This window comes from Astatotilapia calliptera, chromosome 15 (assembly GCF_964374335.1).
Source record: "Astatotilapia calliptera chromosome 15, fAstCal68.1, whole genome shotgun sequence".
Classification (NCBI taxonomy): domain Eukaryota; kingdom Metazoa; phylum Chordata; class Actinopteri; order Cichliformes; family Cichlidae; genus Astatotilapia; species Astatotilapia calliptera.
In genome coordinates this window covers 37,063,732-37,134,900 of record NC_137436.1, presented here as the reverse complement: position 1 = coordinate 37,134,900, position 71,169 = coordinate 37,063,732, and the positions used below count along the sequence as shown (strand labels likewise).

Here is a 71,169-nt window from a genome sequence, read left to right as displayed (position 1 = left end):
GATGATGCCACATGCTTTAGCGTGGGCTAGTTTTAATTATGTGATTTACCTTGTTTACTATTGAAATGATGTTCCTTTCAACTACACATATGATGCCTCACGGCTCTGAAGTTCAGCCCAGTCAAAGAACTTTTGCACCTAATTTTTATTATTATTAGTTTTTTTTAATTTGGAAAATATAGACAAAAGCAAGATATTTAAAGAAAATAATATAACTAAAATAAAATTATAAATGCTAAAAAATACTATGAAATGAGCCCCCAAACTGAAACTGTTGTTACTTACAGTAACTTTGTCTGTCTGTTTTAAGTTTTACTACAAAAATTGGCTCATTTGAATTGAGCTTCATAGATATTTCCTGTAGCTTGTTGTGTGAAGAACTCAATTTCTTCACACTTGTTCTGCTAGTTGTTATTTACAGTAAAAACTAGCAGAAATTATGATCCATGAACTGCATGACCCAAGTCCAATTAGCTTAATCATAAACTAAAGGAAATAAAACAGATTCTAGAGACTTCTAAAAACAACTTCTTATTATGTAATTTTCAACCTCAAATTAGTTAGTATTTAGCATTTCTGACCACCTGGATTTAGCTTCTATAGGCACAGGTTTCCAAGAATAACTCAAATGAAAACCACAGTCGAAAGAGAGCCAATAACACAATAACACAAAAAGCAGCTAAGGATTTCCAAAATGAGTACAGGAAAGCTGGAAATGAATTTGCCCCATTTAACTTCACACTATTTTCAACTGGGCTGTGGCTAAAAATTCCCCGGTCCTTGTTGATTACACATCAGATTGAATTAACAAATACATACATAGAATACATAGAAATAGCTTCTGTGGTGTGTGTGTGTGTGTGGGGGGGGGGGTTACTTTGAAGTATGCCATTAACAAATAAGCACTAAATGCATACAATAGGCAATATTGAGAGCTGAATATGTACATTAACCCGTTGGAAAGACTTTTAAATCCAGGAACCAAATTTAACAAGTACTGAAGATGAGAAGGGCAAGGAAATTCTACACTGAAAAACACAATATACTGTAGGTGTGTAGTACTCCAGTTCTCCTACTAAAACTGGAAAATGTTTTGCAATAATAAAACGGGAATTCTTTTTGGGGAAACAAGATTACACTTGTGGTCAAAAGTTTACACACAATCACCATGGGGATGAATGTGTTTTCTCTATTACACATAGGATCGAAAGTATACCGGGAGGGGCTATGCGCTTACCTGCTGTTCTCTGGCAGGTAGCTCCATGCCCTCCTGGGTTTTAAATGCACCTTGGAACACACATGCATCAACACTACATATGAGTGGGCGGAGGGAGGTTTGGAGTCTTCACACACCCCGTTCTCTGTTGCCTGTTGGGGCGGGGGGGCTGGGAGGAGGAGTTGGCTGTCCGATTGGGGTCTGGAATGTGGGGCCTCCCTGCTGCTGTGGAGTCGGGAGCGGTCTGCTTCTCTCCACCCCAGGGAAGAGGGTAACACTACCTGGGTCTGTCATGGTCTGCGGTGGGTGGCTGGAATTTCCATAAGGCTCCTGAACCTACCTGGGATCCGCCCCTGGGCAGGGCCACCTCCTCCAGCTTCTGCACACCTGGAGCCTATTGCAGGCAATCAAGCCAGAGGGATTTAAGCCACACGATGATGTTCATTCACTACCAGTTTGTCATCAACCCATTTGCTGGATTCACTTTGGCTCACGCGCCGCCTCCAGACTCAGGATACCAAGCAATCATTTTGAAAATCACTCTGTGCCTCACCTGCCTGCCCTCCTGCCATCACACTCCATCTGAAGACCCTGCATCTCAGGTCAGCCTTGCCACGCCACTCAGCTCCCTGAATTCTCATCACCCCCCCTCTCAACACTCTGCGTCCCCTACTGCAAGTAAGGACTGCTATACTTACAACTTACCACTTCAGAGCTACCTCCACTACCTCCATAACTCCACTGTCCTCTCTCTTCAGTGTGACTGTTCCTTGCTCAGCTCCACTCTGCATCTAGCCCTCGCCCTAGCCACGTTTCCCAGGCCACGCCATGTCAAACTCCACATCTGGTTGTTTTTTGCCCTTGCTGCGTTTCTAGCGCTTAAACCTAATAAATTATTGTTACACCATCTGCTGTCTCTGCTCTGGGTTTCTGTGCCTGAGTCCTGTTCAGTACAGAACACTCGGTCCCGTGACAGTATGAACTTGCCAGAATATGGACTCAGCAGACCCAGTACGTGCAACAGTCTCCAAGCAGGGAGCCAGTTTAGGGGCTCATGAGCAAGCGTTGCAGGCCCTCGACACCCGGTGCCAAGCCATAGACTCAGGCTAAGATCTTAGCTTCCCTGCAGGAAATTCAGTCAGCTCTTTCCACTACTCCATACCCGTCCTCGGCGTCTCCTGCACCCGTGGCAGAACCTCCCCAGTCTTCCCCAGCTCAGGCCACTCCTTCAGGCTCAGTTTTCCGCGATGCTGCATTCCCAGAACCTGAGCCTTACTCCGTCGCTGAGCAGTGTCGCTGTACTGCCTTTCTACTAGAATGTTCTCTCGCATTCACACATTCTCCCCGTTCTTTTGCTAGTGATTCAGCATATCTGGTGGCTAAGCTTCAGCCTATGCAAATCGGCCGCTCTCGTCTCACACCAGAGGAGAGAGAGCGACGGCTTCGGTCGGGTGCATGTTTTTACTGTGGCTCAGTGGAGCATAGGTTAGCACAGTGCCCGGTTTGGCCAAAAGGCTCTGCCCGCCGGTAATTTCAGGGATACAGGTGGGCGGATCCTCTTACAGTTCCAAACCCCAGTTAATTCTACCAGTCACCCTTTGTCTAGATCAGGTTTCTCACCCTCTCCACGCTCTCGTTGATTCTGGAGCAGAGCAAAATTTAATTGATTTAGCTATCGCTAGACTCCTTCAGTTGCCACTCCAAAAAATTGATCCTCCCATCCCTTTTACTGCATTGAACAATCAAATATTCTCTCAGATAACCCATCAGGCCGGCCCCGTAACCCTTGTCACCTCTGGAAACCACCGTGAAGCCATTACTTTGTTCACCTTCTCCTCTCCTGATTCACCACTCATCTTAGGCTACCCCTGGCTAAAGAAACACAACCCTCACATAGACTGGTCTGGGAGTAAATTGCTAATTGGAGCCTTTTTTATCTAGTCCACTGCCTCACGTCCGCCCTACCGCCAGGTTCCCCTGACACTAACACCTCAGACACAGATCCCGTCGACCTCACCCTCGTCCCACCTGAGTATCATGACCTCCAAGAAGTTTTCAGTAAACGCAAAGCATCATCATTGCCACCTCACGGACCTTATGACTGCGCTATCGACCTTCTACCTGGTGCTCCGCTTCCCTCTAGCCGGCTAGTCAACATCTCCAAACTGGATCTCTGCAATGGAAAACGGCTTTCAATACGCCCCTAGGTCATTTTGAGTATTTGGTCATGCCGTTTGGGTTAACCAATGCCCCCGCTGTCTTTCAGAACCTGGTCAACGATGTGCTCCGTGATTTCCTGAACCGGTTTGTCTTTGTTTATCTAGATGACATACTCATTTTTTTCAAAACCCCCCAGGAACACCATGTCCACATCCGAGCAGTCTTCCAACGTCTCCTGGAAAACCGACTTTATGTCAAAGCCGAGAAATGTGAGTTTCGTGCACAATCCGTCACCTTTCTTGGCTATATACTCGCAGGGGGGCAGGTGAAGACTGATCCAGCCAATTCTGGAGTGGCCCACGCCCACGTCACGCAAGCACCTACAACATTTCCTTGGCTTTGCCAATTTCTACCGGAGGTTTATTCACAACTACAGCCAGGTAGCCACTCATCTCACTACACTCACATCCACCAAAAGACAGTTCATCTGGACACCTGAATCTGAGGCAGCATTCAGTAGACTCAAACGACTATTTACCTCAGCTCCAGTGTTGTGTCACCCAGACCACTCCAAGCCATTCGTTCTGGAGGCTGACTCGTCCGATGTTGGTGTCAGAGCTGTCCTCTCACAGCATTCAGGACCCAAGGCCAAGTTACACCCATGCGCTCTTTTTTTTTTTTTTTTTTTTTTTTTTCCCGCGTCGACTCTCATCAGCTGAACGCAACTATGATGTAGGAGACAGAGTTGCTGGCTATTAAGTTAGCCCTGGAAGAGTGGCGTCACCTATTGGAAGGAGCTGAACACCCATTCACCATCTTCACAGATCATAAAAACCTTACTTATCTCAAAACTGCCAAGTGTCTAAACGCCCGGCAGGCCTGTTGGTCTCTGTTCTTTGATCGCTTCAAGTTTGCCATCTCCTTCCATCCAGGTTCCAAGAACACCAAGGCCGATGCCATGTCTCGTCTTTACGACCCAGACGCTGAACCCACTGAACCAGCTCCTACCTCCTGCCGCGTGGCATCTTCATCCTGGGTCATAGAGGAATCCATCCAGCGAGCATTACAGGACGAGCCAGACCCTGGCACATGTCCTCCAGGTCGCTGCTTCATTCCCACAGCAGCCCGTTTGGCTGTAATTAAGTGGGCACATACCTCCGGGTTTTCCTGCCATCCTGGAATCGGCCGCACCATCGCACTACTACGTCGTCACTTCTGGTGGGCAACTCTGGAGCGTGATGTGCGGGAATACGTCTCTGCCTGTGATGTGTGGGCCAGGAACAAGAAATCAGCGACCCTCCAGTCTTCTACAACCTCTAGCTGTACCTTCCCATCCTTGGTCCCGCATTTCCCTGGACTTTGTCACTGGACTGCCTAGGTCAGCAGGTAAAACAGGGATGATCTGATATCCTCGTGTTGGTGTTGTTCCCAGACCATCATGAAAATGTTGTTCCAGGTTCAACATTGCAAGTGACCAATCACATTGTTGTGACGTTATTCTTTTGCGCGCCAAGCCATTCGTGCATTTATGAAATTCCAATGTTGCAAGGACAATATCAATTCTGCTTACTGTTTATTAAAGGGTTACGGTTAGGGTCAGGGTCCGTTGATTGGCGGACAGAGGCGGTTTCACGCAGCTTTAGTACAGTTTTTTTGTTTTACGCCGGTTTTTCCCGAAGTCGCAAAAGTATGACGTCACAACATTCTGATTGGTCACTTGCAATGTTGATCCTGGAACAACATTTAGTATGATGATCTGGGAACAACACCAACACGAGGATATCAGATCAACCGTAAAACAGTAATACTCTCTGTGATTGACAGGTTTTCTAAAGCGGCTCACTTCATTGCCCTGGAAAAACTACCCACTGCCACGGAAACTGCAAGACTGATGATTGACCACGTCTTCAAACTCCACGGAATTCCTGCTGAAGTCACTTCTGACAGGGGACCTCAATTTACATCCCAGGTTTGGAAAACTTTCTGCTCAGCCCTAGGTGCACAAGCCAACCTCAGTTCTGGTTACCACCCTCAAACCAATGGACAGACTGAGAGACTCAACCAAGAACTAAAATCCATGCTCCGCTGCGTGGTTTCCCATAACCCGGCTACCTGGTCAGCACATCTCCCATGGGTAGAGTATGCGCACAATTCACATATTTCTGCATCCAATGGTCTCTCTCCATTTGAAGTGTCCCTAGGCTATCAGCCTCCCTTATTCCCTGAGGAAGAGGCTGATTTGGCTGTGCCTTCCGTCCAGCACCATCTCCAGTGCTGCTGCCACATCTGGACTCGGACTCAGGAGGCACTGAAGAAGGCTACTGCCTGCCACCGCCACTATGCGGATCGTCTATGATCACCAGCTCCTCAGTACACTCCAGGGCAGAAGGTGTGGCTATCGGCTAAAGATGTTCCCCTTAAGGTTTCCTCCCACAAGCTGGCTCCTCGGTTTATTGGGCCGTATGTCATCCACACGGTCATTTCGCCCTCTGCTGTGAAACTCAAGCTTCCTCCCAGTCTACGGATTCACCCAGTTTTTCATGTTTCCCAAGTCAGACCGGTACTGTCCAGTGTGCTGTTCAGGTATGCACCGGTTCACTCCTGGTGGCTGCTTGTCGGAGCCAGGGGCTCGCTTGGGCCCCTTTGGGGGGTGGGGTGCCCTCGGCCTCTGGGCCTGGGGCTTGGTCCACTCTGGCACAGCTGGCTGCTGGCGGAGCTCACGGGCACGTCCCTGCAACCCCCCCTCTGGCTTCTGCTCCGCGGCTGCGGAGTGACCCCCTCATCTGGGGCTCTCCTCAGCTCTTTCCGGGAGAGTGGCACGGTTGCCGCTCCGTTGGTCTTCCTTGGTCTCTTGTGCTCTGAGGGTCTCTGGATGTCTGGAGCCTGGATCTCCTCCATACCTGCTTCATGCCCTGGTGGACGGGGCAATGGCTCCCCACACCCTCTAGCACATCGTTACATGAAGGAACCTTTTGAATACAAGCGCGCTCATGCTCACAGGTGTACACACGGGTGCTCACAGACATAAACTACACCTTTTTTGGCTGCTACCTCAAAGCACACTGTGCACTGTCGATCTTACGTGCTGCAAAATAATATTCAGCATTTGGCATTTACTGTTATATTTACATAGATTATCACGATGTTGTTTATTATATTGCTCTTTTTTTTTCCCTCCCTTTCTCAACAGATGATCCAGGTGATTGATATATGTATTTTTTTTTTGTCTGTTTTTGTTTGTTTTTTTTGTTTTTTGCCCTTTATCACCGTTCCTCTTCCACACTGTTTTTCTTCCCCTACCTCTCAATCTCCTTTTTCTTTCCCCCAGTCATGTCTGTCCCGTGTGTAGCAAGTTAAGATAAAATAAACAATAAAAACAAAGGTCAATCAAATGGACCAATACGGCAAGCCCCCTTGCCGTATTGGTCCATTTGGTAAAGTAAATCCGTTGGGCATCTTTCTTGGCCTTTAGACGATAATTCTGATGGCAAAAGAACCAAACGGGACAGGCGGGGAAGGAAAAAAAGGATCAAAAGTATACATGCAGGGGTATATTTGATTTAATATCTCTTAGCAAGTTACATTTGACTAGACATTTTCGATAGCCATCAACAAGCTTGTTCTCAGTCATCCAGTTCATGGTGGTAAATGGTAAATGGACTGGTTCTTATATAGTGCTTTTCTACTCTGAGCACTCCAAGCGCTTTATACAACTAATTCATTCATCCACTCACACCCGTTCACACAAGCACTTTTCTAATCTGTTAAGTCTTAGGAGACTGAAAAAAGAAGGCAACTGGACTTCTTTAGGTTTGTGAAGACATTTCACCTCTCATCCAAGAATCTTCTTTGTTCTAAAACAAAAGCTGTAGAGTCCCAGGTATTTAACCCTAGTGGGGTTTGTCACCTTTTGGAGGTGGTCCTGAGGGTCCTTGACCCTCTATTGATTATGTGAGTCATCATATGGGTACTTGTGTGAAAAAAAGGTGTGGGTCTTTACCACAACCAGGGATCGCTTCCCAGGTGCTTCAATTCATACCACGACTCAGATGACCTCAATAGGTCACATCATAACTTGGGTGAAAGTCTCAAAGTGATGGTGACAACCCACCCATTTTTTTTTCACACATTGGCTCACATAGTGGGTCAGTGGCCCTCAAGACCATCTCTAAAGGGGCCAAACCCCACAAGGGGATAACTACCCAGGACTCTGCCTTTTGTTTTAGAAATGGAGAAGACTATTGAATCAGAAGTGAAGCATATTCTCAAACTAAAAGGCCCCAAAGACTATCCACACGCTACTTTCATAATTCTGACTGAATATTTGACCACTTTTCCTGGAAGAATTGGTGAGAGTGTAGGCAAGCCTGAAGTTTTTAATGAGAACCTGAAAGGATTGAACAATTTGCGTTTTTAGACTAAATAGGAAAATAGGAAATCTTATATATTATGCTGAGCTTGTTGTATTTTTAATATTTTTGGCTGCCTTGCTTGACCAACTCTTCCCTGTGAAAAAGATCTGATCTTAATAGGAGTTCCTGGCTAAATAAGGGTTCTTATAAAAGGAAGGGAAGCAAAATATGCATCACAACTTGCTCAAGACTAGGGATGGGTACCGGTGTCTGACATAAACGGTAGTAACCAGACCGAAAAGCAACGCACATTTCGGTGCTTTATTTCGGTGCTTTTTTTTTCCTGAGCTGTGATACACTTTAGATTCTAGCCAATCATTTTACGTTTCCGAGGATAGTAGGCGGGGCCAGGTACGTACGTTCTTTTAGAGCAGAGCTACAGATTAAAAATGGCCAAGGCGAAGCGGTCAAAAGTCTGGCTGTACTTCACAGCAAAATATGCAAACTCAGCAGCCTGCAACAAGTGCTTTAAGGTGATACTGTCAAAGGAGGTAACACCTGAAATCCGATGAAACACCTGGCGACGCATAGTTTTTTTTAAAAGCCCAGAAATGCGCCGTATGATAGCTTGCTGCGAGACCTCACAGCGAGCACATCTACTGTGCGTGGGTTGCCTGTTAACGGACCCGGAGTTAGCAATATCCCCCAAAAACCCCGAAGAGGAGAGTCCTGGCCCCTAGCCCTGTCAGTGTAGCAGAAATGATGATGGCAGCAGCAGCCGTTCTTCTCTGCGTGAGTAGCTTAATGTTGTTCATGTGTAATTTACGTACCACGTTATTACATTAATGCATGTGAGGTGAACTAGCAAACACCATCATAGCTACATGCGGCTGTCTTCTTGTTTGATGGCAGATACTCCCTTCACCCTGGCCAAAAAGGCTAAAATGACTAAAGAAAAAGAGGGAAACAGCTAAACATGAGAGGTTTTTGGACAAAGTTTGTGTTTTTTCCATTGATTAAGCACTGCTTCCAGCCAAGAGTGATACCATATATGCCCCAAAGCTGCAGAAAAGGCTAACATTGTTATCTTTTTACAAAAAACCAGCTGAACATGAGAGGTTTTAGGACCAATTTTGTGTGCTCCATTCTTTAAGCACCGGTTTGAGCACCGGCACCGTTTCAAAAGTACCGATTTGGCACCGGTATCGGATAAAACCTAAACGATACCCATCCCTACTCAAGACTGATTCTTGAGAACGCAAACAATGACTGACCATGATAATTGTTTCAAATGAAGAAGAAATAGCTTGGAAAGTGGAAGGAGTGACACCATCTTGTGGTCAAACAGAAATAACACAAAGCTCTTTATTTCTCAGACCAGTCTTCATTTTGGTTGACTCACTTTTCTGCTCATGTTATTGGTATACATGCTAAAAAAAATAAAAAGGACAATCATGGCTCATGAGAGCTATGCCTCAAACATTTAAAAATGTTTAAAAATGTTAAAAATGATGTGAAAAATGGTCCTAACAGCAGTAGAATATTCACTCTAAGGATAGTCTTTATCTGAGCTTTTGCAGCAAACCTCTGTGATTCTTTTCAAGGTTTGCCGTTAAGAAGCATCAGTTATTTAACAAGGCTAACACACACTTCAAAGGAACAGGTTTTATCTCTTTTGGTTTATTGCCTCAAGTGAGAGATTTAAAACAAAGGCTATTTGAGATCAGATCTGTGGAGAAACTTTACAGTAAATAAGCCACTGGAAGATGCAAAGAATTTAATTAGTGGAAAAGACAAAATGACTCTCACAGTCTGCTTGAATGGAAATTGATGGTGAGAACAGATAACTAAACAAATAAAAGACCCAATACATACTGTAAGTATGAGGGTCAAAGGATTTTACTCTGTGATGAAGAGAAAATTGTCAAAGATGTATTCACTTCTAAAAAACTGATACTATAATTGCGTATCTGAGTTACTGGAAGAAATCATAAAGTCAAGGATGGGGGATTCCTCTGTTGGATATAAATTTATTGTATGATTCATTTTTATATAAGACAGTTATGATTATTCCACATGTCCTTCGTACCATTTCATTGAGGATGATAAAACTATTCCAGTTAAAATCAATGACTGATCTCATCCATTTATTATTATTATTATTATTCCATTTTACACGTTCTTTAGCATCTGTGTTCCAAATATAAGGGGTTGTTATGTTTCAGCTCATCATCGATTTTTGCTCAGTCTTCTGTCATAAACAAGCTCATCTCCATGCAGTAAAAGTAAAAAGCTGTAAAATAATTTTTTTTCCCTAAGGAAACAAATTATTATCACTTTATAACTTTTAAATAAAGATTAAATAAAAATGGGAATTAAAAAGAAAACATGCCATATAATTTGATAATTTGCGGGTATCTTCTTTAAGCATATCTAAGAGTGGCAGTGCATGCAATATGTTTCCAAAAATGATAACGACACAAAAAAAGAAATACCCAAACGCACACAAACCACTTTGAACTAAAATAATAATAAAGTGCAACAGGTTAATGTGCAGAAAATAGAAGGGTTACGTTGCCATCTCTTTATGAAATTCTCCAAATTAGATGAATAATGGGCCTTTATGCATGCACCATTATGAAGTCATTAAAAAACTTTTGGCAACGTGTCGTGAGTTTATGAGCGCAGTTGAAAACAAAACACTGAAACAATTTGTCCTCTGCTGGGACGCTCACACTCGGATTCATTTGCCAGCTTTTGCGTGCGTTCAGATTCATTATTCACGACTTTGTGGCACCAAAACAAGGCAAAGACTGAGCTTCAAACTGTGGCCTTACACAAAGTACTGTGGTGACTCTTTGAGCCCCCCTCCTCCTCCCAACCAGAATCTGGAAATTGGGCTGGGGGCAGCTGAATGTTTAAGTATGAGCAGTTTTTTTTTTCCTCCTAAGGCTGAGTGAGGGTTGTGAAGAGTGCTTTAGCAAGATGCTTATTCCCTTTCTATCTACAATACATAACAGCAGCTGTTTTCTGTATAATAACTGCAGACTTTAGCATGTTAGTGGTGCTAAAAGGATCGGACAGAATGATACGGTTTTTTTTTTAATATTTTTTGAATTTTTGTGTAGCCTCTGCAATATTTTATTCTGAGTGAAAGTTTACACTTCTTGAATTGCTTCCATAGGTCAAATAAATGACAGAGGTTGAAACTCTGAGGAGTTGCTTTAAAGGGTTTTAAATGTATCAGTGCATGAAGTCCCCTGGGTGGTCGAGTGAGCCCCGAAAAGAAATGTCAGCGACAAATTTCTGTGTTGCTAATCCACGCGTGAGCTTTCAACCGAAATGGTCAATTTGTAAAACAGAAATAAAAGTCTCTTTACAAGCTGAACGAAAGAAGCAGTCTCCTCCGGTGCTGCTTACATTCCCTGTCTGGTGAGCACCTGGAGAATATTGAGGATACTGCAGAGGATGTTTTTTGGCAGGGGCCTGCCTAGAAAAATAAACCTACGTCTGACCTCAAGCGCCAGTCGTGGAGTCGCCTGACCTAACCGACTGACACAATGTTCTCCCACAAGTACAAGCATCATGCCTGGGTGGCCGTGGGGGGAAAGGGGAACTCTCTCTGGACCACTTTCAAAAGGAAAAACAAAAGCCAAGAGGAGCTGGAGCTTGACTTTGAATTTATGCTATTTGACTGCGCTGACTGGACTCTGGATTTATTAAAATTAATCTTCTAGGCCTTCACATACTTTCTTTTATGCTTGAATAAGATTTTTCAAGCTGTTTTGTTTTTTTTTGCACATTGTTCTCAGCAGCTGTTTGTTGTGTTTTTTCAAGGTCTTGCCAGCTGAAGAAAAACGCAGCTGGAAGTGATTTTTTATTTTGTATGATACTTCTGCTTCTTCTGAGCGTTGTTGCTCTTCCTTGGCCCTCCTGTCCTCCCTCCCCTCCCTCCCTCCCTCTGTGCTCTCTTGCTCTCGCACCCTGACTCTTTCCCTGCAAGTGTGATCGCTTCTGTAATGAGGGCTCTTTGATGTGGAGTGTATCTAGGGTAAGCAGAGTGCTTAGTTGAGTGGGAGGCAAGGAATGTGAGGCAGGTAGCCTACACCACAGTCGTGTTGATTAGAACTCATCTTCTCTCCCCTCAGACCTGCTCAACAATCCTGAATACAAATGTTTCTCTCTGGGTTTCCACGCTGTCTGCGCTCCCCGATACTGGCTGTTTTCAATCAAATATACCTCTCATTAGCACATATTCGTGTCTTTGCAACATACAGCATCCTCACACTTGTTTATTCGAGTCTATTCTTTAAACCCTTTGTCCCAGTTTGACTCCTTTGAAACCAACTCAGGCTCTTCCTCACAGCCAACTACAAAGCCTGAACCTATGTGAGCTGCTGACAATCATGTGTCCACAGAGGACACAAAGAGAGAAAAAGACTTTGATTCAGTCCATTGTAGACAGAAAAGATGGGCAGCGCAGGGAGGGAAAACAGGCCCGGCTCTCTGATTTGATGGATGTTTCTGATGTAAACTGGTAAGAAGGTGAGTGCATTTATGTGTGTTTGTCCAAACAAGTGTGTTTCCTTATCCCACTCCGCATCTGCCTCATACAAAAGATTCAGGCCAAGGCAGCAACATGGTAGTGCTGGAAGAGAAATAGCTTTTCATTTTTGCATCGGTTATTTATTATGTCTTTGGATATGCCGGCAGTGAGAAAGAAAGTTAATCAGCCACTGTTGCAGAAGGCAGTATAAGAGGCAGACTGTAATCACCTGGTGTTTAGAGAAAGTGAAAGAGGCAAAGGTCGAGGAAGTGGATCAGCAAGAAGAAGTAAGTGGAGAAAACTGGGGAGTGGGGGTGTTGAAGACGTTTTTGAGGCTTTGAGTCAAAATGATACTGTTTCTAATTATACTTCTTCTCCATAGATGTTGCTGCACAGGTAAGTCGGTTTTGTGTGTGTGTGTGTGTGTGTGTGTGTGTGTGTGTGTGTGTGTGTGTGTGTGTGTGTGTGTGCGCGTGTGCGCGTGTGTGCGTGTGTGTGTGTGTTTGCGATGTTGCTAAGGGAGCCAGAAGCAGAGCAAAGGTTAGCAAACCAACGATCATTAGGACATTTTTGATGTGGTCACCAAGCGCCCATGAAAGCATTATTTCTATGACATCGTGCAATACAGTTTTCAGTGTATGCAGTTAAAGTGGTGCTATACACCTGGGAATAGGTTTAAAGTAATTAACTGTTTTTCTATGTTATGACTTCTTTGGTCTGACATCACAGAGTTGCACGCACTTCTCAAAGCTGTCAGTGTTTCTTGTTGAAGTAGCACCATCTTGCCATAGCTGATACGAGTTGCTGTCTTAAGCCTTGACCCGGGTCTTGGGGGACTTCACCTCTCATTGCTCCCTCCACTCCCCATTTCCAATTCAGTTGCATGCCAGCAATAAAACATTTTATGGCCAGCCTTCCAACTATTCTGAGATAGGATCCCAGTCACCAGCCCTGCTCATAAATATGGCCTACATCATTTATGTTCCCTTCTTAAATTGATCCAGATCTCTTCTTCATCTGTTTCATGGATGTCACTCTATGAGTATGTGCTCAGAGTAAAGAAAGAAAGAAAAGGGGCGGGGGCGGGGCGGGGGGGTCATATTTGCGACACGGCCAAAACAGATCACAAGCATCATTGCAGACTTAGTTTAATTGTTCCAGCAGTGCTGTTTTTGTCCTCTTTAAGTTCTGATCTGGCAGCCAGTCTGTCTTTTCCATCTTTTCCTATTAAATGTCCTGTTTTTAAAGATGTCCTCTCAAGCATCTGCAGCTTTCACCATCAATATCCTTGGCCCAGGCTGTTTTTCCTCTATCACTGTGTCATCTTGAAAATGGTCTTTTAAATGCTGTCTTTTAAAAGTCAGGAGGAACGATTGGGCTCTTTCTTTTAGAACTGCGGTTTGGTGGTCTGGCACCACCCACACATACATCCTTGCCTCAACAACCTGAACCCAAACATGCCCCCCCCCCCCCCATCCTTGAATGGCAGAGTCTAGGTAATCACTGTAATTTACGCAATCTATACATTAAAAGACCCCAGCGTGTTCAAAGCAGAGGAAAGGGACGTTTCAGGGGAATCTGACCCAGGATCCAGATGCTGAAATTAAAGAGCTGTGTGTGTGTGTGAAGAGGTATGCATGAAACTGCAAGTTTTCTATACATTTAAAAAAAACTACAGTGTTACATGAAATTCTAAATGAAGATATATTCACCATTAGAAAGATATGTTAGCTCTTCATAGTTGATATAAATTCAAAATAAACAATACTACTGTTTCAGCGACAAACAGAAATTATTATTCAGAAGATGGATTCTTTTTAGATTTGCGGAGATTTGTTTTCCTTGTAGAGAAAGGATAGAAGGTCTGTTTAAACAGACCACGCAATGGAGGAAGGCCACCCTGCTGCACAGTTTCCGCTGATACATGATCTCAATGTGTGCACAAGTCACCATCTGCTATGCTATAAATATCACATACATGTATACTCACTCTTCAGCAGAAGCCAAGTTGAGTTCCTGTGACTATTTTACTTGGGTTAAATGAAACGTATCAAACTTCCTACCCTTAAAGGTAGCGAATAGTCCAGATATACTCCATGCAACACTGAAATAGACGGATCACAATGTTGCATGTCAAAGAAATTATTTTCTTGCAGAAGTGAGTTGTTTTTGTTGTGCTTTTCTCTGTTTCCCAAAGAGGCTAAAGTACCACTTGATACATGGATGATCCATGCTGAGTCCTAAGCAGCTACCAGGTGTTTACACTAATTTGACTTTCCCAGCTAGACTTTCTCTCTGGGGCAAACCCATAACAAATGAATACTCAGACATGCTCACACAAGTTTTCCTGCTCTTGCACATGCCACTGGTATTTCCAGTTCATGTGGTGTGGGCTACATCATGTGAGGCCTCTCTACCCAGATTGCTTTTATGATTTTATTGCAGTCTTGATTAGGCACATGTGACTAACTGCAAACCAATGTTGGCAACGCATGAGCGGTTGGCAGAAAGCAGTGATCTTCTAGAAGAATTGTAACAACACCGCGTTCAAGAAGGCGGGAGCTGTTCACCGGGAATTTGATGCTTCTGGCCGTGCGGAACAAAGTTGGCCCAGCTCACCTCATTTCACACATTAACTGTTGTGTTTGCATAGAAGAGAGGAGACATTTTCATTCTGCAGTCGGGCTCCACTACCTCACAGAAGAAAAATGCTAACCCTGCTTCATTTGCCACAGAAAAACGGGCCAAGTTGACTTAGCCAGAGAGGGAAAATATTGGGGTCTTTTAAATGCAAAAATTCAGGGGAGGGAAATGGAAATGTGACCGTTTTCCTGACATAAAAAACAGAAGACATCAAGACTCAATTATGATGTTCTCAAGACTAAGCTGGACTTTGTTCCCTTTCATTCTTTTTTGAGTGTTTGTCCAAGAGATTGGTGGGGGGACGAAATTGAAAGGGACACAGTAATGATTTGTAAAATGATGGATGCCAGCATAAATTGATAGTTTTTTGGGGTTTTTTTTCCTTCTGTTAAAGGGACTGCAGCTTAAAAAGATCCAGAAGGCACATACCACATCAAAGAATAATTGAGATCTCTATCACAATCACACACAAAACAGGGGAGTCAGGGAAATGTACTGCAGAAGGGAGGGGAAAAAAAGGTGTAACATTTAAAATCATAAAAATAAAAAATAAAATAAAATGGGGTTTGTGCATTTTCAAGAATTATTCTATGATGCTGTGCAGCTCCTGTGTGGTCCTCTTTTTCTGTCTTTCTCCCTTGCTCTTCCTCCTTCTCTCACACTCACTCGTCCCTCTTTTGTGGCTCTAAGCCTATGAGCTGGCTTGGGCCCTTCCTTACTACACACACCCAGCGGGGCTTTATAAAGGCAGGGCCGGAGGTCTCAGCAGCCACACTCTCTGCCTGTGCCTCCTCTGCCTTTACGTCTGCACTGAAAGCCTGTGTCAATTTCTCCAGCTTCCAGGTCGTGTGGAACAGAGATGCTGACACCACATTACAGGGTCCCCAGTCTCCTGGTTATCCTGCTGGGCCCCATCCTGATGCCTGCCAGCCGGGCCGCTATGGACAGCCAAGGTGAGGAGACGTCAGAGTTATTATTGCTGCCTGAGGTTGGGATATTAGTAGCACTTTGTGGGGAGGAAAATGGACACACAGACTCAAGCAGGTAACCTCAAACTGGGACTGTGAGTAAAGACAGACTGCTTTTGAAAATGCAGGTGTGTGGGTGCCAGTGGCTGAAGATGAACATAAGCTGGTGTCAGTGTATTTTTGTCCGTGTCTACTTGTTTATGTAAACTTTGGGATGGACTGTTTGTCTTTCCTTGTTTTAGTGTGTGGCAAAAGGAATTTTCTTTTTTAGCTTTGTTTTCCCCCCTAGAGCTTCTCCGTGAGCATGAATGGATAGATATCAAAGTGCCTTCAAGGCTGTTTTTATCACTTTGACACCTTTTAAGAAACCTGTTTTTCTTGTCTGAATCAAGGTAAAGTACATGTGCATATGTCAGGGCATTAACCTTAAAGAGAGAAAAATGTGTGCTCGCGCACACACATGAATTCTTATGAAGTTCTGCACATGGAAACCCCCCCACGCACAAACCCTAAACAGTCAGCCCCACACACATGCCTGCTTGTTTACCTGTAAATCTCTGAGATCTACTCATATCCAAGACTGCACCTACATCTCATTCATTCTTTCTCCATGCATGTTTCTATGGAGCAGCCCTGTATGAGATTGAGAAAGAGCCGGCATATTGGGATGCACAAGCAAGGGCGACACTGGATGCTGCGCTCAGATTACGTCCTCGGGAGCACCAGGCCAAGAACATCATCCTGTTCCTGGGTGACGGTAAGCTTCTGAGAAATCAATTTTAACCAGCATTCAGTGCTGGCACAGCTGTGGCTAAAGATTTAGTAGAAAATGCATTACTTTCAACTTCACTGACAAAAAGTGGATGATGTAACAGTATTTCTACATAATTATAAAACTGTTTTCAAAGTGGGCAAGCAATGTGAGGTTTTGGGGTTCTTGTGTTTTTTTTTGCCAAGACTAAACAGAAGGATCAAATATCATTCAGCAATTACCAACAAATATGGTTCAAATATTTGGGAAAATTAAGCTTGACTGCAGTGCTTTGGAACTTTATGGGCGAAATATAGAATAGGTGGAAAAAAATACTTGTACAGACATATGTTGGTGTAGCATTGTGATAGACATTTAAACTTTAAATGGCCGATTTTCATTTTTTAACACTACCTGCGCTGACAGGTCAGAGGCTGTGTTGTCTTGCAGTGAGGTGTTGGCAGCAGATCCTTTCATTCCTGTGGGTTGAAAGGTGAGGCTTCTGATAATCAGGCTTGCTCCGGTCTGCCCCAGAGATGCTCCATCAAGTTTTGGATCACGGGAGGTTGGAAGCCTTTGGCTCTTTGCTGTGCTCCACGAGCTGTTCCTGAACTTTTTCTTTCTGATGTCAATGGTTGTTAGATTGTTGGGCTGGTCACGTTGGTCAAAGACCGACGAACTGCAGGTGGGGGATGTGGATGACCTGTTAGTGGTTTTAATGTTGATGTGTGATCAGTGTACAGGAGGCAATGAAAATCTTTTGTCTCATTATCTCATTCAAAGCACTGGGCCACTTTTAAAACTGTATTTTTATGAATCTTCCATTGTGTCCGTAACTCAGATTTTATTTTAAGGAAAAGAACAAAATCACTGAGATCCACATCCTGAGAACAGCTGGTAGTTGGTTTGGCAGAAAAAAAATTATTTCCAGTCCACTGTGACCAGGCACACATGTGTCACAGTTTAGCACCTTTGCCTTTTCACAGATAGGATGCAATAGTAGAGGTCTTTATTGGAAGTCAGACATCAGCGATGCTGTTGTTGTTGGGTTTTGTTTTTTTTTTAATAGTGCAACAATTAGCAATGTTATAATTTCTATCTTGACCTTATAATGGCAGCATTGTCACACAGTTAGAGTATTCAAACCCAGAAACAATGATTCACAAATGTATTTATTAGGATTATTCTGTGTTCCATTTACCCTGGACGTTTGATGGTGGGCTTAGAGTGACTCCCACTCCTGAGTTAAGATGTTCCAGTAAGAAAGTCACAAAATCAAGGAAAATAAGTATTTGCTTTGTTCCTTAGCAATGTAGAGCCATTCATGTATCTGGTGTGTGACCCACTCAGCCATGGTGTCACCAGGTGCCACTCCAGTCAGCTGCCAGCTGGAAACTGAGGCTACAGTCTTTACATGCGATTTTTGACAACCCAAGATTGGAAATGTGCTGCCTGGTCTGATGAGTTTCGATTTCTGCTGCAAGATTCAGACGATAGGTCAGAATTTGGCATAAACAACATGAAAGCATGAATCCATTCTGCTTTGTATCAACAGTTCAGGACACTGGTGATGGAATAATGGTGTGGGGATATTTTCTTGCCACTGTTGTCACACAGTTTAAGTACCAGAACCCAGATGCAATGATACAAAACTGTGTAAGAGGCTTATACTGTACTGCATTTACCTCTGAAGACAGATGTCAGAGCTGGGAGCTGCGTTCCAGTAGTCATTTCGGAAAAGCGAGGAAAAACAGGATTTGTTTACTCTTTGTAAACACAAGATTTGTTTACTGTGTGTAAACACAAGATTTGTTTACTGTGTATACTTGTTTTTTGCCCTGAAACACACTGCCCCAGCACATTCATGTATGCATGAGGTTTATGTAGTGAGTTACAAATACATAGCAGTGATCCTACAGATCACAAGTTTTACAGTTTTACTAATGTTCCTATGCACATCCGCCATCTTGGATCATTAAATCAGGGTTAGTCGTGCCGTCCTGACTTTCTCAGTTGAAATTCTGATTTGAGGAAGCATTCCAGTCGAAGATTGTGACTGGGAACTTGGAAATTCCACTTTCCAACTTCAAATGGAATTCCCATTATTGACATAGCAGCATAGCACTGCTTCATCTGAGATTAATGTAGTTTCATCTAAAGAAAAAGAAATAAATCGGATAAAAATGTCAAACACAAACAAAAGTGTGCATTTTTTTTCTTTCGCACAGCTCTTACAGAGCCATTTGTTTCTTTTAGAGTGCATTGTTTGTTGTTAGCAGTTGTCTTTTAGCTATGCTGCTACATTAGTTGATACTCTAAGATAACTTAGTTATCTTAGAGTATCAACATCAGTGGGGGCGCCACCTTAAAGATCCACTCTTGAGATAACAAAGTGTCCTTCTGTAGCGCTGTAGTCTGACACTGCAACATCTACAGGCAGCTATTGACATTTGAGAATAATTTCCATCTGCATTAGATTTGGCTGGAAATTGTTCTGCCATTAATTGTTACTTTTATGACTGGTGAGGGATTAAATCAGTTTTGGTGGGAGAAGCTGATTAAAGGCACAAAGATGTGAGAATGTTTTTTGTGTTAAAGACAAACAATATCTGCTTTAAATCATACCCATCAAGTCGCATTTCTGGGTGGTCGGTGAGCAGAGTTTTCTTTACACATCTCTCCTGCCCTGCTTTGCCCTAAGCCTGTTCTTAATTTTATGAGTGTGACTTTTAAGGGAAACTTAAATGCACCACAGTAGGGTTTTTAAATACAATGGTAAAGGGCTTACAGCAGCAAAGGAAAACTTGTAGGCACCATAGCAAAAAACAGGCAACAAATTGATTGTTTAGTTAAGGAGGTACAATGCTTCGGGCTTCTCCAGGAGTGTTCAGATGCGTCATGGGTCAACCCTGTTTTTGACATTGCTTAGTAAATTGTGACAGTTTAAATAAAGCCTACAAGTTCCTGCATTTATACTGGAGAGCAACAAAAAGTTAAACATGCTTGTACTATTGAAAATCACTTTATCCATAAAAACCACCTAGACAGAAATGAAAACGAATGTGTTTGAAAAACTAACGGTAACCTCTGAGAACTAGAAGACAGACTGTTTCTTCAACAAAACATGTCACTGTGTTTTCACTTGAAAATATAAAATGTTAACGTTTTTTTATGTAACACATAAAAACAACAAAAGCTTAGGATTAAAGCTGGTCTGGTGAAATTTATGAATATCTAGATCTAGATCTAGATCTAGAATATCTAGATCTAGATCTAGATATTGGTGTTTCCATTTGAGAGTCTACAGGACATACACTGAGGCTGGGTTTTAGAAATACAACATGGTAACATGAGAAATGTTAACTGTGACAACTCTAACATCTAGTTTAAGGTGTGTGAAGTAAATGCATCACAGAAGCTAATGAGGAGCTGCTTCTCCCTTATTGTGTTCAAATAAAGTACAAGTGATTTACATAAGGTTGATTCATAATACAAGAAAGGATGGTTCACATCATCTAAAAGATTCGACTGGAACTTGAAATGTTAAAGTACTGTTCCTGTCTGTGTGATGATTGTATTTTACCTGAGCTACTGTGAATGTTGTAAAAGCACTGTGACGAAGAGAAAGTACGCATTTGGGTAAACTGAGCTGGAACTTCACATATTGTGAGTTTTTTTTTCTTTTCTTTGAGAAAACTCATAAACTCCTTGCTTATTTAAGTAAGTAATTCACACAGATATTATATGTTTAAAGGGTGAGCTTAACAGTCAAGGAAGTGTCCTCAATACAGCCTGTACACACTTTGACATAGATGTAAGAGGACTGATAAAAGAAGGTATAATAGTAAATAAAACAAATAGTTATGTCAATAACTTCTGTTCCCTGAAGGAGAGGAGCGAGGTACAACACATAAGTATGGGATATCACGCCCTCGCGTGTCCTGGCTGAAGAAACCTTTATTCATGCCCTTAAGGCAGATGACGTGTGATGACACGCGCACGACCCCGCCTGCACATATAGCCCCTGTCATCACAGTCATCCCTCAGTTCGATAGCCGCTCTTCACCAAGCCAAACTGCTCAGTGGGGCCACCTTGTGTTGTACCTCGTTCCTCTCCTTCAGGGAACAGAAGTTATAGACATAACTATTCGTTCCCTTTCAGTCGATTCACTCGGTACAACACATAAGTATGGGACATATATACACGCCCCACCGAACCGGAATCGGACCACCATATCCTTAGTGAGTGGTAGACCCAGCAGAAAGGACAGCATGAGCCACCGAAGGGGCCAAGGACTTGCTGCTAGAAGGCTGATTATCTCCGCATACCACGACCTTGTGGGCCACCAAGGGGCCACTAGAATCAGAGAGAGGGAATACCGATGCACTCGCTCTAGAACTGGAGATATCATTTCCACTGGGGGAAATGCATACACGTCTGGCCATTGGTGCGCTAGCACGTCCATGCCCAAGGGTGCATCATGGTCGATTATGGAGAAGAACAGGGGGCAGTGAGTATTTACCCTGGAAGCAAAAAGATCTATTTGTGCCTTGCCAAATAAATCCCAAATCTGAGCCACTACTTAAGGGTGTAACCTCCATTCTCTCACCAGAGGACCCCCCCTGGAGAGAAGGTCCAGCCCCAGGTTCAGGTGGCCCGGGACATGGGTGGCTCTTAGAGACAGAAAATGAACACTGCACCATAACAGCAGAGAGTGAGACAGCTTCAACAGGGGAAGAGAACATGTTCCTCCCTGCCTGTTTATGTAAGACACCACTGTTGAATTGTCCGTCCTGATTAAGACATGCTGGCCATCCAGGACTGGACAGAAATGCTTTAGAGCTAAGAACACTGCTAACAGCTCTAAGTGGTTGATGTGCAGCTCGCGCTGGGCTGCGGACCAGATCCCTCTCACTGATGCACCCTCGCAAAGCGCTCCCCACCCTCTTAGGGAAGCATCTGTGGACACCACCTTGCGAAACAACACCCTCCCAATCCGAGAGCCCTGATGCAGCAGCCTGGGCTCCCTCCAAGGACGGAGAGCTAGCATGCAAGACGCGGTTACCGGCAGCCTCCTCCGGAGGTGACGCGATGCACACAAACGGTGAGAGAGAGTCCAGCGTTGAAACGCTCTCATTTTTAACAGTCCAAGTGGCACCACGGCGATCATAGATGCCATCATGCCCAACAAGCTTAATATCGTCTGGAAACGCAGTCTGCTTCCCAGCTGAAACTGAGCGAGGCAGCGATGAAACGCGGCCACTCTGTGCTCCGACAAACATGCGCGGCTGGAAAGCGAGCATATTTTCAAACCGAGAAAAGTAATCTGCTGACTCGGGATTAGCGAGCTCTTTTGAAAGTTCACAGAGAACCCCAGTGTCTGAATGTGTCACAGAGAACCCCAGTGTCTGAATGTGTGACAGAACCAGCGACAGCTGTGTCTCTGCCTGCTCTCTGGAGCAAGCTACGAGAGCCCAGTCGTCTAGGTAGGCCAAGATGCGGATGCCTCTCTCTCTGAGGGGCGCTAGCGCTGCCTTGGCACATTTCGTAAAGGTGCGAGGAGCGAGCGACAGCCCGAACGGCAGCACTAAGTATTCATTGGCTACGCCCTCAAATACAAACCTCAGAAACTGCCTGTGTTTCGGGTGTATAGCCACATGAAAATAAGCATCTATTAGATCAATTGTTGCAAACCAATCTCCCGGGCCGACTGCATTCAATAGCTGTCTGAGTGTTAGCATCTTGAACCTGTACGTTCGTAGATACGTGTTCAAGACTCGCAGGTTGAGGATGGGACAAGGCCCTCCTTCTTTTTTTGGAACAACAAAATAATGGCTGTACCAACCTTTGTCTGTCTCCGAAGTGGGGACCACTCGTGTTGCTCTTTTCTGCAATAGCGCCTTTATTTCCTCTCTGAGTATCATGGCCGCCTCGGTGTTGACAGTCGTGTTTACAACTCTTTGGAAACGAGGCGGCTTGACCCGGTAACCCATGGCAATGGTTCGCAGCACCCACGGAGAGGGGGCACAAGTGCGCCACTGAGGGAAGTGAGCAGCCAGCCGGCTGACCTGCAGCACCGTCGGCGGGGCGTTGTCGCCCCCCAGTTTGTCTGCAGGGGACTGCATCACCTGCCTGACCTGGCTCATTCTGCCTGCAGGCTGAGCATTTGTGATTGTTTGAGAATAAACAACACTCTTTATTGATTGTAACATGGAAACATGTACATTCATACATTTTGTTGGAGGCACCTTTTCTCTATGTGGTCACCTGAACATTTAACACACCTGAACAGGGAGTGACCTGAGGCATTTTGTGTGCAGGAGTTTTGTGCTTGGGAGACAGTGTTAGGAAAGTGCAGCGCCTTCTGGGGCTGACAACCTGAACAGAACTTAAGCGGCACCTCTTGTGCGGCAACAGAGGGATAAAAACAGCGTCTCCCTGCTGCTGGACCCCTTCTCCACTCGAAACCACAGCTAGGAGGGCTGAGGCTGAGGTGTCGGATCCCGCCGGGGGCCCGAGGGTGGGCCTTTGCTCCAGGCCAACTGGCGTGGAGCTCATGCCAGAGGATGTGCTCTCGCTGGCGGCACACTCACTTCAGCAGTGGGTGCCGGTCTCTTGCCAGTCGTCAGAGCAGCGGTGGGCCTGTGAGAGCTAACTGCGGGCTTGGGCTTGGGCTGACATCTGGGGATGATGTCGCGTCCAAATATATAGCTCTGTCCCTATCCGGGACGTCAGAGAGGGTGAGCCACAGGTGCCCCTGCGCCACTACTGTCGACGCCATCCCTCTGCCCAGGGAGAGCACTGCACAGCGAGACGCACGGAGGATGTAATCTGTGGCGACTCTGACCTCGTTAAGAAGAGGTGCCAGCGGGATGTCATCAGGAACCAGCGATCCGAGCACCACCAGGCACATTGCCTGGTACATCTGGAGCATGGTGACGGAGCTCATGGCGTGAGCAGTGCCGGCCTGAGCCCAATAAATCTTCTCCAGCTGCGAAGCAGAGAATCTGCAGTACTTGGACGGCAGAGTTGCGGGGCCGCCGACACCATGGTTATGGGATAAGCAGCCAGAGACGGCTCCATAGGGGGTGGGTTAGCTAAGCCAGCCCCCTCGGCGCCGTCCAATTCCTTGTACTGTCCATAGCCGGGCACAGTGACGCGGGTAGACAGAGGTTTGTTCCATGCTGTTAGCTCGCAGAGAAAGTCTGGGAACATGGGAAGGCAGGAGGAGAGGGCCAGTCCACCTGCAGCTTCTCAGCAGCACGGCAAAACAGGGAAAAAAAGAGAGGTGTCATCGTGGCCGACCGGCGTAGCAGCGGCGGCACATTGGGCCGACAATGAACTCTCCTGCTCATCCTCCGACAAACCATGGATATCCAGGCCAATGTCCAGTACGTCATCGTTTTCCTAGGGAGCGCTGGCGGGCTTCAACCCAGGCTGAAGCCCGTCAGCGCTCCTGCATGGTTTCGGCTCGTCATCGGCTAACCCGTCAACATATTCCATGTGGTCAGCCCAGCTAATTGTGGGGACATCGACCGGAAAATCCTCGTCTTCGGACTCGGATGAAGCCGGGGCTCCATACTCGGAAAGGAGAGGGTCATGCCGTGCGACAGCCAAGCGTCCCAGCACTTTTTCCACAAACGTCACCCGTCTTTCCAGGGTCGAGCGCCGGAGCTGGCGACAAAACGCACAGGCTTCGGGCCCCAGGCAGACAGGGCAGGCATCGTGCTGGTCGCTGTCGTGCAAAGAGAAACTGCATCCCTGAGGACAGGGGTGAACAGAAGATTTCTGCTTTGCTCGCTTCGGTTTGGAGTCCATTCCAAAACGCAAAGCAAAATGCTGCACGGGAAAAAACTTGAAATTAGTGCTCCGCGGGCAGCCTACACACCAACTGCGTGGTGGAGGCTAACACCAACAGGGGCAGTTAAGCTAAGTTCAAGTCGGCAGACAATGGAGCTAACTACCAGCAGCTAGCTAGCCCAACTCAGCAGAGGTGTTCTCAGCGAGGTGAAGAGCGTAAGAACTGAGGGATGACTGTGATGACAGCGGCTATATGTGCAGGCGGGGGCCATGCGCCTACCACTCACTAAGGATATGGTGGTCCGATTCCGGTTCGGTGGCTGCTCTGCGGGGCGTGTATATATGTCCCATACTTATGTGTTGTACCGAGTGAATCGACTGAAAGGGAACGAATAGTTATGTCTATAACTTCTGTTCCCTGAAGGAGAGGAACGAGGTACAACACAAGGTGGCCCCACTGAGCAGTTTGGCTTGGTGAAGAGCGGCTATCGAACTGAGGGATGACTGTGATGACAGGGGCTATATGTGCAGGCGGGGTCGTGCGCGTGTCATCACACGTCATCTGCCTTAAGGGCATGAATAAAGGTTTCTTCAGCCAGGACACGCGAGGGCGTGATATCCCATACTTATGTGTTGTACCGAGTGAATCGACTGAAAGGGAACCAAAAATGTTAATTGAGTCATTTGATTTATTCTAAACTGCAACATTACTTTCTGTAATACCATTTTTGTGACTTAACATTCTCACTTCCAGATGATTGTTGTTGTAATTTGGTGACATATAGATAAAAATGAACTGAAACCTCTGCTTACTAAGGGGTCCTTTTCATGGTTAGTGTGCAATGAAACAAAAGGAAAACTTAAATTTCACTGTAACCCTTAATGGTTTTGTGTAGAAAAGGGCAGTTTGGAAGTTTAAATGACATTACAATTGTTGTACATTACTCTAAAACCAAAGCTATAAGATTGACTTTAAGATTACAACCTGATTTCAAACATAATCTAACATAAACATTCTTACCCCTGGAAAAAGCTCTAAGATATTAACAGAATATGCCAAATGAGATACAGGATGGCAAAAAATCTTAAAATGAGCTCTTTTGAGCTCTTTTTCATTAGAACAGTAAAGTACCACAACAAAGAATAAGTGCACATATGAGTAACAGGTATCACTGCTTTAGAGTTTTCTTGTGTTGCATGCAAAACTCTTTCTTAGTCTCCTCTCGGCATTTTCTTATTTAAACACTGGTGACTAAGAATCAGTCTCATTGAAATGTATAAATGTATCCATCACCTTTTGAATGTGTGCCATGAACAATTAAGGCATTTCTCAAGAAATAACAAGGGGAATCGAGCCCCCTTACTATCAACCTTATAAAATGTCCAGTGAATGTGTATAATGTAGACTGACCACGTCAGTGACCTTTGGTCGTCAATCACTGTCTCGCAGGAATGGGCGTGTCCACAGTGTCAGCAGCTCGAATCCTGCGAGGTCAGATGGATGGTGGATCTGGAGAAGAGACGATACTAGCCATGGACACCTTTCCATACGTGGCCCTCTCTAAGGTGACAAAACAGCACTGCTGACCTGCAGGTCATCAGTTATTATTCATCAATTAATTATTCATGTGTAGAAAGAAATTCAAAATAGCCAGTAAAGTGTCATCCTATAACCTCAGCTGCACTTCAAATGTATTTTACATTTTGTATTTTATTAATAGTTCTTCTAAGTTGCTTTCTCCACTCATGAGAAGTAGAGTAACTTTTCCAATGTGTGCTCTTGTTCTTCTGTGGCCTGTACTGAACTGTATCCACTCACATTACATCTAATGTTCTTTTTTTTTTTTAACTTTTTTTCTCTAGAGTTGGTCAGTTGGTTGCTAGGAAAAATGCTTTTATGTAATTCCTTGGAAGGTTGGAATACATATTAACCAGTAAATAGCTCTGTATTTTCAAACCTGCAGTAAAACATTTCTTACTGTGTTTGAAAATTATTGCATTTTACTGTTACATTATCCTAAAAAAGGTGTTCCTCCTGGTGAAGAAAGTGACAAAGCAGGGGGGAATTTTCACACAAATTTCAAAACACATTCCAGGTTAGCAACAGCTCACAGAAACATACCTTTTCTCTGTGGCCTTTGAATTTTTCCCCACTTTCACTCACATTCTTGTAAAATGTGCGTGTGTGTTTGAGTGTGTGTTTATGGTAGAAATACAGTCACCTGGTAAATCAGTACAGAGACATGAAGTAGAACTATCATAGAGACAAAGACAGATTTGCACTGCAGGTGAATACCCCTTTATAAGGAAGGCTGATCAGGGGCTTGAACGTGTCTTTTTATTCACATGCTTCGTTCCCTTAACACGACACATGCCACTCAAACTCTCACGTGAAAAAAAAAATCCTAATGCAATCAACAGCTGAAGTGAAAATGCTGACACTGTGGTAGAAAATGTGAACACAGATTTAAACTCATCATCCTGGATTGAACATAATCCCTAAATCACTGTGTGGTTGAAAGAAGGAATCAGTGTTTAGTGTCTTTGGTGCCTCTGATATCCCAACCTATAATCAAAAAGAGAACATATCTGATATAACACATTCTAGCTGGCTCCATCTTTTAGATCATCCCCAGAAACTTTTGCAACTTAAGTGACAGTCATTTCAACTTAACACATTAGAACATGAAGCACATTCAAGCAATTTTTCTCAGGGGAGAAGCAAAAATGCTACTTTCAATATGCAGTGAATGCATAAAATATCTCAGCTCCCCAAATGTGCATGTGCAGATTTCACTTCTAAAAATAATGACATGGTCCATCTGTGTTTGATGCTATCCTGTTTTAATGCTGTTTTTGTTTCTACTCTGTAGACCTACAGTGTGGACAAGCAGGTAGCAGACAGTGCCAGCACTGCTACAGCCTACCACTGCGGTGTGAAGGCCAATGCAAAGACAGTAGGACTCAGCGCTAAAGCGGTGGCCTACGAGTGTAACACCACCTTTGGTAATGAGGTCTACTCAGTTCTGCGGCGCGCTAAAGCACAAGGTAAAGACAGTTGATTGCTTGGTCAAGTAGTGAGTTTGCTGTGTAAAGGACAGGTCAACCAGTTTGTTTTCTGATCTTAAGATATGTAATGCTTTAAAATAAAATATGTGGAATAAAGCAATAATCTGACAAGCTACTTCAGTGTTGCTTGCCAATTACGGTTCAACGTTCAAAAAATATATATACAGTTAGGAGAACCACCCACGCTGATCTGCCTTGACCTTTGTGCCTGTGGTCACTTTATGACATGCAATTTGTGCAGGGTTGTCTGTCAAGGCATGTGCATGTTTCAAGTGAATTTGCATTGTTGTTTGCAAATGTTTGCTAATGTTGTCGTGTCACAACATTAGATTGAGTTTGCTATATTTTTGTCACATATATGTTTATTTGCATCATGTGTCGATATACTAAATCGTTTAATGCACCCTTGGCTGCAGGGTAAGGCCCCGGTAAACCAAATATGGCTGAGGTAACACAGACCACTAATGTTTTCTTCATAGAGGTCTACACATAGTCTAGTTCAGGGGTTGGCAACCTGCGGCTCCGGAGCCGCATGCGGCTCTTTAGTCCTTTTAGTGCGGCTCCGCGTGGTTTGGGAAAATAAATTATTTTTTTAAGTAATTAGCTGAAGTGTATTTTATTTATGTTAGTTCTTTTTTAACTTCTATTAGTTTTTGATCGCTCAAAATAAGCGTCACACTTGTGGAAGCCGGTGTACCCGCCGAAACGCCGTGCATTTATTGAGACTTTCAACCCCAGGTAAGCCAATTATGGATCTTCGGATCTACATTATGTCAGCAGCTGTTCTCCACCGTGAACTATATTAAAAACAAACACCGCTCACGCCTCATAAATGACAGCTTACAGTCCTGCGTAAAGATGAAAGTCACTTCGTACAGCCCCGATTTGCAGACGCTGTGCGCAGAGGTTCAGGAGCAGAAGTCCCATTGTAAACATATCACGGCAGACCCGACGATGTTTCCATGAACATGCTTTTCAGCATCTCTTTATTGACCACTTTTCACACACGGTTGCTGTACACATACATCCGGTGTTAAAGCTCACAGCCCGACACATACCAACACAACAGCATAGATAGCACAGACGTTAAGGTGGCGAGGCGTGATTGCTGGTGCCGCTCCGGTGCGTCCGCCTATTTTTCATTTTTCAGCAGCATGGTGCTTTTTTTCCAATTATTTTTTTAAAAAATCTGGTCAAGGCTCCAAAAGCCCAAAGGTGATATAAAGGTGGCGGCTCACAACAGTTTTTGTTTGCTACATGGATCATTTTAGTTCAGCTGGGTGTCTTTCCTTTTGTTATATTTCTTTAAGAGTTTAAAATGTGTTAATTACATAAATAAAATGTAATTTTCTCTGTAGCACTTCATGGATTTAAGCAACACACCTTAGTTGTTCACACAAAGCATAAAGGTAAAAAAATATGTATATATACATATATACAGTGTTATCTTCATTTTAGGTGTCAAAAAGTATTTGCGGCTCCCAGTGTTTTCTTTTGCGTGGAAATCGCATCCAAATGGCTCTTTGGGTGCTAAAGGTTGCTGACCCCTGGTCTAGCTGCTCAACTAGAACTAAATTGCCTTGGGAGACCCTGATGGGGGCAAATTGCCTCCAATAACATAACTGCTGGAGATCCCTAGGGCACCAAAACCACCCCACCATGATAAGGTGTTCATTAAGTGGATTGTTCTTTTAAGGCAATTTTTTAAAATTGTTCTTCTATAATTATCAATAAATAAACAAACATGGAACCATCAAACCTGTCCACAGAGATAATGTATTGTACTGTGTTGTACTGTTACAAATGTAGTGTTGACAGCAGTAACTACAACAAATTCTATGAGCGTAACTGCTCGAAAACTCCAAATCTCACCTCCCTCTATCAAAATCATCTCACCATTGTCACCAATAAAACAGATAGTTCTTAGAATTGGAGTTCTCTGGCACAGAAGAAGACACAAACCCATTTCTAACAAATTCCAAAACTATTTGGTACAAAGTACACAAAAAAATATAATTTGTATCATAAAAATAATCATCTTTATGCTTTAATTCCAAAATAAAAGTTGGTACACAGACTGTGTGAGGGGCTCAGGGGTTGAGAAATGGTGTCAGAACACAAGATAATTTATTTGAAAGAGGTGATTTCATTTTATATGTTAGACTTTCTTGCTGAGACCCGTCTGTCAAACCTGCAGCTCGAAGTCTTCTCTTCACAGTTAAACTGAGACTTGCTTACTGCAACCACTATTAAGCTGTGCTTGAAGCTGTTGTCCTGTGAGCTGTCTGTCATGCAACCTGTTAACTCTCAGAAACTTGTCCTCTGATTCAGTTGCTGCTTTGGGTCTGCCAGATCTCTACCTGACAGAGTGTGCCCCAGTTTCTGAGTGCCTTGTGATGGTGAAGGAAACTGTACTCATTGACACATTGACTTTTTTTGCATTTTCTCTGTGGGAAAGACCTATATTTTGAAGTGTTACGATGGTCTGTCTCTCTTCCATTATTAATAGCCTATTTCTTGCCATTTTGTAGCAACACTTTACTTTCTGTAGTACAATACTGTTCAACTGATGCTCATGAGGGTATGGTACCACAGTGTGTTCCAACACACTTTTATGCAGACAGATGGGGTTGTAAGTAATCCAGAAAAGTTGGAACACCTGTAGGACTTAGTAGCACCAGCTTCTAAGGCTTCATCAACCTCCACTGCTGCCGAACAGCTTTAAATTGTTAACCCATTTTGTGTTCCATGAAAACAAAACATTTTGTATAATTCTGAAAAGTACATTACTTTTGGTTTTGGGTAATCTTACCTTTTTTTCTTTTCTTTTCTTTTTCTTTTTTACATCTGGCAATTCACTATTTACTTTTGTACCATTTCAAATTATTCATTGGACTTGAACAACTTAAACAGCAATAACTGGAAGAATTAGGGTGTTTTAAAACCTTTGACCGGTAGTGTGAACTCCTGGATGTACTGTATTCTATCCATTTTTCATTTGCAGTTTTCTATTGTTTTTCAGGTAAATCAGTAGGAATAGTGACCACCACCCGTGTCCAGCATGCTTCCCCAGCAGCCGCCTACGCCCACTCTGTCAGCCGCAGCTGGTACAGTGATGCAGATCTGCCTTCCAGTGCTCGCGAACATGGTTGCGTCGACATTGCCACCCAGCTAGTCACCAATGTTGACATTGATGTAAGAAAGAAAAATTGTTTGGCTCTTTTCAATCAACAAATAAGATATAACATCAATTGTCAGTGTAGCTATTATATAATAGGGTTTATTTAAATACTTTTATATAAATTGGTAGGGACCAGATAATTCTTTTATTATGCCCTGACGTTTAAAATCTTGGCCTGGTCTGTCTAGACTTTCACTAGATAGATCAGGCTGCACCCACCTGTTAAACAGGCCTCCTGGCCACCTCTTGCCTCCTTTGTTGAAAGGGTCACTCCCAGAGGCAGAGGGCTGTGAGGCACCGCCCAGCGGGAAACGCTCTACAGAGAACCAAACTTTTTTCTTTTGAGTTCTGTATGTCCATTCAGGCACAGTCCATACTTGATCTGTAGGCAACTCAGAAGTGGAGGTCAGGGTGTGTGTGTGTGTGTGTAATTTCATATGACTCTACTTGATGAGAGCAGTACACGAACACTTTAAAGCAAAGATTGTAAGCTCGATCAGCCCTGTTAGAACCCTGTTAGAACCCTGTTTTGCTGCACCACCTTCTATAAAATTGCAATAAATAAATAAATAAATAAATAATGGAATTGATCTTGTTGGCCTATCTTTAATTGCCATATACAAATGAGCACTCTGTGTTCCCAGTTATTTTCCATTGTGATTTCCAGAGTTCATGACTTTATCGTTTTATTTCGATTATCCTGTCAGATTATAATTAACAATAACTTTAAGGTCAGTACAAAGAAATATGAGGAAAGTTGGAAAAGCCAAACATCTTTGTGGTTCTGCTTGTTGTTGTTTTTTAAAGGTGATTCTCGGTGGAGGCAGGATGTACATGACTCCAAAAGGCACCCCAGACCCAGAGTACCCTACCTCCAACTCCCGCAAGGGGGACCGCAAAGACAAGAGGAACCTCATTGATGTGTGGCTAAAGGCTAAACCAGTAGGATTATTGACAATTATTGTGCAAATATTTCCTCAATTCCCCCACGACAGCTCACAGAGTCACGTTTCCTCTGGTTTGTGTTTCAGAACAAGAAATCACACTATGTTTGGCACAGGAAGGAGTTTGATGAGATAAATGTTAAAAATACTGACCGACTCATGGGTGGGTAACTAATATTGGGTCTGCTAATGAGCAGATACAGACTTACTGCAGAATATTAAATATATTAACATTGGTAGAAAGGTAGGGAAAAATTTAGTCATAAACCTGTTTACATATATCTAAGTTATTAAATCTTATAAATGCCTTAGAAAGAAGAGGAGTCCACTTAACCCAACTTTAATCTTTATAGACATGTAAATACTTATGATGTTGACTAGTATCATCTCTTACTGCTTTGGTGATAAAACAACACAGTGTGCATGACAGCAATGCAGCCGCCAATAGCTCAGAGGTGTTATCATCTTGTTATCAATGTTATGCATATTACCCACTTGTATGATAAATTTAGAAAATTAGATCTGCTGCATTTAAAGGTGTTCTTACTTTTAAAACAAGCCATCACAGAGAAGGCTTGACTAGCAGCTAGCAATTATTTCTTTAAAACTGTTAACTGCCTTATATATAACTTAAATGAGCAAGTGTACCAATTCTTAGATAGATTTTCATATTAATGATCTGAGATTGCAGTGCTGATTTTAACTCTACAGACGGGGTCAGAAGGTTTAGCTGTTCAACTCTAACATATTTTGAAATTGACTTTCAGTTTCCATTTTTTTTTTTTTTTTTTTTTTGTTCTAACTGACAGTTTGGATTAACCACAACATTGCTGTGTGCTGCTGCATATTTTTTATTCATTTTGGTCCAACATGAACATTTTCTTCTTGTTTGTTCGTGCTTCTAGGTCTGTTTGAGCCCAAAGACATGAGATTTGAGGTTTTCCGAAATAGCACGCGTGATCCATCCATTGTGGAGATGACAGAAAAGGCTATTCAAATACTGAAGAAAAATCCAAAAGGATATTTCCTGTTTGTGGAAGATGAGTGCAATAAAACAATTTTGTAATGTAAAATCTCAGCAAGCACACTCATTTAATTATTTAGCTTGTGGATCCAGTTTAATGAGGTTTAATTCCTTAAGTTGCAAGACAATGAAATAAATATTAAATGTCTAAATCTCTTTTCTGTTATCTGTTACGAGGGAGAATCGATCACGGTCACCACGATGGCATTGCCAAACTGGCACTGACAGAAGCTGTGATGTTTGACCGTGCCATTCATCGTGCTGCACAGCTCACCAGAGAATCAGACACACTGACTGTGGTCACTGCTGACCACTCTCATGTCTTCACCTTTGGTGGCAACACGGCTCGAGGAAACCCCATCTTTGGTATGACTCAAAGCACTGCCACGTGAAGGCATTGTGGGTTCAAACTAGCATGAAAATCATGCCCTGGTGTGTGAAATTAAAAGTACAAGGGGCGAAAAAAGGGGTAAAACAAAAAAAGGGTGCAGACGGACCACTTGTGAAGAATACTGGAACTAGCCTCTTCCTTACCTACATTCTTTTTATTTTTATTATTCAGGATTAGCCCCAAAGAAAGCTGACGACCAAATGCCTTTCACTAGCATCCTGTATGCCAATGGCCCGGGTTACGTCCATATAAATGGAACTAGAGAGAACATCACTTTGGTGGATTACTGTAAGTACAGATTAATATCTTTCAGCTGTGGCACTCGTCTGTGCTGATGTGTACACAGACACCTTGAAGCGATGCGGTTATGGTTGGCTTGTGCATGTTTCTCTAGGGAGCAGAGATAAATTATGATGGTCATTTTATTTACGGATTCATGGTTCTGTCTTCTGTTTAGTTCTTTGCACAGGTCTCCTGTACTTTGGAAGGTTAACAGCAATGTTCCTTGTCCTACACTGTGTGTTTTTTGTCATTGAACAAGTGTGTGTAACTTAAGGTGAAAAAAATGCCTTCTCTTTTTAATATACTTGTTCTGGGAACCAGTGTACACTCAGCCCACCTGGCACCTATCCCCTGCAAGTCAACATCTATATGATTAATGTAAGCGTATGAGGCCAAAAAGTTTTTGTGAGATGTAGAGATAAAAGAGAATAAAGGTTCAACCTTTGCACAATGCTTAAAAGGCCCCTTTAACCAGAGCAAAACAAAGACTGCAGTCATTTTCCAAATACATCCACTGGGGGTATTTTTACACGCTTTGCTTCGCGTTAGTCGCTGAATCAAAGGGATTTAGATTCCTTTCTGGTTTGTGAAAATTATATTATTAAGTTTGATTAAATAAATTACAGAGGATTTGAAAAACACAGTTGTGCCACAGGATACATGAGGAAAGTGTGATAATAGTGCAATCTAATGTATGTCTCTTATCCCAATGACAGTTTATGAATTTGTAAGTAAGGTAGAGTGTATAAGGTCATCATGGTGAATTAATGGAAACGCTGAAACATCTACTTATTCTGAAAGGTTGTTTGGTGATTGGCTACACATTTTTTTTGTTTAGATGATGAGGAGTACATGCAGCAGGCTGCTGTGCCACTGGATGCTGAGACACATGGTGGGGAGGATGTGGCCATCTATGCCAAAGGACCAATGGCTCACCTGTTCCATGGTGTAAAGGAGCAGAATTATGTGGCACATGTCATGGCCTACGCTACCTGTTTGGAGCCTTACACAAACTGTCCTCCTCACACGCACCGTCACACTCATTCCTCCTCTGGCTCTGTGAACACACCTTCCAGCCTCTTGTTTTTCCTTCTCTGTGTTCTCTTGTTGTTCAGATGACCCCGCCCAATCCGGCACACGTGTTACTTTGTATAAATGTAGCAATATGCACTAAACACTCGCAGGGTATGCATGTGCACTGTATGTGCACAGGCTGTCAACTTAGAATCCAGGGATAAAAGTACTGTATTTCTTAAGAGAAAAAAAGATTCTCTGTACGTCCATATTTACATGCACAGTTAACCAAACATGCATGCAAGCGTAGGCTTAACTTGCATGTGCTAACTCTATTCAGGTGCATACCAACAGCTATGCAGGAACCTCAAGCTACTACATATGCAAATTAACCATAATTCATATGTAAACAGCCCTCCGTGTGTTTCCACTGCAGAGCCATCAAAACTTGTTGTATTTTATTAAAGGCAATTACAGCCTATATGTACATATGTGACATCTAACATGCACTAACTTTTTTCATTATTAAGTGTGAGTTTTGCCCATTATGTTTTTTCTCCAGTTAAATACATTCAGTGTAATCTAAAGCTTTGGACAGCATAAACTGAAACAAACAGATTTGAGCTCATTTTTTTCTATTGGCCACGTATACAGGGCACAGAGCTGTAACATGATCATCACTGTCCAGGTGAAATAAAATACGATAATGTAATCCTGAATTATGAGCCGTCATGGCGAGTACCAGCGTTATCAGACCTGAGAAGAAATCAGAAAGACTGCATTAAAATATCAGCCCTTCATTATGTGTCTTGACCTTAATAGCTCCTAACCTTTTATGTTTCTCTGTTAAATTGCCTGTCACTTGATACCATAATCTATTGGATTGTAAACGAATGTATTTTATAAGCAAGTTGAAAATGTATTTTCATACTATTTCTTTTCCTACAGATGTGTAGGCATAGAACATCTGGTTTTCTTTGTAAAATCGTTCTCCATTTGATAGAAAATATTTTGGGTAATGCCCAACTTTATGGGTCATTTCATTTAATAAAGATTGCCAAGAAAGAGCATATGTGTTTTTACATTTTCTGGATTGGCTGTGTTCCAGAGTAAGCGTATTACATTGTTGCCCAAACTTTTAAGAAAAGATTTAGATACTGATGCTAACATTTTGAATGTGGAAACTGAAACTCCTGTTAAGCCCTCCAACAGAGTCTGTGAAATAATGATAAAATAAAATAAATAATAATACAATTATCAGGCTCACTTACATGTATTTCCCTGTAAGAAATGAAATTTTGACATTGTAAAAGTGTATTCCACTGAATCTTTCAAAATCTTCCTGTTTTAATAAAACTGTTTTCTGCAATAAGCCCAAACCTGGTCCAAACAACCAAAGCCAGTGGATATAAAAGAATGAACATTTTTAAACCACTTTCTGAAAACGTCACACAGATGTGTGATCAAAGCCACCTGTACACACACACTCATGGCTCAGTTAATTGTACCACAAATTAAAATAAACAACTTTCAACAATTTGTGAAAATTGGACCACTTGACCATAAAGTACAGTAAACAGATTTTTAACACTGCAATGTAAAAGTGTGGAAGAGTGAAAAACAAAAACAAATCAGTAAATTTTATGCATATCACACTGATTTATGGTAGCTATAGACAAGAGTGATTAAAGCTATTGCTGGTAAACATTTATCAGATGGTGCTTTTTATTGCAGCTGTCTGTACTCGGGCTGACAAACTAATAAACACATCTTAGCTCAATCATCCAGATAAGTAAATCTCCAATCTGGACGTTTCTGTGGGATCAAGGAACTCACCTCACAGCCCATTGTTCCTTCAGTGGTGCAAGTTTCAGTCATTGTGCAAATGTACATTTAAATCCAAAACTAAAATAAAAAACTAAAAAATTTGGTCCAATTTTAATTTTTTTATCCTGCTGCTGTGGCACACTGATCTCCCTTGTGGGATCAATATTTATCTATAAGCGTCTAGCTAGCTGGCTGATGCACAAAAATACTTAATCTGGGTAATGATACTGATAGAAGGGATCAAATTAACTATTAGGTATAAAGCTAACAGCAACAATTTTAGGAAACTCCTTTCTGTTTCACATTCTGCAAAGAACACTTTTGCTTTAGCATTATCGTGTGAGCTACGGTTTTAATTTCACCGTGGTCCAATAATGATTACTTCTACAAAGCAAATTTAGATCTTCTTAACTATTTTGTACTGACATTGCGTAGTTTACTGCCTCTTCTCCCGTGTGCATGTGTGTGAGAGATTGCATAAAACCTTTTCCCTCAATTGCAAGTTCCTTCATGTGCCCTTTGCTCCTTGGCTGAATATATAAAGGTGCTTCAGAGTGAGGAAAACGTGCTCTTGTTCTCTCTCTGCATTCATATAGAGTCTAGACCATGGCCAACAGACATTATCTATTTTTTATTGGATTACTGATTTCCATTTCGGTGCAGTGGACTTCGTGTGCTAACAGTAAGAATTTGCTACATTTTGTTCATGAGAGCTTCTTCAGAAACTAAGAATATTACTTTCAATTTGCAACACAATTTCAAGCTTAAAGAAAAGACAGTAACAGACATGCAATGCATATTCGGTGTTGCAAAAACTGACTATTATGCAGTTTATTCATTAAAAAAAAACACAGAAACACATTTGAATGGCTCTAACCACCTTCACATTTATTTTGTCTCGCTTATAGAGGATGAGCTCGAACCGTTCTACTGGAACAATAAAGGAAGGAATGCTATTCACGCAGCCCTAAATAAACCACGTAATTCACACCAAGCCAAGAATGCCATCCTCTTCCTAGGAGATGGTAAGTCTAAGAAAGAAATTTTCCTACCATTTATGAAGTTTCTTTAAACTATCAAGTATTTCCTCTTGTACCTCAGTTCATTTATTCAGCTGAAAGACATTTTGAGTCTCTCCATCACTGTGGTGTAACTCACCAAAACATAATAAGGTCTTTTAAAGCCCCAGATTTTGGTACCACAAAAATCATGGTAGGAGATGAACACTGACACATGATCATCTGCTCGGAAAGCCAGGCATAACAAAGTGAAGTGAGGCTCTGCAAAGCCCACAGTGCATGTGGGGTTGCAATATTTGCTCTTGTATCCTTAATCGGGCTAATACCAAAAAAGGGTAAATCGGAAACAGTTTGAAGTCATCTACCATGTCTGGACGTTCAACAGAAATTAATAACAGGTTAGTTCAGTTTGCTTCATTAATTCCATTTAACCAAAACCAAAAGCAGGCGAAATATTTTCCGCTATTGTAAAACAACAGAAACGAATTTCTTTATTCCGTTGTGGAAATATAGCCTTACATGAAATCATACATTTGCTGCTATTTAATCTCTGACCCAACATCACTGTTTAGCAGCTTCTCTGTACAAATGACAAATTTATATCTTGATTATGATTTTATGAGCTTCGACTTTTGCCATCACTGATGCTGTCTTCAGCACATTTAAAGTTTTATCAATATTTATGATTGATAAGTAATATGTAACAGCTCAATAAATGACGTGTTTGTGAGAATACATAGGAAAGTTCTTTTAGTTAATGACCTATTGGTGACACATTAGAAGAGTTTAAGGTTTATATCTGATGACCAGAATGTCCTTTACCAAGTTTCACTAGCTGTTTTATTAGCTGGACCTAATGAGTTCAAAGAGCACAGTGTACTCTCTTGGCTGATGTTATCTACTCACGTGTGATTCCTCCTACTTCCAGGTATGGGTATGCCAACAGTGACTGCTGCCCGGATCCTCAAAGGCCAGTTGGAAGGAGTAAGTGGGGAGGAGTCCAGTCTAGCTATGGATTCTTTCCCCCACCTGGCCCTTTCTAAGGTCAGAACACTATGAGCAACACACTCCGTAGACTTGCATCCTTAACTGTATCGCACATACTTTTATGGTTCTAAATCTTACTGATAAAAACAACAACCAGAAAGCAAGATTCAGAGGTGTGGACTCGAGTCACATGACTTGGACTCGAGTCAGACTCGAGTCATTAATTTTATGACTTTAGACTTGACTTGAAAAAATGTTCTAAGACTTGTGATTTGACTTGGACTTTTACACTAATGACCTGGGACTTGAATTGGACTTGAACTAGTTTACTTGAAAATACTTGATATTTCACCCCAAATATAAAATTTAACACGCATACTATATTATATTATATAGAAAGTGTGCACCATTAATTCAATTCATTCATTCATTTATTCAAACCACACTCCGTACGTATGTGTGCGTGAGCTGTAGCACAGCCAATCAAATTAAACAGATTTTTTTTTAAAAAGAAAAAAAAATGCTCAAAAATGCTGCAAGGAGTTATTTTTTCAGGTACATAAACTATGAAGTAGTCAACAAAAAACCGAAATGCAATATGCAAAACATCCAAGTAGAGAATCACAGACAGAGATGGAACAACTTCCAACTTTCTCCGACGGTTGAAGTTGCATAAAGAACGGTAGGTGGTGCTTCTCTTTTGCTACGATGAGATAGCTGACTTCATCTAACTAGCAAATGTTGTCCAGGCTACGTTGGTGATACAGGTTTTTTTTAATGTGTATGATATTTTTGTCATGTGATTTTAAAGCCGGTCCTATAACCGCATCTAAGAATAACATGCAGCTTATCTCAGAACTGACGGTGAAAATTATTCTTGGAACTAAGTTTAATTGAGCTGCATTTTAAAGAGGTGCAATTTCACAATTTGTGTATATTTTCTAAGTTCACTATTTCGTCATGTGTTGAGAAAAACACAGATTTAAAAATTACATGGTCTAATATTTACATTTAGCATAACTGCAACATTATTTTTTAGTTTTTTTTAAAGACTCGAAAGGACTTGAAATTCAAAGTTTCAGACTTGTGACTTTACTCTGACTTTTACACCAGTGACTTGAGACTCGACTCTGACTTGCCTGACATTACTTGAGACTTGAGACTTGACTTGAGGATAAAGACTTGAGACTTACTTGAGACTTGCAAAACAATGACTTGGTCCCACCTCTGGCAAGATTACAAACAACAGCTTCAGTGTCACTTGGCATTGATTCTGCAAGTATGTGCTGGAAGGGTGGAACGCCACTGTTTCAAAAGATAAACTATAAAAGCAGACTTAAGTTTGTGTTCAATGTGAGCCAAAATGAGTGACTGAGCCCATGAATTGAGCAGAAGGGTCTTCACAAAGGTCAAAGTTGTTTTCCCACAGACCTCTATGGTAACTAGTGCCATCTGGTGGCCTTCATATAGAATTCATGGTTAAGGTACTTCATTGGCTTCATTTTTCCTAAAAACTGTCTATGGCCGTAGCACAAAATATATATATTTGCCATATTCATCAAATCATCCAATGATTCGGATGGGGGTAACATGATCCTGCAAGTGGTCACTCTAATTAGAATAAAAACATTTCATAGATAAAGGTCATCACTCACAACAGCTATTAATTTGCAGTGAAATTCCTCCAAAGCAAAGTCATGCCTTTAATGTAAGGGTCAAGGTTTCAGGTTTTGCCCTTTCACTAGCAGGATACATGTTACCAGCCTAACAAAGACAGGCTTTTTTATCTGTGTTATAAGTCAGGTGACATAACTTTTGTGAAAAATCTAGGACACTTAATTTATGAATGTTCAGTGTTTTAATTTTCTTGATGTCAATGACAGAATCAGCATTTTCTTTGACAGTGAGCGTGAATATTGGTTAACATGCAATATGTGTGATTGCTTCGGATGCCTGCAGACGTACAACGTGGATCAGCAGATGCCAGACAGTGCTGGCACAGCAACAGCGTACCAGTGTGGTGTGAAAGCCAACTATGGCACTCTGGGGGTCAGTGCTGCCACTCCAAGGTACGACTGCCAGGCTTCCCATGGAAATGAAGTCATATCTGTTCTTCACCGTGCCAAGGCTGCAGGTAGACCCACATCCACAAAGCTTTGACTACTTTAAGGCACATGAAAATGATGCTACAAAGCAATAAAATCTTAAAAGTCGAACGTGTACAAGAGAAATAACCTATATACATTTATTGTTCAGTGTACAGCATTAGCTTACTAACTGGACAACTATTCAACTACTATAAATAAAACAATTTTACATCTAAACAGGCGTGTTTTCTGTAGCATACCTCACATCAAGTGTATATATCTAAATATATCTAAATCTAAAAAATAAATGTGTCCTGCATTTTCAAACAAAATTTGTTAACCTCCAGGAGCCTAATCAGTTCAAGTTCTCCAAGTATAACTCAGCAAATATGTTAACGCTATGAAAAATCTGGTCCTTGTTTCAGGGAAATCAGTTGGCATTGTCACCACAACCAGAGTTCAACATGCTTCTCCTGCTGCAGCCTACGCTCACGTTGCCAGCCGGGACTGGTATTCTGATGCTGATCTCCCAAATGAGGCAGTCAAGAATGAGTGCCGTGACATTGCTTACCAGCTGGTTTACAACACAGAGATAAATGTAAGACTTAATCAAAACGGGCAGGCAAATGAACAGTGCACTCACACAAATGATGAATAGAAAAAAAATCAAGGTACCTCTAGACTGAATAAACCAGATAAGGTCTTTTAGATAAGTCATTAAATTTTACCAAAAGCAGATTCCTCGACAATTTTGTAAAACATGGATGACAGCGAACCTAAGAAACCACTTTCTAATCCAAACCTCAGAAGTACTCGGTGAATAAATCCTCATACACTAAATGTGTTTTTTTTTTAAAGTATTTTACATGTACAAAAATCAAAAGGGGAATATATTTCTTTCTGCAGGTTATCCTTGGTGGAGGTCGTACCTATATGTTTCCCACAACAGTGGAAGACCCAGAGTATTTAAATAAGACAGGAGTCCGAAAGGACGGGAAAAATCTGGTCGATGAATGGCTAAAGAACAAACCGGTAAACAGTGCCTTCATCAAGTGTGCTCATCAGTTTTTAGTTTGAACATGTATCGTGATTTTCATCACTAAGCATTTTTTTTTAAAAAACAAACATTTTCCACGTTTGTCATTGTTCCCCACCGACAGAATGCTAAATATGTTTGGAACAAGGCTGACTTTGATGCTATCAATCCTGCAACGACAGACTTCCTGATGGGTAAGAACTCTGAGGTGCATCATTTACAACTGCGTCATACAGAGAAGAAAAACACAAGACCTTAAGTACTCTAGACCCAATAAAAAACCTTAGATTTTTAAACAGTGACATTTCGCTAAATTCTGCTGAACTCATTTGTCAGTGTTTTTAAGGAATTTATCAAGTTTGTGCCATTTTATTTATTTATTTATTACATATAAAGATTATATATACTATATGTAATATGGCAGATGTAACAGGGGAAAACTGAAGCCTGCAAATTCTTTCTTTTAAGGTCTGTTTGAGCCCAAAGACTGCCGGTACGAGCTGGATCGTGACCCCTCCATGGACCCATCCCTTACAGAGATGACAGAGAAAGCTATCAAGATCCTCAGCAAGAACCCCAAAGGATTTTTCCTCTTTGTGGAAGATAAGTATAGTATATTCACCAAAGAAAGAAATCAGGAATATTAATCAAAACAACAAATCATGGTTGACCTTTTAATGTGAATGTCCGATTGGCAACAACAGACAGAATAAAAACTGTGGCATATTTTCATGTTATTCTCATATTGTGACAATGGCAAAATCAATATCAGTATCAGCCTGCACCAGAGATATGTGGAGGGTTGGCTGAGTGCTGATTAATCTTGATTGCAGGCAGAAGTAAAACCAGTGTTCATTTATTTATTTATTTATTTGCCAAGTCCACCTTTACTTTTGATGACAGATTTGCTTCTTTGGCACATAGAAGATTGTGAAAAAAATATTGTCTGTGTTTCTTTACAGATGTTTCATTCTTATGTATTTATTTTTAGATGAACTGTTCTGCTCTTCTTCTCTTTAAAACTTGAAAAAAAGGCTGGTTCATATTAGAAGCTCTTCTCACTGACAGTTTTTTTTCTTCTCATTCATCTCTTGCTTCAGGCGTGTGCATTAATACGACTTTCCCCACACAAGTTTACGATGATGCAACATTGACATCATCATTGTCCATTTCCATCTTTTACACATGGCACTGTGTCCAACAAGTGAAATGTGGTCTAATATGACTATGAAGGAGCAGTTACTAACACAATGGTTTCCACAGATAATCCTATTATTAATTTCATGCCATTTTCCATAACTGGAACTCACTTTTGCTGCAATACCATTGGCCAAACTAATATTTGATGTGCTGGTCACAGTTGTAGCATTATGTCGCATTAAGGCTGTACTTTGGGACGCCTACGTTTTCACTGCAATCTCAAACTTTGCAAGAGACGTACTACTACAGATGCTTATTTATCAGTGACTTTCTTCTGAACTTCAAGGGGGAGAATCGACCACGGTCACCATGCAACAATGGCCAAAAAGGCACTCCATGAAGCTGTACAGTTTGACCGAGCAATCGAGCGAACGGCTGACCTCGTCAGTGACCTGGACACTCTGACTATAGTCACTGCAGACCACTCTCATGTTTTTGCTTTTGGAGGTTATTCTCCAAGAGGAAACCCTGTTCTAGGTAAAATGCACTTTTGGAAGAAGCTTTAGCATTAACAAGTCAGCCTCATCTTATGTTCTGAGTGGTAATTTGCCCTTGTGATATACAGGGATCGCTGATACCAAGGCTACTGACAACAAACACTTCACCACTGCTGTGTATGGGAATGGACCAGGATACAAGATTGCCAATGGAAGTCGCCCGGATGTGAATGAATCAATTTCAAGTAAGTGACACTGAGCATCTTTTTATGGAATCCAAATCAATGCAATAGCTCCATCTTGTGGTGTAACAGTAAACCAACTGCACTGCCACAAAACACTCAATCTAGCTTTTCACTGTCACCTCACAAACGTTCAGCAATGGAGTTTCATTGAATGGACAATACAGCTTCTTGTGTATATATACACCATTCTTTCAGGTTGTTTTTTTGACGGTACAGCATTTGAAATAAGGGCTATAAACAGCAGATGATTTAGAAAAAATTCTGTACAGTACTTTCATAGGAGTGTTGAATTGTAAAGACTACTTATGAATCATTACTAAGTGTCAGAAAGTAAGGATTACGATAATGAAACAGGTTAGTGTCTTCATCTGCTTTCATCACGGGGCGACTGTGGCTCAGGAGTTTGGGACGCTCATCTGTAACCGGAAAGTTGCCGGTTCGATCCCCGGGCTCTCTGTCCTGGTCACTGTGTCCTTGGGCAAGACACTTTACCCTACCTCTGTTGGCCAGATACGCGATATGACAGCCTGCTTCTGTCAGTCTGCCCCAGGGCAGCTGAGGCTACAATTGTAGCTTTCCTCCACCAGTGTGTGAGAGTGAATGAATAGTGGAATCAGAGTGGAATGCTTTTCTTTCCAAGCACCTTAGACTACGATGACCTGGATGGCTGAGAACCTTCACAGACAATAGTGGAATTGTAAAGCGCTATATAAATGCAATCCATTATCAATACAGCTAATGTCATCAGTACAATGCGTTTTAGTTTAGTAAGCCAACTGTTGGCTTTTTTTTGTCAACACTGATCTAACTAAAGCTATGCAGCTAATACTGAAGTCTTCTCTCTTGTTTCCCTTCAGCGGACAACAACTACGTCCAGCAGACTGCTGTCCCTCTTGATTCAGAGACCCACGGCATAGAGGATGTAGCCATTTTTGCCAAAGGTCCCATGTCACATCTTTTTGATGGAGTCCAGGAACAGAGCTACATTGCTCATGTGATGGCTTATGCTTTATGCATAGAACCCTACGTGGACTGCCAATTACCTGAAGGCAGCCATGCTGTAGCAAGCCACCCTAGCCTGCTGCTTCTTCTGATTAGCCTCCTTCTACTTCCTTTCTACTCTATCTGAGATGACATGATATCTATCCCTGGAAAATCGGTGCTATCTGAGAATTTGGATGAGGAATAAATTATTGTTTTCGCTCTACTGTGTGTAATTTAAAAGTGATGCAGTAGTTTTAGACAGCGGTGTTGTTTTATGTAATTTCCAAGTGTTGACACAACTTTGCAGTGAAAACCATTTCTGTTAGTATTGCATAGAGCAATGTTTTAATGCTGTGTTAAGCTCCTGTAAATAAAATCATGTTTGTAATTATATTGGAGATGTACTGAATAAACAAGAGATTTCATATTGACAAATATTGGAGTTACTGTCAAGCACTGCATTACATACAGCCATACTTTGGCTGTATGTAATAATGTGATTCTTTTAGAATTTTTTGTTGTCATGTGTTTTATGTGAGGTTTCCTTATTTGTTTACAACCCAATAACACACTTCAGAATTTAGTTTTGGATACATTATCAATTTCAATATAAACCCCTATTCGCTATTAGAGTTTACTGGTTCGTGAAAGTATCAGAATCTTTCTCTGCAGTATCCAGGAGTTGATCGAAATTTTCCCCACTACCATGTGCTAGTAGTATCATCAGCAGAAAATACGCATTTTAAATTCATAAATACCTCCCATAAATCATTTATATTCAACAGAAAAAAAATATTAGTTGTAAATACATAAACATAATAAATAAATAAATAAATATAGAACTAAGGCAGTCTCCGTCCCTATCCTACTTAAGTAGCCTATTTGAACCTCTTGCAAATTGCCAAATGTATCTTGTAAAGGGATATTAATATTCAGCTTTGCCTTGTGCGCCTTCCTTGATATTAGACTGCATGTGTATTTTTGAGTGGCTTAATGATTCTGAAGTACCATTTCATGTAAGCATTTGTTGCATTATAATGAGTTAATTAGCAGTGTGTGTTCGAGCATTTGAGTTTTATGTGACTCCGTCTATTAATTAAAAGTTTTGAAGCTAAAATAAAATACAGCAGTGGAATAGAAACGCTGTGACCTACAAAGACATCAGTAGTTTTTCAGGCAAAGACTTTGTGCCTTGCTTTAAATGAATCTATCACCTCATTGGTTAACTTTGTCCAATCAGAGGCGCATGTGGGAGGGATTTCCGTTTGCTGCGGGGCTTGGAGGGAAGTCTGAAAACAATGTACCGTAGCTTCATCGAAAAGTAAAAAAACAAAATGTAGATAAACTGTGAGTTATTGCTTTAGAATCTGAAACGCTCGCCCAATCGTCCAAGCTGCATTGAAAAAAAAATCATGTTAACGTTTTGCCGGCTTAAACTTTAGGAAAACGTAGTTTAATGTACGCAAACAATAGCTCGATTTCTGCAGCTTGCAAGTCGCCGTTAGCTCTGCTTGCTAACGTGAGCCAGAGCCACGTAGTTTATTACACGCTGCTCGGAAGATGTTCAGAGTTTAGATAAATTAAAAAACAAGTATCGCTGGCCATGGATCGACACACGAGGAGACTGACGAGTCAGCTGTGTAAAGCGGTGAATGAAGGAGATCCCAGGTGAGGTCCATCCCTTTTTCTTCTTTCCCCTGACATGTCCTGTGTTGTAAACATGCTACAGCCACCCACGTCAGACTAACATTAGGATTTACGTTTTTACATTTGTATACCTTATCCAGCTCTGATCTCTCAAAAAGAAAATCAATACTATCCACGATGTCGGTTTTCCAATAAAAAATTAAGTGTGCATGAACTCTATATATCTACATAGCTACATATTTCAGTCCTTACTAGTTTGTTACGGGTGTTTTCATTTTTCGATATGTTAGTTTGTATTTGTCAGTGTAACACGTCTTGCTTTCGTGACAGATCTGTGCAGCAACTTCTTTTACAAGGCGCAAACCCCAATCTGGTGGGTACCAAAGGGGTAGCTGCTGTACACTTATCTGTTGGCAAAGAAACTGAGAAGAACATAAGATGCTTGAAAACCTTGCTGCAATATGGAGCTGACCCCAATATAAGGTATAGATCCAAAACAGTCACTTAACATCATATACATTTAGTCACTATAGTGTATTTTAAGTCAAAGAAGCAAGACAGTTTTTCAGCATTGTATTAACTCACTACTACATAGTCCCCCATTTTATAAAAGGATTGTATTTAATATTTGCATGAAAATGCTTTGCACTTAATGACTGCCTGAAGTGTAGAAGCCTTGGACATGCTCTGCCAGGCCTCTAATGCAGCCACCTTCAGTTGCTGGTTTGTTTATGTCTATGCCAGTGTCTTCAGTAGCTGAAAAACATGCTCTCTTGGGTTGCCCGTTGAAGGACATCTTATTTATTTTTCTATACAAATTCTTGGGTTGCTTTTGCAGTATGTTATGACTGTCATTCCTAAACAATTGCTGCAAAAGTTTTGTTAAACTCTTTGAATCAAAAAGTGAAGTCTGCACTCCAATCCCATCTGGATTGTTTCATTTAAAATCTACTGTTGTGGTTTACAGAGACAGAATTGCCAACATTGTGCTGTTTGTATTTGTTTACTTACCGTGGTATATCAGTAGTTTTGTTTGAAATATTGGCCAGATTTTTCATAAACTTTGCACCGACTTGTAATGATGAAATGTCGATTTTAGGTCATCAGAAGGCCTCACTCCTCTTCATGTTGCTGCACTGTGGGGATGTTATCAAAATCTCAAGCTGCTCTTGATGAACGGAGGGAATCCATATATCAAAGATAATGTATGAATTGCTTAATCGTGGCTTTTAGACTAGTTTTTGGGAACATTTAGGTTAATCTGTTGTTTATATTTGTGACAACTTCAAGAGAATACCTGAAGGGTACTGTAAAGTATACTATAAAATTCTAATCTTTTGCTTTGAATATAGTGAACATTTTACTTTGAGTTTTCTCTTACTTCCGCTTTATTAATCCAGGAAGGAAACACTCCACAGCAGCTTGCAGAGCAACAGGAAAATCGAAAATGTGCCCATCTCCTTCAGGAATACCAGGCTGGCCCAACAGACACTGAGGAGGATGACATACCTCAGTTCCAATACTGTAAGATGACCTTTTTCAAGTCTTTGACAGTTGTATAATCACACTGAGAGCGCTGTTGAGAAGCTCCGCTACCGATTGTGAAACCAAAGGAGTTAAAACATTGGCAGTAGCATTACCTGTTTTTACTATCAAATAATGAAAAAACACAAGAACTATAACCTGCAGAACTCCCCGCCAGGGTGTAAAGAGTGGATAAGAAAAGTTTCAGGTTTGTCTTTACAGAATTTTGCTGACAGACTAAACTATGTTCATTTTTTTCCTTCACAGCTCTGTATTCCGACCAGACAGACATGTCCAGCTATCCTGAATCGGACTACAGCTTTAGTTCCCACACATCCATGATAAGTGACTTTGGAGAAGCCCCACTGAGCAGCACAAGGCGCTCATCATTTTTTAACCTGTCTAACATTAATGGACGACTAAGTTGCAGAAGTGTATCGCATCACAGACCATCTTATCCTTCCATACTTTCAAGCACTCGCATGTCTGCGGTGGAGCCTGCAGCTGCAGTATCGAATCTTAAAGAAGATGGCAATTGTACCGATGATACCACATCGAAAGGCGAGGAATGTACTGCTTCACCTGATGGCATAATCCCTCCTTCCAACTTCCCTGCAGTTTCCTTCATGCGAGCAAGTCGGAAGAGCGTGAGCTTCAGGGATGACGTGGATGAATATTACCCTGTTTTCAGCCCCGAATCTCCCCAGCAGAATCCTGCTGTTGATGGCTGCCAGCGCAGCTTACCTTTTGACATATCTGAGTATTCTGATTTCCTGGATTCAGAACGCATGGCTACTATTTTAGACAAGCAGGGCATTGACGCCACATCACCGGATCATGTCTACATTTTCTGCAGGGAAAGCAGTGAGAGCACAGAAGAGGACTTGGAGAAAACAGTCCTTGTTCACTGTGCTTTGGAAGAAAGTGATGATGAACAGGAAACAGAGCATGTAAAAGACGCTCAGGGGAACAGTGATGAAAACAAAGTACACTGCCATGCTGCCGGCAGCAGCAGTGGAACTAGTAGTAGCCATTATAGTAGCTGTGAGAGTGACCATTACACCAGTGCTCTGGATGCCTCTGTAAACCCTGAATGTCTTTCACTTAGTGCAGCAGATGATGTTTCTGCCAAGACCGCATTAGACAGAAAGACTCTGACTTCTACAAATTCTGATTGTGAACTTACAAAGATTCATATGGAAGCTAATACTGATTCCAAACCTCAAACGGTTGAGCGTTTATCAGGTATGCTTAATAAACTGACCTTGTCTGGAGTAAAAAATCCAAACAATGATATAGTTCAGGGTTGTGGTGGTAATGATGTAGACAGTCCAAGTAAGGAAGATGTTGTTGAGTCCGCAGCGGTAGAAGAAAAAAGTGATCATCCATTCACACCCAGTCCTTTTGTAACAGGCAGGACACGCTCAAGAATGAGCCGTTGCTCGCTGAGAACAAGCAGAACTGAGAGCCTCTCCACATCTTTGTTCGAAGATACCCTGCCTACACCAGTTCGAATACGCCGCCAGACTCCCAGATCTCCAACCAGTGAAGAGTTTTATAACTCACCACGCTTACCATCCAGTGCACACTGCTTTTCAGGCAGACCCACAGAAGGAGGGTGCTTGTCTGTGGACTGCCAAGAGACACAGTCCAGTACTCTCAGAGGCTCAAGTGTTAGTAACAGCCAGGCTGATACGCTTCTCCTCTCTACAAGTGTGACAGACTCTGCTGTTCAGTCACAGACTTTGTGTGACACGTTTCTACTCGAGAGCAATAATGACAATTCAGTCAGTGCTTATGAGAGAAACATTGCAGAGATTGCTTTTGCTATGCAGGAACAGAACTGTAATCTCACTGAAGACGGGGAATTTCTGACTGACGATCTGACAAGTTCAGATGAGACAACTACAAAGAGAAATGTAAACGATACCCCTCATGAGGAGCAGGTAGAAAGCCTAAACAATGAAGATGCCTGGATAACTAGGGACTGTAGCTCTCTGCCAGACTCTGTGTCGTCATCATCCACCTCCAGCTATGGTTCTCCAAGGAGATCGAAGGAGGACTCTGATTTTCCCTGCACCCCAGGTACTGGCTGCACACCGAGGTACAGCATGAGCAGGCTTTCAAGCTGCCGTAGGCCACAGCACCTGGCTAACCTGTCCTACACCCCTGGAGGGCGTCCACACATTCAGGATGTGGACGAACCAGTAGAGTACCTGTACACAGATACCGAACGCGGCCACAAACTGATTGAGACCCATGTCCCACCTACAGCAGACACCTCCCTCAGCTCCAGCGTGAGTACTACCAGCAGTGAGGAGACCATACTTTATGACTGGCGTACTTTGCATGCTGACATGGTGGACAGCAAAGAAAAAGAGAATCAGAAACCCCAGGTGGAGGTACAGAAGGCGGAAAATGAGAAGTGTGTGGACAATATTTTGCCAGAAATCAGAGGGATAACTGACAAGGAGCTCAGATCGAGGCTGGTGGAGCTGGGGGAAAGTCCAGGCCCCATCAGCAGTCGTACAAGGCCCACCTACATGCGAAGACTGTGCCGCCTGGTACAGGAGTCAAACTGCCAGTCACAATATCAACAGAAGAAGTTAGAGCAACCACAAGCAGGTAATGCTTTATTTCAAGTTTTTAAGTGACTTAAGGTAAGTTGAGCTCTGTTGTAACATTTCATTAAATATAATATCTACTCTTAAAATATATGAACACATACATTGACATTTAGTTTTTTATTTTTACAGATGCAGGTTACAGTCCAGAATTGTGTAGGGTTCTGGAGACCTTTAATCTTCCCAATTGCCAGGCTGATGAGCAGGCTTTGTGCCAGCAGTTTGACCAACCAGATCAGAACAGGAAGTGGAGAGAGGGCATCATCAAGTCCAGTTTCAACTACCTGCTGCTTGATCCAAGGTGCTTTTACCGTCATTTTTATTTATGTTTTGTTTTCTTCTGTGCATTCAGAGGAGATGAGTTGTTGCTGACTGTGTGAAAATGTTCACATTCACACTTCAGTAGATGCATCAGAGAGCACTTGTGTTCTGGATTCACCCCTATAAATCTCTAGTCATATTAGTTGTCTAAATTGAGCTAGTAATGGGCTTGTTTGTGTCTAATACAATACAATACAATACAACTTTATTTATATAGCACATTTAAAAACCAACGGTATACCAAAGTGCTTCACAATAAAACAGCAGGTTAAAACATGAATTAACAAAGTACTGAATATGCTAACAGGTCACTGGCACTAATTACACAAGAATAAAAGTGAATATTAAATAAAACTTGCTAAAAACACATAGGTTTTAAGTAGAAGAAGATATTAAGAAAGATAAAATTGGAATTAAGTATAAAATACAGGTGTTAACCAACCGGGAAAGAAAGATTAAATAAGTGAGTTTTTAATCGTGATTTAAATAATTGGATGGAGTCAGATGCGCGAATAGCAATGGGAAGGTTGTTCCACAGGTTAGGTGCAACCAGGGCAAACGCACGGTCACCTCTGCTCTTATGCCGAGATCGAGGCTGTACCAAGAGTAATTGGTCGGACGATCTGAGGGCTCTCCCAGGGGTGTATGGTCTAAGAAGTTCGGCGAGATAGCTAGGGGCTGCATTATTCATAATTTTGAAGGTAAGCGGCAATATTTTAAATTTGATGGGGAGCCAGTGCAAATCAGCAAGGACAGGGGTGATAGAGGCAAACCTTCCGGTACCAGTCAAAAGGCGTGCCGCAGCATTTTGGACAAGCTGTAATCTATGGAGAAGAGCAGCAAGTAAAGGGAATGGACTACTTGCACTAACACTTCCGCGTTCTATGTAGTCTTGCCCCAGTGCTTCCGGTGCGGTTAAACCATGGCGACGTTCTACACTCGCTGCCTACAAGAGCTCCCAAAATTGAACATCACCGATGTTCATCGGATTTGCAGAGTGATGACTACCCCCGCCAGCAAATTAGATAAAGGATTTAAGTTATATGCTGCATCATATATACACAACTACGAAGGTAAGAAAACGTAAATTAACCGACAAAGAAACGCTAGCTAACGTCAAATGCAAACACTACGTTACTCCGCTATGTCCTTCATTTGATGTCAGTTCTCTACATTACATGTTTTCTTAAACGGTGTTTTATGTCGTCCTAAACTATAGTTGAGGTTTTCTTAACTAATGTCACTTTTGTAGTTAGACACTGTTATAATGGCGTTAGGTAGTTGGCTAACTATGGAGGTAGTTAACTACCTAATGCTACTCTTGCTAAGTGTAAAATATATATGTTTAAGACATGCTGAAATGAGTAATACAGAAATAATGCTAATGGTACTTGTATCTTTATTCAGTGTCCAATAAAGACAGGTTGTCAGGGGAGGTCGGTGTGAGAGCCCTGTGCTACAGGTCAATGAGGAAGAGTGAGGCACCACACAGACTAAGTGTAGGCAGGAAGCTGTGTAAAGTTGTTAATCCCCGTTCAGTGGGGTTCAGTTCATTTAAGCATTAGTTAAGTTCATTCCTAAAGGCCCATCAACTTGAATGTTTTCCTTGTCTCCCTGCTTTATCACTCCTAATTTGACTAGTCAGATAGTTAAATCAACGTGTGTTTGGGTGATCAGAAACATTTGACAACAAGTTAATACTGCAAATATACACAATCTAAGTTATTACAGTTATCAAGCATGGTTAAGTTGTTTTAATAGGGAGAGAAGGAAACACTAAGCATTCAGGAGGGTGCGTAACCATAACACTGAACTATGTTCCTGTTCGGCTCTTCCATGAAGATGTTACATTTTTAATTTTCGTTCTTTCTTCTTAGATTAAGCTTCTGGATTCATCGCCGGTGATACTGACACATAGCCAGTGCTCCTGTGTGGCAGGCGCTGTTATGTGCAATCACACAGTGGCACTGCTCTTCCAAACAGCACACTACTCACAACTCAGAGTGCCAGTTGTCCCCCCTGTGCATAGCTGCACGGAATCTGAACAGCAATGGCACAAGCCACGGACAGTGGTAATTTAAATGAGGTTAAAGTTTTTGAATTAGTCCATGTTTACATATGAACAGCAACACCATCCATAGTAAATGTGTCTTCTGTTAGGGTGTGAAGCCAGGACCCATCAACTCCATGATCTTCACTAAGCCGGTACCAAATAGAATGGCCCAGACTGGAGTACGGTAATTACATTTGTAAAATTTGGTTTCACGTGTTACAAATGTATGTTGCTATTTTTTTCATACATACATGTGTCAGAATAGGTATTAATTTACATACAACATTACACTTTCTGAAGACGGCTAACTCAGTCATGTACATATACATCCCAGTCTCTAACTTATGCCCCACTGTTTTACACCTTTTAGTTTTTAGTTTAGTTGTTGTTCAGTATAACAACCTTCTTCCTTACATTATTGTCATTGATGTTTTCTTTAGGAGTGGCTTCTACAGAGGCATGGTGGGTCCGTTACCAGATCCCTGCTTGTTCAGAATAACGGAGGCATATGCAAAATTTAATATTGAGGACAGGCCACTTGTGACCACAATGAACATGAGACCTGACAAGCCCCTTGTGGAAAGTGCCTTTGGGCTGGTGCAGGAGGGCAGTGTTCTGTCATATCAGCAGCCGGTTTTGACAACCCGGTACATCACACTACACCGCGATGCACCACCAACACCGCACTTGCCTCTGGAGGGGTATGACATCTTGCCATCAGATTGTGTGTTTGTGTGCTCAGAAGAAGAGCTTCTGCATCTGAAAAGCTTGTCTGTAACTCTGGAAATGGCTCACAAAATAGAGGAAGCTACACGTGAGCAAAGCTCTTCGTCTGAGTGGCATCAGCTCCGCAGGCCCAGAGTGACTGCCTCTAGGTTTCGGGAGGTGTGTCACGTCAGAGGCCAGAGCTCGGCCGAGTCACTAGCAGAGCGTATATTGAAGGGAACAAGGCAGACAGCAGACATGAGGAGAGGAACTGAGATGGAGCCTGCAATAGCAGCAGAGTATAGTAGGCTAATGAATGTTAACTACTCACCCTGTGGTCTGGTCATTCACCCCATTGCTTGCTGCATCTCCTGATGGTGTTGTTTGGCTTCGTCGAATTCAAATGTCCCAATGTACAAAACTTTATTGACTGCAAATATGTGCAGATGGAATGTGGTACCCCTAAACTAAAAAAGAGCCACGCATATTACTGGCAAGTGCAAGGACAACTGCTCATCAGTGGGATGCAGTGGTGTGACTTTGTTGTGTGGGCACAAGAGGACTACCTAGTGCAAAGAATATACATGGATACAGATGTGCACAATGCAATCAGAGAAAAGGCAGACTATTTCTTTTTTTACATATATATGCCAAGATACCTGTGTTTGAAAAAATGAACAGTAAAAACATAGCAAAAAGAAAAACAGATCCTTCAGGCTGGCTGGAACAAAATAACTGATGTTTTATTTTCAATATATTTCATGAATTCTTTTGTTGTTACATGTTACCTTTATGTGACATCAATAAACTGTTATTTAAGCAATGGCATCAATTTAATTTTTAAAAACACACATTAAAACGTTGAATTTGTGCAGAACTTATTTACATGGTAAGTATTTAAAACTCCATGCCTAGCATACTGATATACATTTAGACAATAACACAACTGAACTGTAGAAAATGATAAATGGTATTTTTGATGTTCCAAAAGCTCAATGTCACTTATGATTTTAAAACGATTTAGTGATTTACTTTATAATTTTGATAAACAGTTTTGTTGAATCTGAATAGTAATATAGTAATATAATTAAACAGTATTATTAACATTAAACATTTGCAATGAATTTGAATTATCAATAACTGAAACTCAACTATCAGCACTCAAGTACCAGTTCTGTAATCAAGTATTGTCAGCTGAGAAGGAAGAAATGCAACTGTAGTGGCCTCAGCTGCAGGTCATTTTCCATAAGTTACTGGCACTGGTGTCTTGGGAAAAATCCATCTTGTCTCACTTAACCCATTTTTTAACTAATGCTGTGTTCTGGTAATTTGACAGCATACATGCCACTGCAAACAGTTGGTTGATATTATAAACATGTGACATGGTAATGATGCTATCAAAAAGTTTGTTCTGTTTGATCCTCCTAATGACTCGCTCCACATGTACCCTGAGTCTGGCTATGGCCTGCGTCTCCTTAACCTGGTATGCTGGCATCTGCTTCTGCTTAGATAGAAAAGGTGGGCAGTACACTTTGCATTTACAACAATCAGTGATTAGGAAGCCCTTATCTACCATCACTGCCATGTCTTCAGTCAACTTCTCAGCAATGCCTGATTGTTTGAATAGTTCCTTGTCACTAACCGAACCAGCATACAGATTAGAGATGAATGTCACTGGACCATGTGGAGCTATGCCAACCAGGGCTTTCATCGTACAGTGGGATTTGTACGAAGAGTACATTTCACTTTGGAGAAGTGGTGAGGATGGTGTCTGACACCTCAGCTCTGTACAGTCAAGGATCATCTGGGTGTCTGAGAAATCTTTGAATTCCTCAGGGAGGTAAGCTTGCACTTCTTCACGTGTAAGCCAGATGCACTGAGACCCCAGTGCAGTGGCAAGAAAATTTGTCCATGTTGCAATAATGCGGCTCACTGTGGACTGGTGTATGTTAAATCGGTGTGCCAGGTCCCTCTCCTTCAAACCAACTGACAGGAAAACCAGGAAAAGAAAAAACTCGTCAATTGGCTGTAGCAGCTGCCTCTGGAAGGTGAAAACAAAAGGGAAAATGTTACTCCTTAAGCTATGAACTAGTAAAATTATTCTTTTCTTGGCTAAATGTTTTGTAATGGTTAGGCATACCATACTGTACCATGGGGTAAACAATGAGGTGCTGTAGTGCACAGGTGTATGTATGTAAAGGATACTGAGTCTAGCATACATACACCTGTGTATGTATGCTACTGTACATAATGTAATGTTATTGTACATAAATACAATAACATTACACCTCTAGTTCTAACTACCAACAAACCCATAACCTACTGTTGATGTGCGTGCAGGTGTCAACACTTCTTCGTTCCGATTGGCAGCTGACTTGGCTCTTGAAACCCGGATCATTTTATAGATGCAAGGCTCAATCAAAACCCAGAATGCCATCAAATGATCATAGCTTGGAAATCTATTCACGAGAGAGCCATACATCGTGTCAATCATTAATTAACATTACACACTGACATAAAAATAATGTGAACTGTGACAAATATGCTAATGGAATGCTGTATAAAATAGTCTGATTAAGAGTATTTGGTGTTGTATTTTACCTGTAGCATTAGGATATCGTTTAAATACTAAAGCATCTACATAAAACATACAATCAGCAGAGAAAAAGTAAATATCTATTTTGTTTTCATTAAGACTGGAAAAACTTTCGAAATTTAACTGATGGTGACCTTGGTATATTTTAAACAGTTAGCTTGAATAGAACTTAGATGTACCTGGTATAGAATCGGATGTCAGTGTCGGAGCCAGCAAAACGCTGTAACCCAAATTCTCGCTGGACACGTAACTCCTGTATTTCCTTCCTCAGAGTCTCCACGTCTTTGGACAGGTCTTCTGCAGCTGATGCATATATGTCCAATGCAGACGGCTCAGGGACTGAGCAGTAGTCATGATCTCTTGTAAGACTTTGCTCTTCTTGATCGTCAGGAGGAACTAGTTCAGGGCGTCGCTCCGTTCTCTCCCAAACACTACGCCGCGGTGGTTCAACTTTATAGCCATTCCACTCAAAAAGTGTTGGTACAGCACCTTTAATAAGCCTCCTTCGACCATCGAGGGTTGTTGGCTCTATGAGTTGATCACTGGCAAAGTGTCTGCAGCAGACCCTGGTGTGAGAGGTGATCGTGAAATGATCCCGGCGTATGTTTACCGGCCATTGTCTTCTCAAGTCGGAATGGGTCGGAAAGGCATGAAAACTTAGTATGCCGTTAAATTTGGCTGAAGCTGAACAAAGTGGGACACAGCAATGCTCGGAGTATTTCTTCTCCTGTTTTTGAAAATGTTCTGTTTTAAATACTTTCCTTTTTATACTCATTCTGAAGCGACATTAGCATAGCTACCGATAGATAAGCAAACGTACCGGAAACGCACAAGCGGTACTATTTGGAAACGGAAATACGTCACATGCCCTAGTGCAAGTAGTCTATTACATTAATCTAATCTAGAGGTCACAAAGGCATGAATAAGCTTTTCAAGACCCTTATGTGGTAGACGCAGTTGGTAGAAGCTAGATTTGACTACAGAGGACACTTGTTTGTCATATTTGAAAGAGCTGTCCAGCAGCACACCTAGATTACTAACGGTGTCAGAGAGAAAAGTGGCAAGGGATCCAAAGGTATCAACTAGTTGGCCCTGGGGGAAATGACTGTCAAACACCACAATTTCGGTTTTCTTTTCATTTAAGATAAGAGAGTTGCCCAAAAGCCATTTGACTTCTCTCATGCACTCTAGGAAGCAGTGCAGTGACAGCAACATCGTCACTTAGCTGAAAGTAAATTTGTATATCATCAGCATAGCAATGAAATGACATGTTGCATTTTTCAACGGTTAAGCCTAGAGGTAGCATATAGAGTGAGAATAACATTGGGCCCTACACAGAGCCTTGAGGCACGCCACAGCAGAAGGATGCTGCAGAGGAAGAATAGGTACCCAGAGTGACAGAGGGGGACCTTGTTCGAAAGATAGGATTTAAACCAGTTAAAGGCGTCACCTCTAATGCCAACTGTATGTTCTAATCTCGTTAGCAGAATATTATGGTCCACCATATCAAAGGCTGAGGACAAGTCCAGTAAGACTAAGACCGCTGAACCACCTGAATCGGCAATTAGGAGAAGATCATTAAGGACTCAGCAGAGCTATTTCAGGGCTGTGACGTGGTTTAAAGCCAGACTGAAATTTATCACTGATGTTGATGAATGAAGTTGCGAGAGAACTATCTTCTCCAAGATTTTGGACAGGAACGGGAGTTTGGAAATCGGCCTGTAGTTCACAAGGTCATTATGATCGAGGCTCTTGTTTTGAGAACAGGCTGCACTATGGCATTTTTAAAGGCTGTCAGAACATGGCCAGAAAGCAATGAAGAATTCATTAGAGTTAAAATACTGGGCCCAATTGTATCAAAACTATCCTTGATAATGCGTGATGGGAGAATATCATGTACAGAATTTGTATTTTTCCGTTGTTCAGCTATTTGCTTAAGAGCAGTGAGTGACACTGGCGCAAACTGATGAAAGGTTGATAAACATCCTGGGGTGAAAGCAAGGCTCACAACTAAAGGGTGTGAAGACTTGAGAGATAAAATTTTATCTGTGAAGTAATTTAAAAATTGTTCGCAGAGACCTGGAGACGACACCGTCGGCATTTCATGACAGGGGTTAACCACTGAATTAAAGATTTTAAACAACATTTGAGGATTAGGGCTATTAGTCTCAATAATTTCAGAAAAGAAAGCTGCGTTAGCCATTTTAGCAGCATTTTGAAACTTCAGGCGGCTGGTACGTAAGATATCAAAGGATACCTCAAGCTTATCTTTTTTCCACCTCCTCTCGGCTCTGCACCACACACGTCGTAGGGCACGTGTTGACTCGTTTAACCAATGTTGGGAATTGGTTTGAGGACATTTCATTTTAATAGGTGCTACAACGTCAAGGATAGAGGAGCATGTGGATAGCAAAGAATTAGCAAAGTCATCAACTGTATGAGGTATAGGACAATCAGTAATAGTGGGTGCAGAATTAACGAACACCACAGAAAAATTAGCCACAGTTTCAAAATTAATTATGGGCATAGGGCGTCTGAGGCTCTCAGGGTGCATAAATCAACATCAGAAATAACTGGGAAGTGATCAGAGATCCCAACATTGTCAGTGTTCTTAATACAAACGTCATATGAAAAAAAAAAAAAAACAGATCAAGGGTATGGCCTTTAGAGTGGGTTGGTTCATTTAGCCACTGAACAAGGTTAAGAGAGTCAGTTAGAGCAAGAAAGTCTTTGGCTAATGGATCATCCTTACAACAGATATCAATATTAAAATCACCAGTGATAAGAACACCGTCATATTTAAAAAGAACAGATCCTAATAGCTCAGCAAAATCCTGTATAAAAGCCTTGTTGTATTTCGGCGGTCGGTAGACCACAACACACAGAGTTATAGAAGAATCGGCCAACTCCAGTAATTGAACTTCAAGGCTAGGGTAGGTAGGGGAGGGGAGCTGCCGAATTTTATGTTTATTTTTAAAAACTGAGGCTAAGCCACCACCTCAGCCTGTAAGCCTAGGTGAGCTGAAGAAGGCACAGTCTGGGGGGAGAAGTTCCGAGAAGGAGAACGTCTCACCAGGGCTAATCCAAGTCTCCGTCAGGAACAAAACAGCCCCAAGGCGAGGAAAAAGTCATTTAAAACACCAGCGACCTTACATTTAGTAGAGCCATCCGTGTCATGGGCGCCATGTCCCTACTCGTAGTGCGTCGCAAACGGCTTAGGTTGCTGTGATGCACGCCACCTCTGGAAGACGTTATCCAGGTCTGAATAGGCAGGCATGGGACTGGGAGGGCTGGGTAAACTTGCCGTCCGACAAGCAGATCCACCGACGACTAAGCGATCTGGCAAGAAGGCAATCACGGGAGGAGGAGAGAAGACGTAGAATATCCATGCTAGCATGTGGATTAGCCATAGCCTGTGGTTTAAGGTAAGCCTTAAGACGGACGTGAATACCACTCCGTTTGCCCCGCTTCCTATAGCATTTCTTATACATGGTGGGTAGGGGTAGTCAGGATATGCTGGTGGAGGAGTCCGATTGTGACAGGGTGGCGTCTCCCAGAGTCCGGCATGGATCGGAACCATAGGAGTGAGAGAATCGAAGATTTAAGTGTTTGTCAGTCATAAGTAATTAGTGCATTGCCACCTGATGAGAATATTACCAAGAGAATGAGGAATACAATGCAAAAGTCAACAAAGAGGGGTTGAAAGGAGAGGTGAAGACGGCACACTGGCACCATCTTTGAAACCCCCAGTTTAAATGTCTAAGCCAAATATAGTTTTAAAATAGAATACCATAAACACCTCTCAACTCTAAAAATATTAATTGAATCGTTTATTTCCCTCTCTGACAGAGTGACAAAAAACCTTCCCTTTCGCAGTCACACCATGACCCCAAAGGAGTGTTTCCAGACTTTTATCCATGCTATATTTTATGTTGGCAAAGGAAAACGCTCCCGTCCCTACAGTCATCTGTACGAGGCTTTAGAATACTTTAAAGGTGACAAAACCTCAAAGGTAAGGATGCAAATATTGATCGGTATTAATATATCATATTGAAATAGTCTTTAATCGCGTAGTAAATATGTAGTTTGATTCTTTTTTTTGTTCTTCCTTGTCACAGAAACTGTGCTCCAAAGTCCAGCACATCCTTCAGGTGTGGAACACAGGGCAGGGTGTCATCTCTCTGCATTGTTTCCAAAATGTTATTCCTGTGGAAGCCTACACAAGAGAGGCCTGTATGGTGGAGGCGATTGGTGAGTGCATGAGGGCGAAACTTATCAAAAACTGAAATAACTAATAATAACATCACTACAATCCACAGCACGACTGCTGAGTACTTCCCCCTCTTTTTATGTATCAGAATCTGAAACCACCCTTGCAAACATCAGCCAAATAGGGGAAGGACCAATGATGTTAGCGGCTCATCACTGCCTCATTGGTGCCTTAAATTACTACTGTTGAAATGTACACCTCCATGTTTAATACGTCCGTGTTGTTGAGCCCTAGCGACCTCTTGGAATATTGTAATTTTTAATATTGATAATTGTCTGAGTATCTTTTTTCTTTGGCAACCCTGCATATATTAAGTTACTCTGAAGTGATGGAACAGTGGTGCAGTGTTTAAGAAAAAGCAAAAAAGGTTTGGGGTTCAGATCCACCAGCCGCTTGGGTCTACCTGTGGAGATCCATGTGCGAGTGTGCCCTGGCTGGCACGCTTTTCTCAATGCCACAGGAAACTCTTGTTGTGCAGTGCAAGCAATGGAAAAGAATGGGTTTTAGAGCATGGTGCATGTTGCATTCTATGTGAACGGCTTATAAGCAGTTAAAAAATAAAAATGGGCGGATAGAGGACAAAACAACCCTGAAACTGTATTATTTTAAGATATTAACACAAACATTGAGGAAAAATAGAGAAATTGTATCTAATAGCAGCATTAAGTTTGAGCGATATTAACTAATACCAACATTTTACTGTTTAAACCTGTGATAGGTGCTCGGTTTGGTTTTCATAAACTGCTAAACGCAATACTGTGTTTGACAACACTGATAGATTTGTCAGCGAAGCAACTTGACTTTCTCAACTGTTGCAGGGTTGAAGATGCTCACGAATCAGAAGCGAGGGGATTTCTATGGCATCGTGTCCAACTGGCAGACAAAGAAGAAACGGGAGCTCGGCATCCACCTGCTGTACCGTGCCATGCAGATCTTCCTGGCTGAGGGTGAAAGACAGCTTAGACCAGCTGACATCAGACAGTAGAGACACCCACTTGCAGTGGGGTGTGAACTGCTTAAACACCAGAAGGGAAAATACCACTACTTCAGAAGACGACGCAATCCTTCATTTTACAAGGATTGAGTAATGACTTTAAAATTAAGAGCTCTGGAACTTTTACCAGAATTTTATCATCTTTTGCTGATAAACTAACACTGAATCCTCATACCCAGGGATTTGCAGTTTGACAAATGTGACATTAAGTTCAGTTATAGCATCTTAAATGTATATCGTGGTCATATTTTAAAATATCCTTCTTCAAAGTGCTCTTAGCGTATTTAACGCTGCGCCATGAGCAGAGAATGATGGATTTGAACCCCAACTAGCAGACATTTTCTATTGTTTCATATTATGCTAGCTGAGATCTTTTACTTGTAGTTTTTTTTAAAGAGTACTTGAGGATTTCACTTTGAAAACACACATTTTGCATTTAATTTTTTCATGGAGATTGAAGAGCTATTTTCTGAGCATACTTTGTTTGGTCTGGCCAGATGTGGTTAACACGATGACACAATATTATCACAAAACTTTAAAAAACTCAAGATTTTAATAATAGAAATCAAGATCAAGCTATTTACTACAAACATTATTCCCATTTGGTTACTTTTGTTGACTCTTGTAGAATAAATTGGTTATGACTGCAAAATTTTCCAAAGAAGCAAGGAGAGCAGTAAACACAGGAACACCTAATCAGGTTACTATTTCTGTTTTTAAAAAAATGTTGTACTTATCAGGGCTTTTTAACTGTGGGTTAGCATGTTAGGTTTCCTAGAACCTCATTGTGTTCTAAAATAGGATCTTTTGTCATTTGTAAATATAGTATTTCAGTTAAATTGCATTAAAAAAAAGTTGATGTGGGTACATTTCTATCCAGGTGTTTACAAAATCAGCAGTAGAGGCAGGATGCTTTAGCGTTATGGGTCAGCTACAGACAAATGTTACACTTTATTGGCAAAACATTTGATCTATTATGATTATTTCTGCAACTTTCTGATGTTATGAAATAGATGTATCCATTATTAATAAAAAAAGATATACAACTTTAAAAGGAACCTTTTTTTTTTTTTTCTGTGCATCAGACACTACAGAGTGGTTGCACTTAATAGCAGTTGCAGGTTACCCATATGGAACGATATATATATATATATATATATATATATATATATATATATATATATATATACACACACACACACACACACACACACACACACACACACACACACACACACACACACAAATAAATGTTAATGTAATGCAGCAACAATTTGGATTTTATCTTGAAATAATGGAGATGTTACATTCCACGTCAAATGAATAACAAGCACATACTAATAAGAGAAAGTTTGCTTAAAATTGATTTAATTTTTAAATCATGTGTTTTTAAATCTGACCTTTGGCATTGATGTTTCTCCTTTGTGCATATTAATTTGTGCCCTTTGACGTATGCCATTTACTGACACTGCACCCTGCAGCATCCTCTCCACAGTCTGTAATACAGTTACATAGCAGATTGATATGAAAATGGTTATAGTCAGGTGATCTTCATGCATGGCTTTGAATAATAATATAATAAAAAGATATGCTCAGTAATTCTAACACTTATTTTAAAAGTATAAAAAAAAAAGCTCAGTTAAAACTAAATAAATATCATTTCATCAATATCATAAAAAAATATCATTATGAACTTTTTTGCTATGTTTTTGAAAAACAAATGTACCATTTACAAACTGGTATTAGAGCAAATGAAATTGTGTTCCATTGTTTTTGGAGGGTATTTCTGTTCATATATAAAATAAGCAGCAATTTATTTTTTGTGATTCCAACTAAAGCCGGGTGAGCTTCATCACTAGGGCCAACTCCATATACAATTACATAGTTTACTGGAAAATAATAGTGTTAAACCCAGTTTTGCCATTTGACTGTGGCTGACCCATTTAAGGAAGTACACGAATGCTTTAGCTGGTTGGAAGTATATCTCCATGATCTGCATATGTGAAGCCCAGCAGACTTTCTGAGTCAGTAGCAGAAACAGTTTCAATGTTTCAGGCCATTTCATGTGGTACTCAGGATATTCTGAATGTAAGTTATATCTCAATTATCTCATAAGACATGTAAAAAAAGGAAGGCTAAGTAGTGACATTATTACAGTGTCAGGATGATGTGGAAGCTCCAGGTATTACTTTATATCACAAAACAACACTAATTCTAACAACTGGAATTGCATTTTAGATATACATGAGTTGCACCCCCCCCCCCCCCCCCCAAATAAAAATCTACGTTCAACTTTTCCATGAGCGAGTAAAAGCGCTGGATATATGAGAGCATTAAACTTTAACTCTTATACAAGTGGTATGAAAACAAACTCTACTATTTTAAGTGTGTAATAGCATGAAAACTGTGTAGATTTATTTAGCCCTCATGTTGTTATGAAAAATAAAGCCCCTTCTCTGTAGTCTGTTATTTTCACTGTTTTTTGAATTGTCATGCACAAAAATACATTGTTGCAACTTATGTAAATGTGTGATCACATGCTCTATTTTGACTTTCTGTGATTTCAATGTAACAAAAGAAACAAAATATATCTGCAAACTGCTTCACTGGTTTGTCCTTTCTTTATTCCCAGTCTTTGGTGGCCCTCTAGTGGACAAAGGAAGTAATTAATTTTGTTATTATGTGTACAAGGCAATTCTCTTGACGTAATAACTTCTCTTTAGCTGCTGTAGTTCACTGAAGGTGGTTTTTGGTGTAGCCCACATGTCATGCAGATCGTTGAACTGTGCTTAAGTCTGATACGCCTTCATTTTGTTTGTACCCTCCCCCCCTTAAAAAAAAATCAATGTGACCTTTGGTTGCATCTTTCCTACACACCCACACACAAAGAAACACACAAAGTCATTAACAGTGCGCATAAAACTGCTTTGTGAGAATGAGTTATCTCTCTACTTGGTAAAATATTCACAACTAATTTTCAAAGAATGTTCTTTAATTACTGTTATCATGACTCATTCTGTATCATCTACAGCTTCTTGTTAGTGGTTAGGCAATATTTCTCACATGATCTGCACAAGAACACTAAGTGTACTCTTATTTGCCACTGGTGTCAGTCCTGAAGCCAGTAACGAGGCCTGCACATCTCTTATAAATGGTAAATTAAGTAACTGCTTCTTTCCCCTGCAAACATTTCTGAATTTAGACTCTTTAGATAACATCTTAAAATGATGGACATTAACTTACATAATATAAGCAATCGCAAAAATAGAGGCATGTCTAAAATTAAAGAATATAAAGTAGGCCTGCTTTTAAAGCTTCAAATTACTGTTACAGTACATGTGGTGAAACTAAAGTGAAACTAAAAGACCACTTGCAGGGGTTTTCCAATTCCACCAGTACTGTTCTTGATTTTTGCTGGTCAAGAAGTGTTATAATACAGAATCGGCACACATCAGTTTTTCATTTGAAAAACAAGCAGGTACTTTCCTGGTAAGGTAGCTCAGCAAACCCCAGGCAAAAAAAGCATCTCTCTGGCCTTGCACTTTGTAAACTTTAGAAAGAGTCTAAAGAGTAGCTTCGCATATACAAGAATATTTTCACAACTTAAGAGAATCCTTAAATTTAATGCTATTTTCAAATAGAAAACTCTTTGCAGGCATATATTGCGTAATTTATAAATGGCAAGTGGAAACCACACTACAAAAAATCAAAGGGTAAAAACTGTGTATTTAATGTGTAACAATTTTGTAGAAGTTATTTTTGCATCTTTTCGATTGTTTGGATTTTAAGTCCTGGTGTTGTGTATGTATAAAGCTATATACACACCCCCACACACACTCTACTTTAATACTGTAACTCAATTTATTCATCAATATTACATTTGTATAACTATATAGAGGCACTTGTGCTACATAATTTAGATAACATTTCTTCTCAGTGAACAAAAGTTCAGAGATTAGTAAAAACTAAGAGCATAAGACATCATTTAACAAATATTGCAAGTTCAGTTATAAAATACATAACAATCCTTAATTATTAAGACGAAACGTGACATCTTGACTACATTAAAATATGTATATAATATATATAAATATATTAGTGTTATGGAGCTTTGTTCAGTTGCATTAATGTCTTGCATAGTTTTTAACTTGGTTTTAACAAAGATACTGAAAGACTCATCACATCACCAAGGGTTGAATTCTCAATCATTTATTTTATAACACAGAAAAAATACACATATACAACAGGAATGCATAATAATGTGTTTATATATTCACTGTATTAGAAAAACAAATGTTTTTTTAAAACTGACAAATTACCATTTAAAAGGCTGATAGAATATATGTCCAATAACCATAATTACCAGTATTTTATATTAACCTTTAATAGTTACTATTCTTATGCAGTATTTACAATTTCTAAATCATTGATACAATCCCCGATGCGCACACAAGGCATGTGCACCGTTTCTTCAAAGGTCAGTTTTTTCACAAGCTACCTCTTGCAACATTTTTCTTCCTCCCCAGCTCCCACTCCCCCAAGTCTACAGCCCCCAAAGTGATCGTGATGCGATCTGAACTGCCTGTCAATTCACACCGTCCATGTTTACTGCTCTTAAGGGTAGGCAAGGGACAGAGGCAAGCAGAGAACTAAAAAACACCATCATCAGCATAACGTGACACTATTCCTTGTGACGGTCGGATGAAATCTGGGACACAGTTGCATTCATCGTTCAGTGAGCTCTCCCACACAGTTAAACCCACCGACAGCAATGAATGTTGATTGTGACCTTTGCTGTGGTTTGCAAGCTACAAGTATTTTGTGTTTCTGGAGAATGGACGATGCGTTCCTCGTGAGCCCCACCCCTTCTAAGACCATGTCTGTGCAAAGATTTCTGCATGTGTTCTTTTCTTCTTTTCTGTGACAAAGACTAGCCACAGGGTACAGTCAACGGTCGATGGTTTTTTTTCTTTCAATTTAGCTCAAACTCACCGACAGCGTTGAATGTTCACTGGGGCAAGCAGAGACCTGATGGTGACTGGGGATGACAGTCTGATTGGCGGGAGCATATCTTCTCTGTGAGGGAAAAGCTTCTTTCTTCTTCTCTCACCAAACCTCCCTTTCTTAGTAACACTGACAAGGTCATGACTGTAACAAACCTGAATTATACCATCTTTTCCAGTTAGGCTAATCAGATGACTAATACTATCCAAGTCAAACTTCCAGTTAATATAAACTGACAATAAATAGTGATAAATTATAAGAAAACATTATTTTTAAAGGTTCGGTTAATCACAATGCTGCCATCTTTCACATCTTTTTGGAGCTTTTTTTCCTTTTTTACATCCACTACCTCTAGAAAGGTATAAAAGAAGACTTTAAAATATACGCTGAACTTCTTTAAGCAAGAATAATTTTTCACTAAACCCATTTATTTGGATTTCTTAGTAGAAGAACATTTTCCATCAAGCCTGGAGAGCTGCATTTACCAATGACTTCCATGCCACATGGTCATTATTACACCAAAGAACTCGTCAGTGTGTAAGAAAACATTTCCTTGGTAAATAACAGTTAGAAAAGGGAAGTCATCTTGAAACTCCTGACTCATAGTGGGTTTTAGTAAACGTATCACCTGGGTGGAGGCTGCAGCCAATTGGCATATAGTTTACTGAAAGCACAGTGGCGTGGTGTCTAGAGAGGCCCCAGCATGCCTGAATAGCTTCATGCAAGCTGCAGGATGAGGAAGACACCGGGTATGAAACTGCCGACTCACCCTGATCGATAGCGGCTGCCATTTCGCTATGATGTGGCGCTGTGGCCAAAGACTGGGGTGTTTTTTCTTTCCTCCTCTTCTTACACTAAAAACAGTAAAGAAACTATCCACCATTTTGCATCAATGGCTTTATTACACAGTGCTGAATCAACTTGAGAGAGAGAGAGAGAAAAAAGCAAAACAAAAAACAAGTTGCAGGGTTTGTGAGAAGCACAGAAATCAAATGCCACGGAGCTGCTGGAGCAATTAGATACGATGTGACGGCAACTGTGGCAGTGAGTCAAGATGTGGTCGGATGATAAAAACGTTGTTGGGACGCTTTTCCAGGGCAGGATAAGGAGTGACTAAGCTGATGTGGCGGATATCTCATCGCATGCCACATACTCCTTTTACACAGAAAACAGAGAGTTAAAAATAGCAAGATGGCTCTGTCTTTACTGTTAGGCAGGAAAACAATGAGCAGTATTCATTTGTGAAGAATTTTAGATCGCATGTGTTAATTTGGCATTCTGAAGCTTTTAGGTCCCGAGCAATAATAATAATGATAATAATAATAATAATAGTAATAATAAAACTAATTTGTTAGCTGATGACAGCCAATCTTGGACCAAAAAGCACAGTCCTTGCTGCGAGGGACACGTTAACTTGGTCTCTTTTCACTCTCCACAACAGTGATTTGAGTGACAGCGCTGGAATTGACAGAAGTGGATGAGAAGGAATGTAGCTTTATAAGGTCTTCTCTGGCCGCAGGATGAAGATGACAGTAGGAAGAAAGATCTGGGACATGCAACTATAGAGAGAGAAGGGCCCTGAGCTGACAATGTGGCCCTAATCTGAATGACAAGGTCTGCACATCAGCCCTCAAACCAGCACGGGTTGGGGGGGTTGTGCTGGAGCATTATGAGAAAGCTAAGTGGGGAGAGGAATAAGAAGAGACAGAAAAGGGAGGAGGGAGAGGGCTGGCATGGGTGTCCTTCCTTCAAACATGCTGGCCTTAATGGCACAGACAGCTCTGACATTTAACCACTGAAACATTTTTAGATAAGTGGATGCGGTGGAGGCAGATTTGAGACTTGTGAAAATTTCAGGAGGTTTTTTTTTCTCTTTTTAGGTTAACTATAAGCTATAAAGAGCTTTTGAAAAGGGGCCGCGCAAACGTTAAGAATAAGGAGAGGAAATTAAAGGGGAAAATAATATTTGTGCACAAGCTGGAGAAGTGACTCAAGGGGTTCTCTAGTTAATGACTAATGCTGACGTTCTCTTGAGCAACGGCGCATCCCACAGTTGGTTCGGTGACGCTATTTGGTGGTCCAGAGTAAGAGACCACAGTATGAATGTGATACAGGATGCCGCAGATTACCACCACATATGTTGAACAGACTTAAAACAAAGTACTGTTACAAAACTACTTTAAAGGAGTGCCAGCAATACAGAAACTTGTAGAACAAGTTGGTGTAATGGATACTGTCAGTGTTTCACAGTTAGTACTGTGAAAACAGAAAAAAAAAAAACCACATACCTGTAATTCCAGAAAGGCATCTGCAAGAGGTGATTAAATTACTCGAAAAACAACAAAAGAACTGACTGCACCCAATAGCACAGTATCGAGTTTTGTAATGTCTGTCTATACAGTTTCATCAGATGGTGTTAAAGATAAGTGTTGGGCTGAAATGTCACCAACCATAAGGTTTAGGATTCATTTTCTCTACGTAAGATTTGTACCCTTCTCGTTCGATCTTTGTCTCACTAGTGTAGAAGGTTACTACTGATGCCTATTTTGGCAGAGGAACACACAGATTTTTTTCTTGGTGAGATGTGAAACTAAGAAAACTAAGAAAAAACATTTCAATTCAGATTGTGTGGTTCTTATCGGTTGTGAGTTAACAAAAGGAATATATTTTAGATTATCCACTTTTGTTCGGTACACTACTAACACAAAAATGTTCATGGTAACATTTCTAAAGGCCTTAATGGGTGAAATTACGTGTGCCAGAATTCTGGAGCTCCCACACATGCAGTAAATGATTAAAATATCATAAGAAAAAAAATGGATTCAGGTTTAGGGTTAAATAGCTTGAAGAAACTGGATATGCATAAAAACAAAATTGGAAACCCCAGTTAATGCCCGTCTCTCTCCTTCACTTCCATGTCTCTCTCTCTCTCTCGGGAGGGGGAGGAAATTCCTGGCGAGGGTGCTGCGAGTTGTTGCTCTCTGCCTGCAGGTACAGACCGGCCTCCTCTGTCTGCCTGTCTGCAGATATCATACCGCGACGTGATCTGTTTAGCTGCCTGACTTAATGCTCACCTGCTCACGTGCCTCCGGCTCTGTGTGATTGAGTGTGTGTGTGTGTGTCCCCTCACAGCTGGAATGGCATCTCCCTCTTTATCTGCCACCCTGCGATTACAGACGTGTGCACACGCAGAATGATAGATGGATTTTTACTACACTGATGAGATATTTGTGTCCACTAACCAGGCATGCAGCTGACACCTTCCCCAACATGTGTTTCAGCTCCACTGATGAAAAAACAGATAAGAGACTCTTTACCAGCTCGTACCACAGCATCAGCATTATTATGTTTAAGCTCTACTTTAAGCTCCAACTTTAAATACTAAATAAATCTATTGAGTCTTTTGAGGCTAATTGCTGGTTAATTAAGCATCTTTTTAGTGTTTTTGCCCCCAACCTTTCTAAGCAGTCTCACCCTGTGATTATTATTATAAGATGGGGTTTTTTCCCCATGTTTTGACTGCTGCAACACAGCAATTTCCCAATTTTTGGGACAAACTAAGTATTTAAGGCCTGAGAATCAGCAGTGCAAAAGAATGCGAGACACAAATACTCATAAAACAAAGGACTGACGAGCTAGAATGGAAAGAATTAGGTTGCTTAAATCCAAAAAGCAAGTAAGGATTGATGATGTAACACAGGACATTATCAAAAGCAGCGTTACCTTACCTTTTAAATCCAGTCTCAATACATTCTAGCTTATATAGCATAGTTTTACATTATAAATAAGAAAAGCATCAAATTCAATTATTAAAGCTGCTTAAACTTGATGAATTTTCTTAGTGGGATTTTGATTTGTTGTGTGTTTTGCAGTGTTTTATTTATATAACTGTTTTTTGGGGGTTTGTTTGTTATGTCCTCTTGAGGTTGTCACAGCACTGACAGATACAAGCTGACTTGTACAACCCCGTTCACAAAACACACACAGACACACTTGAGTAGGGGTCTGAGTCCAGCTGGAGGTGGTCTCCTGCCAAACCTGCAGGCAGCCTGACTGTTTTCATATTCATCACACACACAGTGATTAGAACTGACAGCACACACACACACACACACACACACACAGCTGTGTGAAAAAAAAAATCAATATTTTAACTGCAACCTGTTATCCTAAAAAATTTACAAAGAGAAACTATTTTGTTGCCACTGCTGCATTATTCTGTCTTTGACTTCTTTTACTGTTATTTTATATTTACTGTCACAACAGCTATCTGTGCTATCTAGTTAAAAAAGAAAAAAGCAACAAAGAAAAGAGAAATAGAGGAGGATGCTAAAAAAGAGATGGATGTAGACTGGCTGCAGTAAGTAATGTCATGAGAGGAGTGGACAGGGGGGGGGGGGGGGGGGTGGGCGAGAAAGGAATAATAGCTAGTAGGCAGGGAGAGAGACAGAGACAGAGAGAAAGAGTGCACCTCTTCACCCTCTCTCGCTACTCCCCATCACACACAAAGCCCAGAGAGACTCCATGGGGCGCCAAATAATAACCTTCTTTGTCATTATCATCGCCCAGCCAAACAGCTCTCAATCCTCCTCCACCTCCTTCCGTCTTGAACACAATCATTGGCCTATCGTTTACAGTGTGCCGCTAAATGGGAACATCAATAGACACGTCCATTAGCAGTGCGAGTCCTTTCCACTCTGATTCTGAAGTGCTTTAATAGCTGGCACACACACACACACTCTCACGCTTCACCTCAGCCGACTGTTAACCAAGCTAACCCCGGTGCAGGCGAAGCTGAACTGATGGGGTGTATCATTAGAGCTGGTTAGGAACACGGTCGGTGCGAGGGCGGTGCTTTCAGTTAACCTGAAGCTACAAACCGCGAGCACAATGCCACAACTGATTCAAGGAGCACTGCACTTTGCATAATCCAATGATTTTCTGCTGAATACAAGTTCAAGCCTCTGTAGCTGACACTACTTGGTCTTATCTGGCAAATCACAGTTATTTGCAAGCTGGCAGCAGATCGTGTGTAACTCTATGTCCAACACTGTTCTTGGTTACTTCTATTAACCTCGCAAATTGAATTCAACACACAAATCCTATTACATTTGAGTGTGTTTGTAGTATAAATACAAACACACATACCTCAGTGTGACATTCTGAAGACATACTGAACAGAACATCAAACCAAATGAATTAATCTTTATATGCTAATGAGCTGTGTGCGTGCAAGCTCATAAAATGCACAAACACGCCGTTTCCCT

General features: G+C 41.4%; 4 protein-coding genes across 8 annotated transcripts; 3 read left to right on the top strand and 1 right to left on the bottom strand.

Annotated features, from left to right (window-relative positions):
- Positions 1–15,675: 15,675 nt before the first annotated feature.
- On the top strand, positions 15,676–35,410 carry alpi.1 (alkaline phosphatase, intestinal, tandem duplicate 1). The gene is made up of 11 exons (XM_026143430.2): positions 15,676–15,870; positions 16,517–16,642; positions 25,888–26,003; positions 27,311–27,485; positions 30,529–30,701; positions 31,495–31,629; positions 31,719–31,794; positions 32,537–32,671; positions 32,830–33,021; positions 33,218–33,334; positions 34,167–35,410. The coding sequence occupies exons 1-11, from the start codon at positions 15,777–15,779 to the stop codon at positions 34,445–34,447; spliced, it is 1,620 nt and encodes a 539-aa protein (XP_025999215.1). The 5' UTR covers positions 15,676–15,776; the 3' UTR covers positions 34,448–35,410.
- Positions 35,411–36,696: 1,286 nt separating this feature from the next.
- On the top strand, positions 36,697–44,599 carry LOC113037657 (alkaline phosphatase-like). Of its 2 annotated transcripts, XM_026194955.2 has the most exons (11): positions 36,697–36,851; positions 37,078–37,194; positions 38,117–38,232; positions 40,135–40,309; positions 40,688–40,860; positions 41,169–41,294; positions 41,423–41,492; positions 41,767–41,901; positions 42,784–42,975; positions 43,064–43,180; positions 44,038–44,599. In XM_026194955.2, exons 1-11 carry the CDS (start codon positions 36,776–36,778, stop codon positions 44,307–44,309), a joined length of 1,569 nt encoding a protein of 522 aa, XP_026050740.1. In that variant the 5' UTR covers positions 36,697–36,775; the 3' UTR covers positions 44,310–44,599. The 2 variants fall into 2 exon arrangements, with proteins under 2 accessions (XP_026050740.1, XP_080146251.1); XM_080290125.1 differs by lacking the exon at positions 36,697–36,851 and having other exon boundaries at positions 36,876–37,194.
- An 814-nt stretch (positions 44,600–45,413) lies between these two features.
- On the top strand, positions 45,414–61,952 carry LOC113037656 (uncharacterized). 4 transcript variants are annotated; one of them, XR_003274648.2, is made up of 9 exons: positions 45,414–45,832; positions 46,142–46,294; positions 46,911–47,016; positions 47,212–47,335; positions 47,603–49,960; positions 50,092–50,260; positions 52,158–52,352; positions 52,441–52,517; positions 52,774–53,861. XR_003274648.2 is itself a non-coding variant. In XM_026194954.2 (9 exons), exons 1-9 carry the CDS (start codon positions 45,768–45,770, stop codon positions 60,887–60,889), a joined length of 3,438 nt encoding a protein of 1,145 aa, XP_026050739.1. In that variant the 5' UTR covers positions 45,414–45,767; the 3' UTR covers positions 60,890–61,952. The 4 variants fall into 4 exon arrangements, 3 of the variants coding, with proteins under 3 accessions (XP_026050739.1, XP_080146250.1, XP_080146249.1); XM_026194954.2 differs by lacking the exons at positions 52,158–52,352; positions 52,441–52,517; positions 52,774–53,861 and adding exons at positions 59,484–59,646; positions 59,753–59,885; positions 60,723–61,952; XM_080290124.1 differs by lacking the exons at positions 52,441–52,517; positions 52,774–53,861 and adding an exon at positions 51,171–51,353 and having other exon boundaries at positions 52,158–52,296.
- LOC113037658 (uncharacterized) lies at positions 53,761–56,524 on the bottom strand. Its single transcript, XM_026194956.2, has 3 exons — positions 55,814–56,524; positions 55,362–55,497; positions 53,761–55,079 (listed from the first exon to the last, which is right to left on the bottom strand). Exons 1-3 carry the CDS (start codon positions 56,407–56,409, stop codon positions 54,327–54,329), a joined length of 1,485 nt encoding a protein of 494 aa, XP_026050741.2. The 5' UTR covers positions 56,410–56,524; the 3' UTR covers positions 53,761–54,326.
- Positions 61,953–71,169: the final 9,217 nt, after the last annotated feature.

Coding starts and splice junctions, on each gene's coding strand:
- alpi.1 (XM_026143430.2), top strand. CDS start 15,777: ATGCTGACACCACATTACAGGGTCCCCAGTCTCCTGGTTATCCTGCTG. Junction 15,871..16,516: donor GGCCGCTATGGACAGCCAAG/GTGAGGAGACGT, acceptor TCTATGGAGCAG/CCCTGTATGAGATTGAGAAA. Junction 33,022..33,217: donor TCGAGGAAACCCCATCTTTG/GTATGACTCAAA, acceptor TTTATTATTCAG/GATTAGCCCCAAAGAAAGCT.
- LOC113037657 (XM_080290125.1), top strand. CDS start 36,876: ATGAGAGCTTCTTCAGAAACTAAGAATATTACTTTCAATTTGCAACAC. Junction 40,310..40,687: donor TCACCGTGCCAAGGCTGCAG/GTAGACCCACAT, acceptor TCCTTGTTTCAG/GGAAATCAGTTGGCATTGTC. Junction 40,861..41,168: donor TTTACAACACAGAGATAAAT/GTAAGACTTAAT, acceptor TTCTTTCTGCAG/GTTATCCTTGGTGGAGGTCG.
- LOC113037656 (XM_026194954.2), top strand. CDS start 45,768: ATGGATCGACACACGAGGAGACTGACGAGTCAGCTGTGTAAAGCGGTG. Junction 45,833..46,141: donor GTGAATGAAGGAGATCCCAG/GTGAGGTCCATC, acceptor CTTTCGTGACAG/ATCTGTGCAGCAACTTCTTT. Junction 49,961..50,091: donor GTTAGAGCAACCACAAGCAG/GTAATGCTTTAT, acceptor TTATTTTTACAG/ATGCAGGTTACAGTCCAGAA.
- LOC113037658 (XM_026194956.2), bottom strand. CDS start 56,409: ATGAGTATAAAAAGGAAAGTATTTAAAACAGAACATTTTCAAAAACAG. Junction 55,498..55,813: donor GACATCCGATTCTATACCAG/GTACATCTAAGT, acceptor TCTCGTGAATAG/ATTTCCAAGCTATGATCATT. Junction 55,080..55,361: donor CACCTGCACGCACATCAACA/GTAGGTTATGGG, acceptor TTCACCTTCCAG/AGGCAGCTGCTACAGCCAAT.